The sequence below is a fragment of the Patiria miniata genome, unplaced genomic scaffold (genome assembly GCF_015706575.1).
Source record: "Patiria miniata isolate m_02_andy unplaced genomic scaffold, ASM1570657v1 HiC_scaffold_4, whole genome shotgun sequence".
NCBI classification, from domain to species: domain Eukaryota; kingdom Metazoa; phylum Echinodermata; class Asteroidea; order Valvatida; family Asterinidae; genus Patiria; species Patiria miniata.
Window position 1 is genome coordinate 4912355 of NW_024037071.1, and position 72089 is coordinate 4984443.

The following is a 72089-nucleotide window of genomic DNA, read 5'->3' on the forward strand; positions in this document are numbered from 1 at the left end:
TATATAATACTGTGATATGTCGTCTTAAAAATCAAAGCGGTTTACTCTTCTACCTTTATGTTCGTGACTCGTTGAATGGTCAGTCGTATTAGACAGGCCCCAGTGATGACATTTCGCGACGGAAGTCGTGCAAGTAAGAATGACCATTAGGAGGTCTTGAGTCTTGGGCAATCCTGACCTTTTTTTGGGATTAATATCAGGATAATCAGTTGTTCCGAGTCACTTCCGACCCACAACCCTGTGCAGTTGAGGTTTCACTGTATAGGAACTTCGAACCAAAATCGTGTTTTACTGATGACGTTTATTTTGTCTGTATATTACTACTTTTTTAAAAATGACAACTGCGCCATTTAAATATCTGTTTGGCGCACGTTTCATTGACCACGCCTAGCTCAGTTTTTCATATATCTTGGTAAAGTCTGGAGTATTTCTATTGTGGCCTTTTTTTATAGTAACACCTGTGTAGCATAGCAGAAGATAAATTTCTTAAATTAACAATAGGCGTTTATTGACCGAGGACAAAAGACGGAAGCCGTCGATTTTCCTATCGATTGTCTTTTAATGGTGAGTTAATATAATTAATTATATGCGGCCAAACGAAAATGACCCGGTGCTTTTTTTGCAGTTTTTTTTTATTCAATGTGGATTCCGACAGTCACAGATGAAATAAGAAGCGCGCTGTAAAGAAACCATACTTTATAATTTTATCATTCAATTAAGAATCCAAAATGACGAAAGTTAATTAGTGGCACGTGTCCTCATGGATGATTTTGCCATAGTTCTAAATGTGTTACTTGCTGATGCCCGGTTTTTGTAACACGTACAAATAAGGCTTATGCCTAAGTTTGATCTGATGATACTGAGACTGTGCGATATTACAGGACTTACAAGAGTTTTTACGTAGATATAATTTTCTTTTATTTGCATAAATGTTATCTTCAGTTACTTTCAAATACACGTCTGTGAGACTCACGCAAACAAAGCGAATGGACTGGTCATTGTTGGGTACCTTGACGTTGACATAAAAATCGAACGTGAATCCGCGTGAATTGGACGCAGTGTGTCAATCACTGACATTCCTCGGAGGCAGGTGCAATGGTGGCTGTTTTGCCTGACACTATGCGCATGCACTCGGCCACGCATGACGTCACGTATTACATTACAATTGTCCAAATAAGGAAGACGTATCTGGCTTGCAATATGTTGTCGATTACATCATTTTAGTGGTTATTTTCCAACCCACATATTTTCATATCACCACTTTGACGTGAGCACATCGTCGATCTATGCTCTCAGAAATTAACCAAACAAAAAAGATGTTATCGGATCGTATCGAACTGTCGGAACTACGTCCAACCAACACTTATAATACCGGTGATATGGTTTTCATGGTTATGATGGTAAAAAAAGGAAGATTTCTTGAGACACCGCATCGATTTACCGACAAAAATGAGACACTCAATGGAAATACTGCTTCTTCAAGAATTGAATATTCATATCCTATGACAGGAAACAGAGGTATAGTATCCAAAATACCAGAACACCGAGGGTAATACAGAGAAAGACTAGCCGATGTATTTTTGGAGAACTATGCAGAACATTTCCCACACCTGTCATTCACGTGGTCCACATTATCTGTAATTTAACCCTTATATTGGAAACTACGTAGAAATGCAATTTCCATTCTGACTGTTGTGATGACGCAAAGTCCAAAAATATTACAAGTGTAGCCCTTGATTGCGATATGAGATCAATAGCACCCAGCAATTGCTCCTACGTGTGCTGTTCCTCACATTCTTCAATCAGGCGTTAGAGTAGAAAAAAGGTCTGAAAACGAAACAGGTGTACTCTCTGGTGTGTGCGTAATTACACGCTCTTTTGTTCTCTGTCGACAAGACAGACACGCTAGGTATGACGCTAGGGTAAGCGTGTGAGAACTCTCCGCTATGGTAACAATTGCTGGGTGTTCCTGTGAGCGTGAGAAATATCGAGCCTCTTAATTGAGTCGGCGTTATGGATACAATCACTTGGTTACCAACAGCCGCCATTTTATCAACTGAGCCTGAGCCCAGCGTTAATGAGAGTGTCAAGTTAAGTCACTCCGGGCGGGCGTTCTAATAAAAAGATGCAGAACAAAGAAAAAAGCAGTTGGGAAAAACTGAACGGTTCTTTTTCTTTTGCAAAATGTGTCATTTCGATGGCTTATGTTAAATTGTCAAGGGTTGTTGTAAAAGTAAAAGAAACAATATTTGTTCATTAAGTAACTTTTATATAAAAAAAAAAATACCGAGGCGGTCATTTTAGCTTCCGGTGAGAGTCATATGAATAAAGGCATTCTTCGTTCTTGGTTGCGCACTTGCGTCTTCGCATAACTTAAAATAAGGCAAGAGACAATCAAAGACAAACCTTCAGTAGACAACGAAATTCCATTTTCAATTAAAAAAATTAGTCAGCGCTTGCTGAATGTAAGAATAATTTTAAAGATTTTAAGATTGTTGACCTTCGTATATATTTGTGCCGAATAAGTATCAAAGGATGTCAGTAACGTTCCAAGTTCAGTATACTGATCAATTGCGTTCGTTCTTGTTAATAGCTGAACTTCGCTCAAAGTCATCAATTAAGCACAAAGTTGAAGCCCCTAAAAGCTCAGTAACATCCAACAGAAGTTACTGAACTGAAAATCGGTATTCAATCAATGACCAATCCATTAACCTGAAGTCTGAAAACTCACCAACTGCCGTACCTGCAAAACAACAATTCAATTGCGTCAAGTAATTATGACCTACCTGTTCATCACTGTAGCTTGATGGATCCAAGAAGTTTTGTTGGGTACGACCAGCGGTGGGGTCCGACCGTTTCCCCCCTGCCTTCCACCTGTTTTGTCCTCCCATGGAGAAGGTGTTGTGCGCGCTACAAATTATACTACCAAAGACGAGGGCCAGGTATAGGGTGGCCGCTAACGAATTTCTTCCCATCGTCTTTCTTTGTCTCCTGAGTGCCGTTCAGTCAATTAAAGGTGATCTCCTAAGTCCTGTGTGGTTGAAGGAAAAATCGAAAGAGACAAGCAGTTACACTCAGCGGTCACAGGACACCTGCCGAAGTTACAGCCTCAAGAATGATGTTTGCTCGTTGCCCACAAAAACGACATTCGTGGTATCAAGTGTAGCCTTTGCAGTTTTATATGACAACTCAGACGTTGTATCATGCACCCTCCTCTATCTGTGAAGATACAACTTACTATTGAGTGATGTCTGCAGAGGTTGGATATGTAGTACGGAAGATTACTTGTAACGAATAATGCGGTCGGAGCCGAAATGAGACAATGAGAGTAGCTTTTACGTAATTCATCACGTGACCTAGCTGCCAGGCAACACCAATCCTTACCAATCAATCGCCCGCTCTAAATTACCGGGCACTCCGTAACACGGTCCGTGGTATATTACCAACTGGCAGACGACGGCCAAAGGCTGGCCGATTTTCATCTATAGCGAGGTAACAAGGTTATACGATACATGTTTTTGCAGGCGGTTTTGGCAAAGACTCGCAAGAAATATGACGGCAGAAGAAAAAACTCGTAGGAGTCGAAGAAAAACGTTTATTTTGTTGGCACCTCGTGCGGCAGAGGCAACCGGATATGTCGCGTTTTCAAGCAAGTTCTTCTGCTCCGTGTTTCCTTAGTAATGAATATTTTCGTAAGGCTCTGAGTGCTTGTGTCTAACGATGAATGCGCCTTCAGAAACAACTACACCACAGTAGACCACAAGGGCTTGGAGCAATAAAGCCAGAGTATCCATTCACAAAAGCCTTTAAACAACAAACCCGTGTAAGCATAGAGATGGGTGTTGATTTTAACATTTGAAACTATTCAATTAAACAACGGAATATTGGAAAGTGACACCTGCTGTTGTCAGACTGACAGTCTCGCATGCGCCCTCACTTTGATTCAAAGGAGCGGGTATCAATATTGGCAGAAAAAGTTTCTCCCGTTCAAAGTAACACCTACTCATCTTTAATAGTTTTCTGTCTAAGAGAATAAACCTCAACTAGATGAACGAAGTCTAAAGTGTTGTCAAGACTGGTTCTCTGAAATGTTGGCCTTCTCTGCTACATAGGCCTGCATGCAATTATAACTCCATCATTATAATCTAGTATCGAGTCAATCCTTGAGAAATACAAGTTTTCACTCACTTGCCTCTTCACAAATTATTTCCTCCAAGGCAACTTTCGTTTAAATTATACAATGAGCATGCATGCAGTACCAATGCGGGAAAAATATAGTAAAAGCCAAATAAAGAGCAAATTAAGTTGAAGATATCTTCCTGTTTTTTTTTCTATGTGTGCGGCACCCTATATCTTTTTTATTTATAATAATAAGATTTTACAAAGTGAAATCGAACGGGGAGAATGGTCCGTGTAAATAACTCATATTTTCAAAATATTTTACACAAAACGTATTAACGATTTTTAATCTCGAAGTTAGCTCGTGCGTGGTGCACAACTGAATTATCATTCTAGGAAGAAATCCATTCAATGAAATATCAGCAGAGCATGAATAGCTGTTCAAATACAAATACATTACACTTTCCGTAGTACACGCAATTATGAGCATCGAGGAATCTGTATTTGCTAGCGGCAACATTTCCTTTTTGATATACAGCCGAGCTTCAGGTGCAGTGATATATATTTCGAAAGATGTTCATAAAAACCGCAATCTTGTCTACTTGGGACATACATGGCTGTCTTTTAACGGCCGTTGGCCTCTGACTTTTGTTTCTGTCAAAGCTAACGGTTTTACATCCCTATTCAATCCAATTAGTGAAATGAATGTGGCGTAATAATGAAATGTTTTGCTGCATGATGTCTGTCCCCGCAAGAACGTCTGCCCGAAAGATAAGAACTACTTTTGATTTTTTTACCTTGAAGTTACAAAGCTCAAGTACCATGCCGGAGCCAAACGAAAAATGATCGCACGGTGTTAAGAGCTATAATTGGGCATTTTCTTTTCACGGGCAGTTTTTTAGGGGGAGCTTTTCAGTTTGAATTTCATGGCCGATCGGACTGCTCCCCTCTTAATTGACGGTTAGCAGTTTCGCAGGTCTCGTAGCGGCGCAATTAAACGCGAACACTGCCCCGAGCCATTTCTCGCGTGTGCAAATAAAACCTCGCACGCACATTTTGGCAGGTTTTCTCTGCTCCATTCAGCTGTATCTTCTTGTGTGATGTTCAAGCTTGGAGGACGCCAGGAGTGCAGAGCATATATTTTTTTCGCAGAGATCCATTTCGCGCTGCGTTTAGTTGACTAGACATAGCTGCCAGTGCTGATCTTAAGAATTGCTGGATAACGTTACATTGAATATCACAGCTAAAACCTAGGGCATGCACCATTAATCTTGTTCCGAGTCTGGTGCCTATTACCTCAAGACTATTTTGGCAAATCGGCTATATATGATTGTCAGCGTAAAGCTCGTGATCAACCGTCAAGGAGAAATTTGTTTGTAATTGAACTCGAACCATACAGTTAGACCCTCACATCATAAAAAGACTGCCTTGACATTTAACGTTTTTAGCTTTTGTTTATTCTATAAAGGACCGGCCGAAGTGAGTGACACTTTTGGAATCGGTAAACTACGTAACATTCATTGAGTAACCGTACGGCAGCTTTTAACTTTGTACCAACGAACGCATTTGAAACAATTCTACTGTGATTTCAGTCATCTACTTATACTGCCAAAGTTATATTCAATCATTCTGGATATTACGTTGACCTAATTATATATCTTTTGGGATAAGACTGAGCTACTGTAGCTGTGAGCGTTTATATGTTCTCGCTAGGGGAGCTTTTCTATTATAATCGGAGATAAAATCGCATTAAAAATTAACCGAAAACGGCGATTTCTGATAGTTGATGGGACCCACGGCTGTTCGGATTACAACACCCAAATCCAGGCCAGTCGGATAATGATACTTTTTAATAACATTCCGAATTCCCCCAGCGTTCCCGCGCAACACTCGCCTCTTTCTGGGGGAGAGAAAGGTTTCGTTTTTCGCCATAGAAATGCTATGAAAAAAGGTGGCCCAACCTTCAAGTGCAATCGTCAGACGAGCTGAAATGTTGTATGCGATTGAATTTTGCTTTGATTGTAAGCAGACCTTCTGTGAAGGAGCTATCTGATACTTTTATTGCGAGTGGATGCGCACGGGCATCCTCAGCATACAATACGTAAGCCTCATTCAAACCGTTGTGTTTGTATTTGGATTAAGTAGCCGTCTCTTGGAAACTAGTGAAGACGATGTGCCTCAGAGGTCCCTGGTTAGTCCATGAGAGCGGCACAGAAAACCCACAGGACTATACCATCTGATTTTCATACCAAATTTTATCTAACAGATTTCTTGGTGATAGCGTTGGATAGAATGACCGCGCACGCTAAATGAATATAGTGAAGAGCTGCGAAAACAGACGCATTGAAAGACCGTATTCATGACGTTTGTTCAGCCAACGAGACCTTTCAAATATTAGGTTTCTGGATAACAGAACGCGTCGGGACTCACAATGTCCTTAAAACAATATATTTTGAAAAGGAAAAGCGTTGATGAGGCATGAACCCAGTACAAATGTACAGGGTGAGTCAAAAAGAAAGTGACCTAATGAAAACATGATATGTGGCTCGCTCCATCTAATAACAATAACACAGGGATAAAGTACATGTTATTGACTAGTAACTGTACACATTTCACGTAATTTGCATACTATGTTAACAAGTTATGTTTATTTTAATACAAATGTCACAAAATTCAGCTGTCCACCAATGATCATTTACCGCTCAAATACAATGAAACAAGGGCGTTTTCCTGCCTTCATGAATGAACGAAAAATTTGCACAGAAAAACTGAAAAAATCACCATCAATTCAGATAATAATTTCTCATATTTAGACACAAAATCTGACAGTGTTTCAGTCTTGACAAAAAGTATAAAAATCTCATTTCTATCTGAATGTCCGTGTGATTATCTCCGGTTCTCACTCAGCTCAATAGCTTAATATGGCATTCGATGGACAGCTGCAAAACGGATTCTTTTAGTACAACATGCATAACTTCTCATATCATGGATCAATTTCAGTCATTCCTTTTTAACAAATGCGCAAAAGAATATGCTTCGTTGATACGTCAAATTTAATTAATTTTTATGGGGGGGGGGGAATAAATCCAGGTCTCTTTTTTGTTGACTCAACCTGTATATCTGCACGGAAAACTTTCATTGGTGCAAACTGAATTGCACTTAGGCAAGCCTGGCAAACCCAGCATTACAAATGTGAAATTGTTGAAAGACCCATCTCACACGCGCCAGTGTACAGTATGACCATGGTATTTGGATCCCCGAATATACAAGAAATGGGCTAACAAATGGTCGTGAAATGAGCATGTAATACTCCGATAATATTTGCTGTGCCCCATTGTAGATGAAAACATACAAATGTAGGTACCTATACTCGCCTAAGACCATAATTAGATCAGTATAAGATAACAGTCGAAAACGTAGAAGTGTAAACATTTTTTTTTTATACCCTGCTTAAGACGGCTTCATTTTGGAGGAAGAAAACTGTTTTACAAAAGATAAAAAAGTTGCTTCTTGCGTCTTACTCTCCTTGCACAGTTCTCGTTATCAATCTTGATGTATATGTTGCAGGAAGGGGAATTTACTGTCAGAAGTAAAATGGCATCCCCCGGCAGTTTTTTTTTAAATCTCTTTAAACAGGTCGATTTGTTTAAAGAACACATTGCCTCTCGTCATGGCGATTTCTCCCCATTATCTTTTCTAATCGACATCAATAGATAAAGTTTCCCTTGTTGTACTTACATGGACCTATTGCAAATCAATTGACTAGGTGTGCATTCAAACAGCATTAAACCTCGTAATACCATTAATTTTTCATTTTGATAACCAGACGAAGAAGTCCAAATTCTTTCCAAAAACAAATTCAAACCTTCGAAAAAACAAAAGAATTTCTCTTAGCGAGAAGACAAAGGCTTTTTGGGGGAGGGGGGCATAAACAAATCAGCGAGCCATATACTTACCAGCAGCAAAAAGATAGAGCTGATAGGCCTAATAAGCTTGCAGAAAAAGAACCGGTTGCTTGGCTGATTGAGACGTCACAGGGCATTTATGCTGGGGTAGACAACGAAATACATCAAAAGTAACAGTTACAGCCGAGTAAGTGTAGGAATATGCGCACCAATTTTCCCCCGCCCGTAAAGTTAGCCGAGTCCGTTGTCCGGCGTGTGTGTACGTACGGCAAATCAAAGTGCGTTGTAAAGCGACTGCGAGACTGCACGCTTTACCCAGGTATATAATAGGTGTGGATGGTCGGGGGGCGTAGGATAGTCATGACGCTCAACCAATGAAAATCGCCGATTGGCGTGAAGCGTTGCTGACGACTGTGTGACTAGACTCGGCCGTTGACAAAACAGTCCAAATAAACCGTAGAATAGACATAGGTACAACAATCCGCCAAATGTTTAAATTTATTCAAGTGTTTTTTCCTCACTCTGTTTCCGTGTAAAGATTGTCTAAGATAAGGAACATTAACATTGTGCGAGAAGGCCTACAGGAAACGTATCCGGCTGGGAAGTTTTTCTTATAAAATCACCGTTTTGCGGCAATAAGCATTTATATTAATATCGAAATGTTGAGATGTGTGTGTTGGTTTATAGTGAAATAAGCGCACAAAATGGATGTGTTTTTCTTTGCCGCATACGTCCCATAATGCGCATCGTTCCTTATATAATGGTCCCTAGAATAACATTCACTGCAATTGTATACCGTTTTAACACTCGAAATGGTTATAATGTGTATTGTGTAATTGAATATAAATAATAATTACGACATGCACAATACAGTATCGTCGATATCATCAATGGGATGATGCACACGAACACGCTTAATATCATTCTAACATCAATTGTGTGATATAAAAAAATAGCATGTTTCTGTCAGGAACTGACATGCAAGTGATGTACACGATGTAACAATTTTAAACTTAAAATGGCGGTTAATACTGAAGAGACTATATCAAGAAAAAAGTTATGTTGCACATAAACGCTTTTTAATATATGTTTTTCTGACAAAAGCAATGTAGAAAATAATAGTGTTCCATCCAACAAGAGTGTGTTATGCAACCTTCTTTATGAATAAATAGTTTGATAGATGGTGCATAAGAACGTTTCCCATATTAGCTTTTTTCAATTTTACATTATTGAAAGCAAAGCACCTTAATTTCATTTTGTATTTGAACCCAGTTGTTAATATATATTGACAGTAGACGAGATCCTCCGATGGAGGTTAGTTTTCGAATGGTCTTTTACTTTTTATTATACGTTCGATTTTATGCATTTGATATTATATTTGCGATAGAATTTTGTCAGGAAGCCATACAAATAAAAGAATATTTTTTGAAACATCTAAATAAATAGATAAAAACATGAATCATTGTGTTAAATATAATGGTTTTATCAAGCTATTCGTGTTATTCAGCGTAAAGCTGTAACACTTTTAAGTATCAAAATGTTGAACCGAACAAAGGATATAACTTCAAGGCCATTTCGTAATCAACGGAAAATCTCCATTTGACGTTAAGAGCTAATCATTACCAATAATATTTTAATCCAGTGATTAATGAACTAATAAAGAAGCAATGCCATCACTCCCCCCTCCCAAAAAAAAATAGGTTATTCGGGAGGCGATGCACAAATCACTTTCTTGTGTGTTCTATAGCTTGGTAGCTTGTCATTTCTGCATGAACTGTTCGTTTGTGTCCTATCGATGGATTTGCGGTCCACCAATACACGAAACATAAAACGTAAAATGCAATATAAAAGTTTAAACGGCCAGTCATGAAAACGAATGCGGCCAGTTCGCACATATACCCACGCCAACAAAATAACATGATTTGGTTTAAACGCACTTGCGAGTTCTGTGAAGGCCTAAAAATGTCGTAGGCCTAAAAATGTCGTAGGCCTATTTCCACGAACACTGCCGAGAATTCTCTTTGACCAAAATACAAGATTGTTAATATCCCTCAGTGCTTGCTCGGCTTTCAATTCAGAAGCGTGGGTAAGACATAGGAAACTGAAAAATAAGAAAATATCGTGCCCAACGGAAGCCCAACGTATGTTAGTGATGTTTAAATTCAACATAACAAAAACAGTAAGATTATCTCTTAATCGGATTTAATGCCCTCTAGTGATTTCTGCAATGTGTATACTTATATTTGCTAACTTGTTTGCAGTTTATGCTGATAGGTCGAAATGGCGGTGACTGCTCTATGTTCCGACACCCCTATATTCCGACAACCCGCACATAAGACTGTGTACTCCCGGTTAGGGTTAGGGTTAGGGTTAGGAATAGGAATATGTGCAGTCGGAACCTAGGGGTGTCGGAACATAAGGGTGCCGGAACATAGAGGTGTAACCGAAGTGGCATGCATTTAAAAAATTAACATTAAAATGAAATCACCAACCAAAACGGCACCCACGATTTTGTATGTGTAATCTTCAATTAAGAACCTGCCATTGTTCTAACAATCATAGTTGCCACCATTTGCTTGGCTGATTTCTTGAAATTTGGCAGGGATGTTGCTAGGAAGATTATTGGTTGGACATTAATTTGATACCCTTCAATTTTAAGATTGCGCTTTACCGCTTTTTGCCCGGTTTTAAATCCTTCGGCTATGTTAAACGCCAATCCAATCATCGCTAGCAATGGGAATGGACCTACTGCCGTTGATGCTTTCAAATTTGGCACATCTATTTTTGTTCAAGCTCAATTCTAAAAAGGATCTGTGGATTTCGAGCTTGATTTGCGTTTTTTTTCAATGGACAGTTAAATTTCTAAATTTTGCGGACTGATATAAACAAATGATCAATCTTAGACAAAGGCCTAAACGAAGGCCTGTGCGTGTGCTGCAAAATAAATCCCTGTCTAAATAAGAGAACGGTTCGGGCCGGAACTTAAAAAGAACATCCCAGGTTGGGGATAAGGCAGTCAGATATAATTACAACCGCAGAGAGTCTGAAAAACAGGTGCTATCTATTTCAAACCTAGAAAACACGTTATTGTCTTCGTTGTTTCTTGTGAGTACTGTTGATTTGATAAAGCCTGCCCAATCCATGGAGTTTTACGTTTCTAGTGTGCGGTTGCCCTGTTGCCCCCGTTATTTTGTGTGCAAATGCTTTTGTTCAAACCACATACTTGGTTTTCTCTAAATGTATACAGCTGTATTGAATTATGTGAAATATGTCGCGAGACAATTAAATTGTACACCTGCTGATCATTTGGTTAGGTGGACTGCTTCACTGAAACGAAGTGGGTGTCGCCTATTGTCCTTGCTATGACTCGCCAGACCTATTTTCCACGGTAGATTTGTTGGGAAATTCTTATCGAGATTTTGTGTGAATTTGCTTCGAATACTAACCTACATAAGACATTTATCATATGGGTGGTGAGTTTTCTAAGAAAAAAAAAATAACAAGAAATTACGAAGTCTACTAGCTAAAAATATAACAAGAAAAATAAACACTTATAAAAAGTAAGCTCACAATGCAAGCAATTTTAGGGCTTTATCGAGATCCCCCTGAAAAATCCCCATTCTTATGGATCCTCCATTAATCTCCATGTCTTTTTTGTAGATAAAAGGTCACGAGACGACGCCCAAATGCCAGTCTCAATCCCGGCATCGTGTTACCAACCAGGAAACGAAATTGTGAACCGACAAATATAGCATCTGAATGTCGGTACACTGATCCTACGTGAGTCGTATTCAACAATGGTCGAGAAATGTTTCATTGGATTAAGTTTCATTACATTCATTGTGAAGCTTGCTTTCACCAAAAGCCGTTGGTTGCTTGTCACTTGTTACACAAGTTACATTTTTTGTCACCAACTTCTTAGATTTCTAACACAAATTCAGTATCTTTTAGCCCTCTATGTTTTGCTGTCCTTTAGGAGATGTTATGAAATGTTTGTCATGTTGAATATTTGTCATGGCGGTCTCTAGCGTAGGCTCATGACATTTGAGGTTTTCAGTTTCCGCGGGGTGGAAGTTTCGATTTCAGTTTGAAGTAGAAAACACATTAATAAAACTTTTTTCTTGGAAACTCTTCAGTTGGCCATGCAATGGTAAAACAAAATAACCATGTGTGAAAACAATGGTAAGAATCAATACACGGCATGAAGCAGCTGAGTAGATGGTCGCTCAACTCTTTTACACTTGCTCTATAGATTAAGATAGTTGTGCCACAAAACCTTAAACCTCGAGGTGGATGAACTATTTTCCAGTGCGTAAGTCAGATGCAATAGCCATCATTTTCGGAAAACAATACTTTCTATAATTAAATCTAACCAAAGGGTTTTTAGTCCATGTAATTTTTTTCACATGGACTGAAGGGTACTGGCAAAATATTTTGATCACAATATTATTCAAAATATTTTTATCAAAATATTATTTTCAGAACGTGCTTAAACATCCCGATTTCTTCGAATAAACGCTCACTAAACGCTCCGAAGGGAAACGCAGTATAACCCTACCCGGACGTTTGCCCGTCGCGTCGTGACACACGCGAACCTCAGCGTATATAGCGTAGAACCGCTGCAGGCCAGTGGCAATATTTTTGTATTCGCAAGGTACTTATGGTCGGCGCTAACCGTTAATCCAGCCGCAAATTGCCAGGGTCTATGGTACCTGGCAACTCCGCGAGTAGCCCGGAGACTTCCTGCAAGTCAGGAGAAGGTGAAACCGTCACTTTACGGTATCTGCTCTCAAAGTGACACGGCTCATTTCCCTTCCTCGGTCATTCCAGAGGAAAATCACATATGAAATCGGCATCTGTAATGGCCGGAGGGGTGCGAAATCAGCCAGCTTAGAATGTGGTAGGCAAGACACCTGGAAGTCGCGAGGGTGCCGCGGCATGGGGGACTGTGATGTTCCACTCGTCTCGTTTTCATGTCGGTCGTCAGCAAACCAGTCAGCGGAACATTAACGCCGTATCCGGGGGCATGGATCATTAGTCTAGCAGTGCGGGTGATCAGTAGGCCTGCTCACCAATCAAACCGAACCCCATCAATAAAGCATCCATGTCGTTCGAGGTGTTCTTTGGTTTTACAAGAATCCGACATTCCATTATTGAATAGGGTAATACGAACACCGGATATTGTTTAACAGATAATAAAACGAGACGTACAAAGTACACATCTTCATCCCATATGGGATGCTTTGGAAGGAAATTTTTGGGCAGTTAAATCAAAACATTTAGATAAATAAAGAGAGTCGTTTCACTGATCAATCAAATCGTAGTTGGGTATATATATAATGACAGTTTACAACTATCTATGTAGCATAGGCGAGTTCAGTCGATTGAATTAAAGCCTAACCGTTATACTGAATTTAACTTTCAGAGCTAAGGTATGATTTATTAAGTGGTGTATATTTCAAACACATTAACACACAAATTTACTAATTATTTCATTAAGATCTAAAATAACATGATAGTATCCGTCCTGACAAAGCCATTGGCGTCGCTGGGAGGAGTACTTGTACATCAACCATAAGGTAACGGACTAGAATATATAATCCAGAAAATTGGTGAAATATAGCTCCTTTAAAGACGCTTCTGGTTCACCTGTTATGAATATTCTCAATGCATCATCAGCATATGGCAAGAGACCCACTCCCAGGTAACGGGGAAGAATAGAAGGAAGAGAATAGTTGTTTTTATTTGTTCTGTGTGGGTATTTTGTGTTTGGTTTTGTTTTTGAACTCCTGGCGCACCGTAAACCTACTTTGAAATGATATGCAATAAAGGCATTTTTTCCCCAAGTTTACATGTCTCTACCGAAAATTCGAATTAACTTAAAGCATATTTACTCGTACAGTTTTACTATCACCACAGATTTTAGAATAATTTATTAATTGCGTTATTATTAGCAGTGAGGGATGTTGTCCGTAAAGGAGAAATAAAATGTACCGAATATTTTTGGGTTTCATTCTTGGTTCGTTCTAAGAATGACCATTTACTGTCATGCCCACGTCGTTCAGGCAGAGCGATATTCGAGAAGGTAAATGCTTGAAAATGCGAAACGTTTGAAGTATAAAAGCACTGTCTGGTTACGTAGAATGACCCAGGCTATAAATGAAACGTAGCATCACATTGTAGCGACTATTGGTAGCTTAGGGCAAGGTGATCCAGTGTCAAATCATATATCTTAATGCTCATATCGAATTCGTTTTTAAAGTAAAAAGAGAAGCCATAATTACTCTTTTACCACGACGTGTTATACACAGGCAGCTGTAGGAAATTCGATCTTTTCCTTGATTTTGAAGACAATGTTTATACTGACTGAACGATACCGTTAGCAGATCAAAATAAAACGTTTGAGTTTTTTTCTTCTGTTGGGCCTTGTTATCAAACTGCAGTCAGGCCTACATCCGTCAAAACACCTTCAAATGTTCAAAAGTGCTTATAAAGTATCTCATAAATACCTGAATCCTAAAAAAAAAATGTTTTGTTCATGACGGATTCAATTCCAAGCCCCTCCAGGGCACGAAGAAATTAAATTTCAACCTAATCTACAATTAAAAACAAATTGGACGTTGTCATTACCACGTCTTCACTTTCTACTTCTGTCCTCAGATTGTAATCTTTATTCAGTTATTCTGAGTTAAGTTTCAATTGTAAAATTTATGGAAATTCAGAGAAGTATCTTACATTAGAGGCTGAAAAGAATCGTATATTTGATTGAAATAAAAGCAACATGTATCAATCACGTTAACTCAGATGCAGGATTTTGTGGCCGACTACATCACAAAAAAGACGTTTGATTTATTGAAAGTGTCGAGCGTCAATCTTGGAATGATCGTAATCAGATTTTGTGGCAGGCTACATTAACCCCCAAAATGATGTTTGAATTATTGTTTTGCTTATTTCCATAAAATAAATAAACGAAAACCCGTCTGTGTGGTTTCCAGCACTGGATCGATGGCCACAAATCACTTTTAAGATCGCTGCATATTTAAAAAGCTATATAATGGAAGATTTTTTTCACTTTTTAAAAACAATTTGTTGACGTCTTCTATTTGTGTATGTCCCTTACAATTCCGAGGAATCTAATTCCGCTACCCGAATCACGGCTTTATATCATTGCATCGGGCATATAATTTAACATTCATACACTTTCCATAGCAATTTATTGTGCTTTGAATACGAAGTTTCTTGCTTCTGGTGGTTTGCATGCAGATCCTAGTCAATTTACATATATTGTGCTCCACTCGATTTTCTGACGTACATTTGAGGTTCAATTATGTGTGAGCCTATAAGCTAGGGAATGCCACTCTATGTAGTATACAGCCAAATCAAATTCCAAAACTCAATCAAAATACCAGAAACTAATCGATGAATAATTATTCGTTAATTGCAACATGCAACCGTCCCATATTTGTATTTGGAATATTTAAGTTGCGATGCACAGTTTCACATTCTGTTTTCAGTCCTGTCTTTGTCACTGTCTCACAGGTCGTCTTTAGTTGCTTTGTTGAAAAGCGATCCTTTGGCATGCACCTTTTGTTTTTACAACTGCGTCCTCTTTACCAATGACATCAATGTTTTAAAATGAGGCTTTTGGACTGAGTTTCAGAAGCGATGCAGGCTTATCTCGGAAGTCACATTTTAACAAGAGCCGAGTCTACTTTGTTATTACTACTTTATAAAAACAAATGAACGAAAAATTATAAGCACCGCAGGAAAGACACGAAAACGGATGGCCAGATATTGAGATTGCATGCTCCTAAAATAAAACTGAATAATCTTTAACAATGTCAATGATGTTTTAGATCACAAATACATTTCAACAAAATGCTGACATGCCATCAAAAGCATCTGCTTATTTCGCACTTGGCCAGGAAAAACATGTATCTATAAAATTATGTACAATCTTCGCAACTTTATCTCCCCAACGTTTCGTTAAAAAGCTGTAACAAAATATGTCAAAATAATTTCATTTTTATTATTACCGCACGTAATACCTATATTTTTTACTTTTCTCCCGAAGTGAGTGTAAACATTTGCCTTTTAATTATTCAACTGGCAATCGGCATATTTGAACTGCCTCAATTTCAGTACGCTCACAAGGATTTACAATGATCACCGATATAGCGCTGGCGGTGTTATTCATAGCGAATTAGTATTTTGCCAACGAAATGGGTTTTTTTTCCCTGAGGATTACGGAGTATTATTTTCTTCCCATCCAAAGGAGTAGGCGAGATGAAATCTCTTGTTTCTAGAAACGGGGAAAAATTACGATTTAATTAGTCTCCATAGACCAATCTATTTACTTTGCCTCGGCATGCTTTGTGCTAACACGTCACTCCATTAAAAGTTTCTTCTCGATGAATCATTGTGGACAATTATGTTGTGTAAGGATTAATAAAAATCAACGCCTACATAGAAGAACGCTCTACGAAAACCAATATGTACTACACATTCAGCTATGATGAAAACAATCTTTTAAACAATCGCAAGAATAGTGTTATTATGCTAATTTGAATTCAGTTCACCAGAATCACTGTTGTCCACGTGTAAGTCTAGTGTAGAGTTTTTTTGTCTTCAAATCAAGCTCAGGAGCTCAGTCAGGCGGATGGAATAAAGCCGTCCGTGGACAAACAGGTTTGGCACATGACATTTTTAAACTACCGTGTCTCAAAGGCATGAATATGCATTTGCAATCATTTTCGCGAGTTATGTTTAAAGATCAATGTTTTTAATACCATTAAATTGAATTTTTGAAATACGCTCACCAAGTAGGTGAAAATTGCTGTCAAAACTGGGTTTTCGTCTTTTTGCACCACCCTGTATGATCCATGCAATCAATTATGTTTTTGACGTCAGTGTGCTGTATACATTTTACAGCACAGACTTTAAATTGCCCGTTTTCTGAACACACCGTTCGTGCTTTATAATTCATTTACTTCCGTCGGTTTATACCAAACACTTTTGTTGAGTTTATCTGCATGCCGGTTATTATACTGGAAAAACAAATTAGGTCGTTTAGTGGTTGGCGTTCTGACGTCATGAGACTTCCAACGCCCGGCAGGCCCGGATGTTCTGCGCGGATATCGAGGCAGGGGTAAGTGCGCGAGTTTGGGGATCTGACACCAATTCCCATCTGGCTTGGAAAAACGCTCGGTACAAAGCTGATGACACGATCCTTCTCAACGACAAGATGCCTGCAAGCCTTTTCTGTTTCTGCGATATTAAATTGACAGACAGTATGATGCAGTTGTAGCAGAGTATTTCTTTTCGCTGATTAGAATACAGCAATAACACTAAGATTTTTTTTTTTATTCCTGGTGTTGATTTAAGTCTTGTCGATCAATTTCTTGTCTGTAATGATTTTCGAGGTCCGAATGCTGACCAGATATATTTGCAACTTAAATGTAGACCTTGGCAAAATCAAAATATAGATAAGTGGTGTTAAGTTGTTATAATGTGAAACAAGTTTTATTTCGCAAGTTTTTCCTGATAGTGAAGGGTCACACCACGAGGGCAGTTCACTCGCGTCATGACAGTTCCAACATTTTTACCAAGTAGTTTGAATCCATTCCAAGTTGAAGTCTGTAACAGTAAGTTTGATCTAGAACCATTGGTCGACTACTGGTTGATCCGTGACGCAACTTGTTCCGGTTCCTCTTGAGCTTACGTAAAAGTGATGACCTCTTATCTAACCATTACCTGCAGGTAGCTCCGTGCCTGCGTCATCTAGTCTCCATGAAGCTCAATGGAGGTGAATTCATCAGTATGAGTAGTACCAATAATGGTCCATCCATCCAGGGTGCTCATTCCTTGAAGGACTCCGGACAAAGGGGCATAGCTCCGGGATATAACAGCATCTCCGATTTAGCTGATCTTCATTTAGACCGCACAAAAGTATTTTTTACGTGTGTTGAATCTCCATAGCAGCTAGAATTCCCAGCAGGATTAGAATAAAATTGTTTTAATGAAATTGCAGGTAAAATAGTCAAAGTGAGAAAATCTCAATGTACTTTGGTTGCACAACTCCCCCAGACTTTCAAGCAAATTGAAGTTGTCCACAAATCCCAGATATCTTGGCGTGGTCTTGTATTTTTTGGCCTTCGTCAGTGGTCTTCCCCGTCCCCTCCCCCACCCCCTCCTTTCAGGAGGGAAAGCAGGTCGAGTGTAGTGGGGTGAGTACATCGAAGAGGACATCCTTTGGTGAATTGCCCTATTGATCTGGCAAGGTGCAATGCTATATAGGAATTAAACCCAAATCGGACATCGCTATCAGATATCCACGCGCCCTCGGTTGTTTGCTCTACAGTCGTTTTCATTAAAACAAAAACTGAGTGCAAGCAATCAATGTGATTCTGTCCTCAATTGAAAATGAAAACAAAAAACCCAAAATGTGCAGACCATTCAACCAACAATTGTTACCTAAATGTTTTCAAATCCTTTTTATCTTCATACTTTGAATAATAACCCCTTAAATAACACTTAACAGTTAACATAAAACAATATAGAAGTAACATGCACAAGAAGCCCGTTCTCGATTCTTATACGAGATAACTTGAGTGTTTTGCAAAAGTTTCCATTTTGCATTTTTAACATTATATTGGGTTTTTTTTTAAATATATTTTATTATATTTTCAACATTATTATTTTGTTAAAGATGTAATTTTGTGACCCCCAACATATAAATGTAGTTTGTTAGTTCTCAACTTCTTGAGAACTAAATGAGCGTCTATAGGGGCTGCAGTAAATACACGGCGATCGTTACAGCTTTCGACATGCAGGCATCAAATTCACCGCTGATTTTCCATTCTACGATTCGAACAAGAATAATATTAATTCAATGGACTGCTTTATTTCAACAGTTAGCCATGGTTAACCCGGCCTAGTCTATATAGATATATCTACATTACCTGAATTAGATTGTAAAATTTAAAAGATTTTTTCCTGTACAGCACATCTGTGGGATTTACTTCTAAAAGTGCGCTGTGGTCCAATGGTTACGGTGTTCGACTCGTGTGCCGTGGTGCATGGGTTCGAATCCTGACCGTGGGAACATGGTGCTTGTGCTCTTGAGCAAGGCACTTTACCATTATTGCTTCGTCCTTCGGATGGGACGTAAAGCCGTAGGTCCCGTGTGTTGTGTAATGCACGTTGGCACTTATCGCTAAGAGAAGGGGTTTGCCCCGGTGTTTCTGGCAGTGGCTGCAATGTGCGCCGCAGCACCTTGTAAACCATTATAAGGTGCTACATAATGGGTCTCATATTTCTCATAAACTTTATTTACCTTTCTTTAATAATTGACATAATTTCCAGCGTCTTGAGTACCTAATTGTTGGTAGACACGCGCGCTATATAAGACTCCGTTATTATTATTAAAACTAATTATGCCGTTTAATATGCGCGTCTTGAATCCCTTGTTTTCGGTTGGGTGTTTTTCTAAATTAGTAAGCCTAATTACTATACGCAGCGGACAAACAGACGGAAAATCGCGAATATAAAAGAGTAGTTTAGCTCAGACTACGGCAAAATAATTTTATCTGCCTCTTGCACTGGTTTCAAATGCACTGATAGTTCAACATAGACATATACATTTCCACCTGATGCGGCACCTAAAGTAGAAATCGCCGTCTTCTTGGTTGAGAATTGAGTCAGTTTATCTTTGAGTGGTAATGCTGATGAATAAGGAAAACATGTTGTGTTGAGTGGTAGAGGCAGTATTTACAGAAAGCTATAGATTTTCCAGAAAATAGCACTGTAGGTTATAATGCGAACTGCTTTCCAGCTAGAGTGATAATATTAATGCAAAGGGTGGGACTACTATTTCGACCGGGGTATGCATTAAATCAACAACCAACCACATCGCTTGTATAGAAATATCCTCCAGTTTCTCGAAAGTATTCATTCCTTTACGATGTGCAACGCAAATTACATTGCGTATTACATATCAGTGGCGAGGCGCTGGGGTGGGGGGGGGGGGGGGGGGGTTAACCACCCTCTTGACCCCAAGGGGGAGGGGGGTTGGAGAAGGGAGGGAAGGCCGGGCATCTGAGCCGATGATGCGCTGAACGCACTTTCTGCATGCCCACGGCCCACTTGCGCGTGGCGGCAAGGTGACATTTCGCGGGGGGAAATTGGTAAGCCCCCATGAAACATTCCTAGATACGCCACTGGCAGGCCTACATACTATTCAAAGAACTTGTTTTATGCGGTTCTTTGGGTTCTTTGATAGAACTAAATGGACATGTCAAGTCTGAACTTAGTAGGTTCTATTGACCATCCTACGCATTGGGCTTCCACCACGCAACCAACACTTTCCCACAATCTTCCCACACATTCCTATCTCATTCAAAAGACGTAGTAGGCGAGCGATTGGGCCTGATAAACAACCCAAAACCGCACAAAAACTACGAAGATGCAAACTCGCACCGATGAAATTTCTTAGAAAAACAGACGTTCCTTACAAGAAAGGTCCCTCCCGATACGAAAACGATGGCGTCATATCGATACAGAGGGCGTTTCCCAATGGAAATCATCACATTTACCCGATCAGTTTAGCAGTATCTTCGGAACATTATACTTAAGTGCCCTTTAAGCTTGCATTTTCAACGGAGTGTACAAACAAAACAAACAATACGCTTGGGGGTATATGGGCGCTAACTGCAAAATGTGCCATCTGCAAGCGTTGGGGGACGCGTCAGTCTTGAAAAAAGTAATAAAGTTTGATGGACAAGTGCGTTTCCGACGACACGTACGTCTGATTGCCATCAGGATAGCCGGCGCCTTCGGCCCTTCATATCACCCCAGACTGCTAGCGAAGCGTCTCAACTTTCATTGTTTTATTTACAAGAACTTCAAACGGGGAAATAATTTCACTACATGATTGTTGGTGAAGGGCGCCCACCGAGCATGATCCGAGTGAAGCCGGACCAAAACACCCTGGTATGTTGCCTTTCCCGAGTAACGCCTACGGGTTGCATCTGCACAGCTGGTCTGTACTTGAGCTAGAAGTGAAACAACACAGGTCGCCAGGGCAACTCATGGAAGATATATCCTGTAAGAGTATTCTTTGATTTGCATATCTGTGTCCGTGTGTCTTGCATTGATAATGATATACATTTCTGCATATACAAGTATGTCAGGTTTTTTTTTTCAAGGCTGATAACTTATTTCAAATGAATTATCAGTGCCATCTTAAATCGTGTTGACCTTTCTTACGAATGGCAAAAATACTATTTGAGAAGTGAATAGCCAAAGGGGGGATTTACTGTGAATGGGTATTCATTCCAGATTTGATTAAAATTTCAACTGAATGAAATTACTGACCACCACAGCCCTCGGTTGACAAAACGAGTAACCTACGATTTTGTAATACGTACGTCACACTAGGTCATTTTAATACTGATTAATTTGATGCAAATCTTCTTTTTTTGTATTGTGAATAAAAATAGCTTTACTTTAATACATATGTTCTGTCCTTGGGCAAGCCACTTCATACCCACTTGCCTCTCTCCACCCAGGAGTATAAATGGGTACCGGCATCAGCTGGGCAGTAACCTGCGATGGACTGGCATCCCATCCAGGGGGAAATAGAAATGTTCTCAGTCGTTTCATGCTACTGAAACTGGAGATAAACACCAGCCTTGTGGATTACATCGGCTCGGGACAGACTTTTACTTTATAATTCTCATGATTTGATTTCACATGAAAAACGAACGAGTCTGTAAAAGTAAATGTGCACATTCGATAGCATAATTGTCAAACAAGTAAATATATATTGATACACGAACCTAAGGATTTGCTCTACTCTAATAAAAAAAATTGCGAGGATTGTGGCAGCTCATTCTTTTACGTAAAATCTGAATAAAATATATTTGTCACTTTTGTTTTCGAATACGTGCATGCTAACATAAGTAGATACCAATCACATGCAGTAAATACATGAACATATCATGTTTTAAAATTCTGATATCGAATATCTCGCCCGGATTTCAAGCATACATGTAGTCATTTCCATGAAGATCTATGTCACTGATATGCGTCAATGACATACGTTTGTTGTTTTCACTAGGCCAGAAATAAGGACCTGATGTGCTCTCCAGATTTCAGAGATGGAATTGATTATGCTCTGCCAAGTTAGAAATAATAACTCATTAATACGAAAGTGCGAATCAATATACAACAAATTATGTCGTTGTTTTTTTGGTTTATCATTTTCAACCAAAAAACTACATCAGGCTTTTTATGTGAACAAGTTGTCCGAGTCTAACCGCGTGTAATATTTAATTTAAATTCCGTGAGACTTCGATACAAGTGTAGGAAGTGGCTCATTCCAATTTTGTAATCATCATAATCGAGGATTTGTTTTTATCTGAAACTGTACTTTAAAAAATTATGTCCTCCGGGAAACTATTTCCAACAATTACAATAATAATTTTACAGCATTCCTGGCTGTTGCTTCCCGCACCAAATGAAAGTCAAACGCGGATTTACAAACGCTCTCATTTTTTTTAAACAGAACCAAATTATATCTCCACTTTTACCCCGCTTGCCGATTCCATTTTCTAGTAAGGAAATCCACTGGAAATCAGTGGTAAGACCTTTGCAAGCTTTCCTGACCGAATATCAAATAGTTATAAATAATAAATACAATAAAATGAATCTGTAAGCCAGCCTAAGGCAGTCTGTGTGATATCGGTGGTTTGTTTTTTTCATTTTAACAATAAAAAAGGTCGATTCTCATTCTGAAGAGAGTCTGGTCAAATCCGATTATAATTGATTTTCTAGAGTCGTGATGCTAACAAAACCCTGTACTGCTGGGACTTACTACTTTATACTTTCGTTCAAAACCATTACACTCTATGCATAACATGCATTACGCTCATTCGTCAAAGTGACCTGAAATTACAACCGAAAACAAAAAGGAGATTTCGGGAAAAAAAATACTGATTAACGCGCCAAAAGCGCCTTAGATTATTTTTCTTTCAGGATCAAGCCTCACACAATTAACATTAGTTTGAAAATGAAAGACGTTATGACATCCGTTGTGACCTTTTCTTCAATATAATCACGTGTAGGCTTGGACTGCAGGTATTGTGTTTAGTTATTGAACAAATTGCTAAGTGAACGGAGGCCGTTTTTAGAACACAAGGACCATTCCATGTTTTGCAGGCTCTTGGTTGTGATCGAGTTCAGCTACGACAAATACGTTTATTTAATTTGATTTGATTTTGATTTGATTTGATTTCCGTGCTTCCTGACCCATGGTAGCCTGACCATAGTAGTAAACCAAACAAACTAAATATAAATGAAGTAAACAATTCAAAAGAAATAAATGAACTGAAATAATTCAATTAAAATTCAAATAAATTAAATTAATAGAAAACCTGAACAATATAGAAGAAAGCACGGAGGCATTTTCTTGAAGCGAAAGCTTGTACAGAAATGCCTTGTGCAAATAATTTATAACCCGAAAAAACACATAGATTTTCACAAAAACATTGACTAAGACAATAACGAGACTGCAGAGAACAAAACAAAACAAGAACACACAAACACACAAGTTTACAAATTGTTGAAAACAATAAACATGGTGAGGAAAAGGGAGAATTAAAAACCTTAACAAATAGCCAATGAGATCAAATTTATCTTCAAGTAAACTTGAATCCTCGATCCTGACTGGTCGGTCCATGGCAACAAGCCGTGTTACAATAGATAAAAATATACAACAGTCGCCCTACAGGTTGTGAAAACCGTACAAAGGAATCATTTGTATTAAGATTAATTAGATTGACAAAACGAAGATTTTAAAATGTCGGGATATGTAAATTAGTATGTCCAAGTTGTTGACACGAAATTACTCTGTACGCACGGGACTTCCAAAAATTGCAATTAATCTTGTGCTTGTGTTCTTTCATAGGCAGAGGCAATTCCATCTTAATATGTGAGGGATAGCAGTTATCTTTGAGTGGCGGGCATCTTCCAAATAGTAGTATCATTAATTGCAAACACTTCAAAAGCTTCACATAATTGACCAATGGTAAGTGTCTGGGTGTTGGGCAGGCGCGGTTCTAGAACCATATTTTTTTTTGGGGGGGGGGGCTAGCACGGTGGATCCACAATTTTTTCAGGGAGGCGTGCTGAAATGTTGACCGGTTATTTTTTCGAGACACTTAGGCCTCCGAAAATCAAATAAGTGGGGGGGGGGGGGGGGGGGGGGGGGGGGGGGGGCTCATGCCATATTTTCAATGGGGAGCGCCAATAAAATCCTAAAATCATTCACACTATATTAACTAATGCACACTTGTCACGGCTATTTTCTTTAGGGGGAGACCGTTCGCATGTACATCACAATCCTTCTTTTTGCTAATGCAATTTTTTTTTAAGGAATTTATTTCGGGGGGGGGGCTAGACAAAATCCCCCCCCCCCCCGTAGAACCGCGCCTGGTGTTGGGTGTCATTCTCAAGCCAATCTTCCTTCCTTCTTTCTCTTAAATGACGACATCAATCACTTCAAATCACACAAATGGGGTTTGAACACTCATCATACGGATATATTGTTAAAAAGGGGAACGAAACAATTCTGACTTCTACCTCACTAACAACCTGAAGCGAGAAGTTGGCCCGCGAGCGTCCAACGCCCGCTTTCAACAGATGCCTTTTGACGTATCTTATTCCCCCTAGACCAAAGACTGCAGTTCGTTTTCAAAAAGGCAGATTGGATCCACAATGACAAGAAACCAAACAAAGACAAGTTGTCCAGGGCACTGAGGCTAGGACGATACCTGGGGCAAATGCAACATCAACATTGTTATCAAAAAGTAGGCATATACATGAACCAACTAACAAAGCTATCCCACAAGAATTCACGTTACTGCATTAAACGAAAACGTATATGTCATATACAATTTCCTAAGATGGCATAATAATAAATGGCAAAATCTTAGGGTGTTACATGTATACAACCGGGTGCGGATCAAGGATTCAGGATACGGGTGTGTGGTATGAAGAAGGGGGGGGGGTAAGTGAGGCGTGCCGAAGGCAGGGCGGGTCAACAAAGCTTTCACCTGCATTTTAAGGCAATTTGAGAATAATTTTAAGAGACTGACGGCATACGCTTTTAAAACAAACGCACGTATTAACTTGAGTCAGAGTTCCTTCGGAATTGTTTCTCCTTTTAATTAAATATATTCCCTTGTGATCAATTAATATTCAGCCCAGCGGATATGCGATTCCCAACGCAATCACAAAATGGAAACTGCAACCTTTGTTTTCACGCTAATGACGTTGTTGATAAATTTGGTATGTAAACAGTCATGCTCTATTAAGTTACATCGATTCCTGGTGGTTTTTTTTATCTTGTCGCTAAGTCGCTAATGATTTCCCAGTGTCTTTCCGAGGAGACCGGCGCCATTTGTTTGCATCATCTAGCGAGAAAGGTGTTTTTTTTTTAACGATTATAACAATTTAGAAACAACAACACTGCAATTCATGTTCCTCTCAAGATTAATGTTTTCAAAATATAATAACCTCAGGCCGAATGATTATATTCTCGCATTAATTGGATTTAACATTTCTTCATAATCTCTAGAACACTACTTGCAGTGTTACCTGCTTTATGTGTGATTCGGGAAAAGAAATGAATGAGCTATATCCTCATTTGGGTTTTTTTTCTACTTGAATCCTTGAAGAGATTCTTTCCTAACTCGCTGTTGGTGGGGCTGTGTCGGTGTTGCGTCATTATGGATGCAAGAAGGTCCAAAATTGCTTACGCCGGCCAAATCACGATTGCGAGTTTTGTATATAGGTCCTGCTCTTGAGAGTTCGTAATAAGAATGAAATTCCAGCTCTCAACCAGTCTTTAAACTTAGTCGTTCTGAGAAATTTGGGAGAAAATTGGACCCAAAAAAGTGCTCCATTTTGCCATTGGGATTGATAGATCATTTTCAAAATGCCGATTGACTCTAGGACTACTTTTGAGGGTTGGTCATCTTTGGAGGGAAAAATCATCCAAAAGTCATTGGTAGCCTAAAAGAAAATGAACAGAAAGTTGGTTATAGAGGGTAAATCAAGCTTGCATTGATGTATGTCGTGATCACTGTGAGAGTTGCTGAGTATTTTTGTTTGTTGGGGTTTTTTTTGGTTTTTTTTTAAGTAGGGAACATCATTGGTGCATATGTCTGTGGTCTGCATCCGTATTTGTTGGTGAAAAATACAGCACCCTCTAGAAGATGAGCGTTGATGCTCTTGAGGGTGCAGATCAGTAAATATGTTTGACATTGCATACACTGGCCAAAATCACGATTACATGCCCTGAAATTCTCCAGTATAAGAGCATTTTGAGGGCCGTGAACTTGACAATTTGTAAAAAAAAAAAAAAGGTGGAAGCCGAGCAGAGGACTGCGAGCTCGTATTAGTGTGAATGTGGACGAAATAAGGCCCTAAAATGACGCTATTTTGCCACGGAGCATAGGCGTCCGTTTTTAAATTTGGCGATGGGCTTCAGGCCTGCTTTTAGGGGTGATCATCTTTGGATGGAATAGTCTCCCAAAGATTGGATAAACCCCCAAAAATTGAACGGAAAATGAAAGATGATGAAATAAGCTTTAGTTTGATGTGCGTCTGAAACACCTTGGAGAGTTGTGAATATTTTTCATAATTTTGGGAAGTGCGTGTAATTATCACTGAGGTCTATGGCAGTATATTTACTGGTCTGTAACCTTGAGTTGCATTGTGGTAAAACGTCAGTTGCGCCCTCTCGCGATGGATTATTCAATATTGTAAAACAAGCCAGTCTGGTAGAGGGCGGGCAGCCAATTCAATAACTCACCTCAGCAAGTTTTTATTTTATTTTTTTAACTACGTATGCGTGCGAAATAATAGCGGGTACCTGCTGGGAAAAATTTTCCAGCGAAAGAGGGCGCTGTACGGGTGCAACTTACTAGTTTAAAAGTAAAGATTGAAAACAAATTAATGAAACAATTTTATTTAAAAACGTATTTCCAGATGTTGTATTTCCATGGAACTTTCAGCCAAACTGTCAACGTAAACTGGCGCCGTAAAAAAAGCATTTTACTGTATGTAGGATGACACGTTACACGCTACTTTCAGAAGTAAACATGGCGAGTTAGCCTAAAGTTATACGTTTTAGAAAGTAACATGTGTTACTACTGGAGAAGCTCGTCTGGGTTTCAACGCTTAACGGCTTCATTTTTGAGATCTGAAATTTTGTATCCCGAAATTTGGATTAGGCCTACTAAAAAGCAAATTTTCACTGTGAGTCTGTGTGTACATTTCAATTATCTTTTTAACGAGCTCTCCAACTGTTATCGTTTCGTTGGAAAAGTATTTTAGTGCCCAAAGGCCGCACTCCAATAGGTAATGCTCTTTAAGGATTACATGTTGGGTTTTGTTAGTATGATACTTAATAATGATATTAGTTTATCGAAAATGTAACTTTTAGCCAACGGCTAAATTGTGTTGTTATGCACTACAAGACTAATACGAGTTTTTGAAAATAAAAAAAATTAACAGATAATCAACAGGCTTTGCAGGAGACGAACTGAATGCTCACAAATAATGGAAAATCCGTAGGAAAGTCACAAAACCTGAGCAACAAAACAGACCCATTATTGTGCAAAATTCCATCTTATGAATACATTGTTCAGCCAGCAAGGGCGCCCTCAACTTGTTATTATAGGCTACACAAATGAAATTTTTTTGACCTTTAAAAATTCTGAGATGTAGTTTCTATACAGCCACGTTCCTCGGGCCGGCTCCTGTTGTTGTTTACCTTATCGCAACAAACACAAACATGTGCCATATAAACTATCTGTTTGTTTTGTTTTGTTTGTTTGTTTGTGTTTTAGGTAAGTTTTGATTTTATTCCCGTGCCGAAAACCAACTGCCGTAAATATTCCTCAATCGTTTGAATTAGTTTCTGTTTTTATTAAATCTGGTGGGCAAAAAAACCACACACCTTGCTCTTTTAGCTACCTTGTTTTCTCTCTCTAGTGTATTTCAGAAAATACGATGACCTACAGCTCCCCGTTTCGCCTCAACACTCACAATTAGACGGTAAACTACACTTTCGTCGAGTGGAGTAAAATCAGATTGCAAGAACCCCCCGGAATTTGGACAAAGATCGAAATCGGCGATAGAGAAAAAATACATAAAAGTGGCAAGTTGAAGAAAAAAATAGGTGCGAGTTGACGTCATCGAAGTGTTTTGCGACTTTCTGTCAGGGGGCCGGAGCCTGTGCTCCACGCGGGAGCGAAATTGTCGAAATTAATCTCGATGTTGTCGAATGTTGGTACAAAGAACTTCCCGCGAAGGAACGGGTGTATTATGATCGCTTCCGACGGCGTAGCGGTTCGCCCTGGGCTTAAGATTATTTCATCCGCCGAGTGAACGCGGCTTCACGGTACACAGTGTGATCGTTGACAGCGCACTGCATAAGATTACAATAATGAACGTTTCGTAGGGTCTTTGTAATTAAAAGACAGTTTTACAACTCTAAATGTGAAGTTGCGACTAAGCCAATGTGGGATGAGCTGTCTCAAAATATCGATTTAAAAAACTCGAAAAATGGATTTGTATATCATAGTATTCATAATAATGGATGCAACTTGTAAAATACCATTTTTGGGGCCCAATTATTCGAATATAAATATTTCGAAGGCATAAAAGGTTTTTCCGGCTATTTATTAAAAAAAATCGTTCAAATTCACAAGCTCTAATATTCAATTTTGTCTGGGAATTTCACACGATTTTACCAAAACCAGTTAAGTCATGTATCATTCTATTTCAAAGTTTGGCCAACCTTTTAAATTGTGTTGTCAAGAGTATTCGTCAATACGCATTGAATTCGTCTCATCTATTGCCATGATAGTATTCAGAGATCAAGTTCGTCTTGTATCAATCATTTTAAAAGTTGTGTTATGCAAATTAGTCTGGTGTTTGCTAACGCATTTTCCTTGTGTCTTCAAGCACAATTTGGCACATTTGCTCGCATGATTATATCGGACCAGTTACCGGAAAGATTGATGGTTACCAAGTAGAGCAAATCAAAGTAAATTTAAACTAGCAAACGAAAAGAATAAGTGGTAAAATGAAAGAAGGAAATGTCAAACCTCGAATCAATCAATAATCCTCAAATCCCTGTGTAATATGCTTAAAATAAAGGTGTTTTTTTTAAGAAGATATAAATCAAAAGAAACAAACAATACATTTATGAAGAAACACGGAAGGAAAGGAGTGGAGAATTATTTCTTATCAGTGGTCTGTATGCCTTCCAGTGAAGATATGGTGGAATATGACGAAATTGAACAAAATAATAATTAAACTGTGGCATGATTTCTGAATAACATGTTCGGTGTAGACGAGACGAAATTACCCCAGGGCGAATATGTGTGCTCATGGCAACAAGGGCGGATCCGGGGGGGGGGGCCAAAGGGGGCCATGCCCCCCCCCCCCAAACGAACCAATTTTTTTAATTTTTTTATGTGACATTGCAATAAAGGCAGGCAATGAGTACACCACCATCTTTTCCTCAAAAAAACATTGGTTAAAGTGGTCAGAAATTGCCTCAGATCGCACCACAGAGCATCTAGAATCCAAAAGATTTTCGGGGCCCTTAAGCGGGCCCCGAACCCCCCCCCCCCCCCCCCACGCTGTAATTTTTTGACGCACTTTTTGGGGGGACCAAAAAATGTTTTCGGCCCCCCCCCCCCCCCCCAAAAAAAAAAATTGTGTTCTGGATCCGCCCATGCATGGCAAGTTGAATTTGCTGGAACTAAATATGAAATTGTATGAAAAAGGACGAAATTAAACATTGGAAGTGCACCAAACGAAATTGAATATTACAATAGGTGGATTCGAATGATAAACATTTAAAAATAGCCGGTGAAACCGATGTTTTGTTTTACAATGGATTAATTTTCTTAATTCTCGTACATCCAGGATCGTGATCGACTGACTGCCGTGGGCATTTTGCCTCAGGTAGGCAGACGAGCTTCCAAGATTTACAAAAAAAAAATCCCAAAACAGTCCCTCGCCGTCGGCAAGCTAACGAATTACTAAAATAGACTAAAACAGTACCGATGACAGACAAGGCAGGAAGATGGCCAGACACTATTTTTTTTTTGCAAAGAGTTCGAAATGTCAGACGTAATAAGACAAAACAGGATGAGATTCCTTTCAGAAAGAACAAATGTGTTTTTCAGCCGTCATGATGATTTGCTTCATCGGGTGGGAGGCAGGAGAATTGTAAGCAGACATCTACGAAGGTTATTTACATCACTTTTACTTGCAGTCATTCAAGTTTTACTCGTTTACTTGTGTTAAGAAATTACATGTAGTAGAACAAAGGAATGAAGCTTGTCAAAACACCGTTGCAACGGCGCTAGGATCAAGCTTCCCGTTCGAGATGTCACTGTCAGTGTTATTTCGGGGTTTCACTCAGGAAAAAAGGAGATTTTGATTTCCTCTCCTAGTTTTCTAGCAATACAAAAGTTTTTCGGCTCACGTTTAGTAAGGAAATAATAAGATAACAAATCATCGGAAATGTTTGGACCGACAATAATTCTTGCAGGTAGACTGGTTCCCGCGCCTTTTAAAAATTGACAAAAATTATACAAATAATAATACAAAAGGAACCCCAAATAATCAAATTTGTTCAGAGAGTTGCACACGCCTTCAATACAAAAGCAGTGTTTTCTGTTATTTTAAGTAAAACACTCGAAGGTCAAACTTTGCAAGGAGAAAAACAATATCAAATTTGTTGAACTACACGAACGGTACATACACTGTATTTCAATAATATAGGAACTGCGCTTTTCCGTTCTGTTCCACAGAGATCGCTTACGTTATAATTGTGAAGGACGCTGACTGTTTTGCACGTTTAGTAGGTCATGGCATGACCTTGTTGTTGGTCATTTGTTGATCAACCTGCAAAGGTCAACAGTACTTTCCTTGCTTAACGAATGATCGTGGAGATGGATCGGCTAGCTTTTCCGTTGACTCGTAAATTGGTTTACAGCCCTTTTGTGATTCTCCCTGACAAAATTCACATCAGTTGGTGATTCCCTAGGTGGCCAGTGTCGGTGGGATTAGATAGAATGTCTTCAATCAGGCAACAATAATGGCATTACCTATACGACGGGTTGGGCGGGAAACTGGAACTGGTACGTTTTGAATGGGATCACGTAGTAGATATTTTGCATAGAGGTTACTCAATTGCTACTGGTACGAAACACATCTCTCTTGACAAACAACGCTATTCTGTGTCTTAACTGTTGATTTATATGTATTTGTCATATTCGTCTTTCTTTCTTTTCTAACTATCAGTCGTAATGGTAGTGATTAGAGCCTGCTACTAGACAGAACCCTTAGGCTAGTACCTCATTCATAGAAGTTTCATTGGTGCAACATGCATATTACTGACTGTGTGCATGGTCTTTGGAAAATGCAACGCCATCTAGGGTAGGTGTACGTTAGTTTTAACTGACATACAGATCCATACGGATCCGGCTTCTGCAATTTAGGATTAACCTAATATTAGAAACCGTATACCATTTACTATCTAGCTGTCCCTCATTATTATATCCTTCGCTTCTTATTTATACACCGTGTTTCCACAATCACCCTGCCGTTTTCTAATAACCCGAGTGCATATTAGCCGAACTTTTGCCGGATGTATGTCAATTTAGAGCGTATCAAATTCGCGGCAGATTTGTAGCCATAATGTAGCTGGTAATATGCGATGTCCACAGAAGAGAAATTGGTCGGACGGAGGGAAATTTGTCCACACGTCAGTCTTGTTAGGTAGTTTCCTCCATATCCGCCACAAGTTGTTTGTTTGCCTCATAAAGACACCTTTGATTTTCTCAAACAAGTCTTTACTGACCCTTGGTATTGTCAATTTAGCACCAAAGCTTCCAAACTCCTTAACAAGTGTTTTGTGCCAAAGAGGCAACATAAAACGTTTATTTTTAACAATTCGATGAATAATCGTCGCGGTTGCAATGAGCTGAAAGCTTAAGGAGTTGGTTGAAAAAATATGGTCTTTTCTGGATTTGCAGTATTTAATTTTTGGCGTCAGAGCTTTCAGGCCCCTAAGTGTCTCATTGCTGTGCCAATGTGGCAACGTGAACGGTGCTTGTGTATTACATTTCAATATTCATTTCCTGGCGATTTGATCAGCCGCCCCTACTTGGTGATCTCATTGCCCACCCCATTAACAATAAGAAAACTTATCTAAGCTAAGAAAACTTTGTCAATTACTTGCTATAATTATAGTGTAATGCATGTAAAGAAAAAAAAAAAAAAAAAAAAAAAGAACTTTCGAAAACTGGAAACAAACAGTTAATGCAATTAAGTATTCATCGCGAAAACGCAGCACTTTTTCTCTTCTTAAAATATTTATCCCATACTGAGCAATGCTTTCTGGAGAATAATTTGTTCCCTAGGAATGGTTATTCCATTATACAAACAGTCATATAAAATCCTTAAACTTCTGGGAATTTAAAAATCTAGTTCACAACAATTTGTTGCTTGGCAAAAGAGTCCAAAAGCCCGTGGCGGTCTTTGGAAGAGAAAGGGATGTTTAAACATTTTGCTTTGCAAAACAAAAACAGACCGCACGTTAATCATGTGTCAATGACACTTCGAAGGTATTTGTTATGTTTTACTACGTCAGCGTAATCAGTACCAGCTGCAAATTTTGGGAATATACTAGACATGCTTTTGAAATTAAACAAAATTAAATTAAATATAAAATATTGAAAGGATAACAACACTCTAAAAGTTAACGGTGGATCAGTCTAGCTTCGTTCGGGTTGAGAAATTTGCAACTCATCCACCGATAAACTCATGCTCTTCTCTATACTTGTAAGGCTTGGAAATATGATGCACTGTTGCCTGAAGCCAGGAAGCGGTGTGTCTTCTCCTACTTCCATCACTTAATAAGACGACACCAGGGGGGCTTTTGAACATCAGCGATCAGCCAGAAACCGGCGATTTCACGCACCAATCAGCGATGGATTGTCAATTTATCATCGGCTGCGGAGGAGTCCGTATCGATTCGGGAAGAACCGACTTCAATTTGCACCAATAATTTCGCAGCTCTGCGTCTTTTCTTTGTCACAGGAAGTGGTGAGCCGCACACAGGTGCTCTTCAATGCAAAAGGCGAGAAGGCAAAAGGAAAAACATACGCTGGCCGTAAACTTATTAACTTCTGTCATCATCCATATCTTAATGTCATTTTGTTGGGATGTTATTAGTTCGAGGAGCGCCCACGTACGTACGAGACACAATGACTGGCTGGGGATCTCAAGAGAGTAAGAAATTAGCGATACTAAAAGCAGCGTATCCGTGACGTCGGTAAATAATGACGGGCAAGAAGAAAAGGCGGGAAAAGTTAGCCATTACGACACTGGTCATGGTATGATGATTTGATGAGGATAAAAACAAAATTACACCTGCTTATCTCGTCTCATCAAAGTCACATTTTATTGGCTTGATGGCCACTTTGTAATCTTGGCGATTATTTGTTGCTCCGATAAATTGTCTCCGTAAATTTTATTTTATCTATGAATGATTTATATATATTTAAGCCTACACATTTAAACAGCAAGAAATTATAATCCTATCTGCTCGGGTCGAGTATTATTAATTATAAGATTTTGTGCAAAACTGAAAATTCCAAAATAATTTTCTAGAATTTGTTTCACTTAAATTCAATACTTTTAAATGAAATAAGACTTGTGTTTGTCTGCTATACATTTCTTTATGCACAAACGCGTTCATGGATGTCATTATCATGTAAAGATGAGAACGACAGTAAGACGGGAGTACCTAATCATTTCTAATCATTAATATCATCGATTCAATGTTTATCCTGTTCTTTTCCATATCGAACGTGACATGCAATGGTCTTCCATGGGTCAGGCTGATTGGTAGTATTTCTTTCGGAGGAAAAAAAAATAAGTGTCAGAACTCGTTTTGTGATACATAGTTGGCAACGACCGGTGATAGAATAAAACGGAATATTGACAGAAAAAAAATTAGTGAAGGAATCAAAATGAAGTAAACGCAAACCGCACAACCGCAAAGATAAGACGTAGAACTGATACAGACAACATGTTTTCCCAGTTTAATGCTCAGAGGTGCTACACAAGAAAAGTGAAAAAAGAAACTATTTAAAATAAAATTGCGCTTACAAATTCTTCACTGTGATACTTCAGACATCGTTACACACACGCAAGTATTTAATAAACTTGGATCTTACTTAGTGTGGTGCATTTAAATCATGTTATGTACATATTATGATAAAATATCTGAAACGATTCGCTTGTTTTGCCAAAGTCATAAAGTTGGCAAATATTTTGAAATACGAGCACTATAACGTCTTCCGAGAATTAAGCACTGCATTGCACAGTACATTCCAACTCTTTGTGGTTGGGATATTCCATGGGAAATCTATAATCCTACGCAAAAAGGAGCAATAAAAAGCAGCAACAAGTGACAAACACGGGTTCATGTGGCGAACTGCGCTGAACGCGTTATTTTCAAAGAGAACGGAACCAGAGAAAATGCCATTGGGTAATGATTGGAGTATTATTTTCTGGAGTAAATCAGGATACGTTTCCTATTGATTCGGGGAAAATGTCTGCTATTAATTTTGATACATGTATTTAACGAGCATGTTCTTCCACTGGTGAAAAAAAGAATTACTGAAATTGATCCATCTATGAGAAGTTATGCATTTTTTACAGAACACATTTCTACAACTGTCCATAGAATGCCATTTTATTAAACACAGGCATTCAACACAGTAATCAATGTATCAAACCAATGTTCCTATTCGAGGGGTCCGGAAGCGCGCCACCAGGTGGTCAACTTTCAGGCTCCATTCACTAGTTCAGCATTACGAATTGCTCTAGCTCCGGCCAAGTCGTCTCATGTGCAGACCGTTGCGTTATGGAGTGCAGAATGCAATACAATGCACAATAAATGAAATCAATCGGTGCACATTTGAAAGTGAAATTAACAATTGAGCCCAGTGATGTTGTGGGACGATATTAAAGAAACTTCCCATCGAATATACATGAGAGGAGCGTTCAATTGTTACCAGGAAACCCATGTTGATTACAACCATCATTACAAGTCTTTATAGTAAATTTTGGTGGCAAGGGGATGAATTATCAATTCAAATTCTGTTTGTGACAAACAGTGCTTCTTTTGTCCGATGCATAATTCATCTTTACTCCGCTTTTCTGAATCAACCCAAGGGCGAATGCCCCATCCTATAATAATTGAATAACCGGCCGCGAAAGTCCGGTACAAGCCGGATTGTGCTGACCGACAATGGCTGCGCGTGTGTTCTCTTGGGAGAAAGAAAAACAAGTGTAGCATTGCAAGTCCGCTACGATTGTTGGTCCAACGGGAATTATCTGCCGTTGTGTGTTTTTCGAAAGGTAGTAACGTCCGGATACGCGCGAGATTGCTATCTGGACTTGCCTGCCGCAGTATACAGCATCGGACCACGGCAAGGGCAGTAGCCGGACTCGGACTTTTTAGCGAAAATACCGGGACATGTTTTTCCCTCTTCATACCCAGAAGCAGCGTTATAAGGTGGAAGATGGGTGAATATCAGAATGCAATCAGAGTATACATTTCGTGTTTGCTATGCTATTGCCTCTATGGCTTTTAACTGAGTCGATATTTTTCTTCATTTTTTGGCGAACCTATTCTGAGCCGTTTTCATCATTCCGTTTCCGCGAAGTGTTGTTTTCAAATCATAATTTAAAGAAAAAATCTGACGAAAAGCAACAACTCGCGTCGTATGTCCTAAAAGCTCCTTGGGAAAACACACACAACTTTTACTTTAAGCAGTCATTTTCAAAGTGTTTTTACTTTCAAAGTGTTAATGAATTGCATTCTTGGATTTACAGGCTTCGATCATCATCACCGCGCTAGTCATTTTCAGATGTAGGATTTGTAAAATCCATTAATTAATCATCTGGAAGCTTAGCTCGAGTAGAAGGATCCCAGAACAACAGTTTGGACACATGAAGAAAGGACACAGTACCAAAGACAACATTCAGCATTTTTTTACCATTGCTGTCCTACATCTGTAGACCACAAAAAGAGATAAACGCTATTTCCAAATAAGCCAGGATGTTCAACGAACAGAATGTGCTGTATGATCCACTTATTACCATTACATGTAGTGCCCCAGATCCTCGTTTCAAAAATGATATACCCTCAAAATTCACTATGGTGTCCCATATAGACCTTATAGATCGATTTCTTGTTTGGCAACTGATCTCTGCGATTGTAATCAAGAACACGACAGGTGGTTTCATCGAGGAAGCAGAAAACAGCAATATATACCGTACTTCAGCCGGCACTGGGCCGTTGAAGGGTATTAATCATTAATATTCAGATATCTAAAATGTCCATACACCTGTCTCTGACAATAATCCCTCAAAACACATGAAGTTCCAAATCCATCAACTGCTAGTTTAGCGTTGAAGGCTTTTGTATTCCATCTGTGTCTCCGTTCCACGCAAAAAAACGATTGATATCTTCATTAAGCCTTTATCTGCAGAATGACCATCAACTGGTTCAGCTGTAAAATGCACCATATCGCTGAAAACACCGGTAATATGCAACCGTACGCTTTTTATGATCCTTTTGATTGTTATAATTTAGTTAACATAACAGAAAGAAACGACGTCGTGTTGTTTTTTTTTGCCTTTTTGTTGGTTGACAGAATGTCCTTATTGTCTGACTCTTTTAACTAGTACAATGTTCTGTTCAAAGAGGTTTTTTTCGTACCGATTGGATCTTGTGCTATGTCTCCATTCCAATGTCCTATTGGTTTCGATGTTATCTCTGTAGGTATTTGCATCGAACCTATCAATGATTGCGGACTACCGGACGCTATGGCCACATTTGCCAGCTCTGCGCCCAAGAGACTGCGCCAATCACGCACTCAAAAGCTGTTTCATTTTCAAAGAAGATGATCTTGAAAATCGGTCCCTTGAATTCTTTAGCCGATTGCCGTTTTCATCGGGGTTGAAACTTCCATCGATGTTTTCCTTTTCTTCATCGCAGATGCCATGAAAGATTCACTGTTAACTGATTGATAGAGTGCAGAAATTTGCTAATGGTTTTATCCCAAACGCATAGTGAGTTTGTCTTATTTCGTGAGTGTAATCAAGCCCTGAGCTTTACATCGCTCTCAAGGAAATATAAACCCATTTTAATATATATTTTCCCCTGAGGGTAAATGTTTTTACTAGATTTACAAAAAGCTGGGACTAAGTTGACTGTTTGAGGTTTCAATATACCAAGATAAAGTGATTGTCGTTTCCAATGAGGTAGCAAGAGGAACGCCTTCTGCTGCTAAGTATGTGACTTATCAGTCCACGTCGCACCAAAGGTACTCAAATGAAAGTAATGTCACTTATTAAGGGGATGGAAATGTCAAAGAAATCCGTTTATGTTTGTCCGTTTTAATAGAATATGTTTAAGTCATTGGTAAACTATGCAGGCGTATGAATGGTTTAAATCGAGGTTTAATAATGCTCGCAATTACCATTGTGCATCATGGCAGCTCTTAATGTACTCAAATCAGCGATCAGTTTAAAGTCTTTGAATTTAGTTCGAAACTTTTCCAATTTTTGTCCAACATTGGCAGCAACTTCCGCTATATTTGTTTTTGTTATTTTCAGAGAATGTTTATGGTGTTTATTTGGGTGGTGGGCTCCAAGTTGGTGAAATGTCGCAGCAAGGTTGCTTTGAATGCTGGAAGGTCGCCCAATCCGTTGCTTTGTGTGTGGCGATCACAATAATCCCCCAACTATAAAGCAAATACACGTTCAAATAATGAACGCCCAGTTCTGGCATTTACACGTCAATAAAGCTCCATAAATAACAACTTCCCGACAAGTTATTCAATTCGGTCACGGAGGGAGGAAATGTTGTGCCAGGGTATTTGCGGCTCACCGGTTGTTTTTACCGTCGGACACAATCCCCATTTACGCTCCTGAAATTCAAGAATTCAGCAACGATACCTGCTGTATTGGGCTCTTTTTATACGGATGAAATATAAGCCTTTACGCTATAGCGCGGCCTGCGTGATGTATCTGATTGTCCTCAACTCCGAGCTTAGATATCGCTTACTGTAGGCCCACTTATACACCGACCAAGATTGTGTAAGATGAAATATTGTATCGCTTGTCCTGGTGTAACCAAATATTGATTCATTATCTGAGCGAGTCTAGTGTCCCGCTCGGCTATTTGGCGGCAAGGTGCGCCTATTAACGCCAAATTCGCAGGTAATAAAGAGCGGGATGCGTCTGGACAATACACCAACGTGTCTCATGAGGTCATCGCTTGTCCAACTGCGTCCTAGTACATGCACTCTATCAACCAATGGCGAGGCGCTGCCAGACACACGTGACATCTCCGTCACCAACTCGTGTTTTTATTGCTTGTCTTTAGGGACAAGGCGGTTCCTGGATGATGATGTTATAGTTCAACATTGCTTGATAGACCGTACTCCAGGCTAACAGGTCACACCTGACTTTTTACATCTGTTTCAGAGCCTCACGTCACATCCCCACTCACTGCTGCGTGTAATGCTTAACAAGTGCGCTGGTCTCCACTACTTTTCTTAGTCCATTGGCGTATAACGACATAACTGAGTATCACGCTGTGCGACAAACATATAGTCGACCAGTCCGTTAGAACTGATAGGAAAAACTGCAATTGGAAACATTCACGAAAAACTAGTAGCAGAAATAGTACTGATCGCTGGACGGGAATCGGGAGATTTTAAGGTAAGTAATTGCCCGAACTTCTATCAAAGCCGCAGTATCATGTTCATTAAATTTCACATTGAAAGGAGCCCAAAAAGATGCTGTTTAAGATAATGTTTAAAGTAGTATTAGAGATGACACAGTGTGCGCAATGCTTTTATGAACTAGGCCTATAGGCCTATTAGCCTACTGCAAAAGCGTTGAGTTTAATTTTGATCGTTAAAAATTGATCATACTTTATCACATCGAAGGTTTTGAAATGGAAATTTCAAGGCAAACTAGAAATAGATGTTCGACTTTCCTTCATCCCTTACTGAAGAAAAAATGTGAACTGAAACATTTTAAAATCGTCATTTAATATTCGAATTTTTTTTCAAGGAAAGTTGATGATATTAAGATGTTTCATATAGGCCTATGTTCTGTTTGAATGTATCAATCGTTCATTATAGGTTCCACAACAAATTCTCACAAATTTCCTCTGAAATGCACTCCATAGAACGAACCCAAAGAATCGGAACGCATCATTTCTGAATTCCTGCGATAAAGTTTCGATGTGGGAACAAACGCTTTATTATTTTATCGGCTTCTTGTTTGATTTCCCCCCCTTTTTTTTAGGGAAAAGGCTATTTTATCCAAATTTATAATCACTGTGTAAATATGTACGGAGTAAAGTTGTAAGTCACCGAACAATTCTGCCTTGCATTGCTCAATGATTTGGCCTCAATAAATATTGCATGTTCCACCTGCTGTGCGAGGACACTCTATTGACATTTGAGAACCAAACTGGTTTAGTCAAAGAGTCAAGCAAACCTACATAATGCTATACTTGTAATAAAAAAATAATATGTTACATGTTGAAATGCGCTGGTGGACAGTTTGATCATGATAATCGTGTTCCAGGTTCCCTTCTTGCATTACGCGTTTGGGTTAAAGTAACATTACGTAAACATTCACTAATGTAGGCCTATTGATTTTTCACAGTGAATAACTAAATAATTGAATTGATTGTCATCACTTATTGCATGTGTTGAAAATTTGAACTCAATTATGTTCAACTAAAATGTCGAGTTTTATTGGTTACATGCTCCATTTTTAAACAAGAAGTCGTATAAAAGCAGATAAAGGGGTTGGTATTGGGTGACTATCCCCCTCTCCCCGCCACTCCGTCTGACCAAAGTTTATTATTTTGCTGGGGAAAAATTAAAATTTCTTTTCCTGAAATAACGTCGTTATTGGGGCAAGTAGGGAAATATTTGGGGGAATTGTTCCTTTGATGATACAAACATGGAATTTGGCACACAGAGTATGTCATGAGAAAGATATTTGGCTATAGGGCCATCGCAGATTTGTCCGTTGAAAGAAAATAGGTAGAATAGCAAGCAATATTTAAAATTTTCAAAATGGCTGACATTGCTATTCTACCTATATTTTTTTCAAAGGATACATCTGCGATGGCCCTATAGCCAAATATCTTTCTGCTGACATACTTTGACTGTGTGCCAAATGCCAGGCTTGTATCATTAAAGGCAAATTCCGTCACCTATCTGCCGCAGGCCTATACCGTATCTCAGTTCCTTGCTTACAAGGTTTTTTGGTTTCCGTGTGAACGTATTAATTCATGAAATCCCGAAGCAAAATTTCCATAAAAGGCAGGAGTAACACTGGCAATCACCTGGACACAGACCAACCGATTTAATCAGAACATTCTTGCTCAAAATGAACATAGGACTGGTACCAAATACCCTGTGAAATTATCCCGCCTGAAATTATATCGTTTGGGAAGAAAAAAAAATCATTGAAGGTTGTTTTGAAAACGTTTGTCCGTTGGCACACTTTTTATGTGCGTTGGCAACGGATCCCAGCAACGAGATCTCCAAAACCTGTTTTTTCTGTTTTCTCAAAATGTATATACATGTAGTATCCACCGAGCTATAACTTCAACAGGTTAGTTGTTATGCACCTTACTTCACATTTTGAGCAAAATAATGTGTTGTTTCAAAAGATCCAATATAATGTATACACCTTTAACGTGCACTCCTCACGCAACCAACAACATTTTGCCCCACCAACTTTCGTTCTCGAGTTAAACGTTATCAAGTTATTGTGCTGATGTCTTGAACACGTTTTTTCATACAAATTTTATTTGTTATTTACTGTGCCGCACAGGAAACCAATGTCATTTACTGCTCGTAGTTTGAATTATTAACAGCGATAATTCCAGCACGCTTTGGGCTAAAGCTTACAAACATTGGCTAATTACATTTTGACAAACTACGTCATTCTGTGGCCGAGATACGGGAGGCGAAATGGTTCCATGCCTCCGGCCACAGGTAAAATAAAAGGTTCATCTTAATAGGCCCAAAAATAGCTGAATTGTTGGGGCAAATTTATTTCGGGTAAGAATTCACATCTGAAGTATTAAATTTTTGATCTGGAGGGGCGGGTTCCGGGTGCTGAACTAAACCACACGCACTTCGCTCCATTTAATCCAATCCTCCAACTGCGAGGAAGTGACGGCAAAACAAACACGAGACCATTTCATGTTTTGGAACGGAAATTTGTGCTCCGGGCCGCTCTATTGATACTAGCTGGCAGGCAAGCTGGTTTTTGGTCGTCGGGAAATCGTGTCTCAGAAAACACGCGAGAGGGAAATAGAGAAAGAAAGAGGTAGAATTGGGGGCTCCACGTCGCGCCAGCCACACACCGACCTTGATCATATAGACACAAAGGCTTTAATCCGTTGCTTCCCTCCTTTTCTCATCTCATTTCAGTCATTCCGAGCAATCATTCCTGATTAAATTGCCTTTACTTCGATAATAAACGAGAGGCAGCCTTCTATACCATGTGGCAAATCGCATCTAAAATCAATTGGAAAGCTATATATAACGGACACCAAGGTGTAATGGGACGAGTTACAATTAAATATTATGGCTTCTATATGAGTAACCGCGAAAAACAAATTGTAGGAAAACTTAACGCCGTTCTAACAATCAACCCTAAAGGGGGGACACTTAAAGGGTCTATGAAATGAATTTTACACTGGAGAATATTTGTAGCAAACATCCATCCCTCTGAAATATATCAAAACTATGAAAATGCCTTTTTTGGAAAAAAGTGTTGTAAAGTGCACTTTTTAAAAAACATTTATAGTGTTTCATGCTTTTCCTGACAACTGAGGCCGCTGTTGCTGTGACGTCACTTTCGGAAGACACTCTTCGGATTAAGGTTTTTTCTTCAAATGTTAAACAAAAAAACAACAATGAACCACTGAAAGCAGAAAAGTAACAGCAAACCCCCAAATTTCTGGGCGATTTTTTATGCTGAAGCAGATGACACTGAAGTTTCTGCCTTGAATGACTTCACAGTTTTGCTCATGAATATGGAAATTTGCATTGGCATTAAAACCAAAAAGACACCAAAAACGTTTTTAGATGGCAATACGATGATTACAAAGAAACTCAAATGGGACACAAAGGTACATTTCAATTATTGTGTTTAATTTTCATTAAACAAAAGTTATTATATTACATGGGCCCTTTAAAGAGATATAATCTCCATACTAAAGATTTAGGAGATTTCTTTGTTGCGGATGTTATCTTGATGTTTCTGGGCTGTCTCATTATTATTCCGATTTTATTATCTCGGCTTCGCAAGTGTTTGTGTCATATTGTGTTGTCTGCTGTCGTTCTTTACATTGAATGGAATAGCCGCCGGTCATTCTGACTCATTTTTATTTATTTTTTTAAACTCTTAATGGCTTAATGTAACTGATGGATACTCGTTTGTGTAAAAAGAGGTCATCCTTTCTCACGCTTGCATTAACACCTCTCATAAAAGTGCCCGATGTTATTTGGAGAGTGCAGGCGTGAAACCGCCATTGCTGCCATGAAGACTGATCTTAATTGTAGCCGGGGTGTGATATTAAGGCATAGGGTCTGCATGGCCAAGTAAGCCGTGTGTGAGCCAGATGTCACCCTCGCGACCCTTAATGTGCTATCGCTAGTTTAGCTCGCACTCCATTATTCAGGGCTATTACCGCCTTCGTGATATCTGGGGATTCAGTGTTTGACCTCTATTTTGTATGGCGGTTCGAATCCTTTTTTCCAATCTCCGGAGCAATCTCCCATGGCTGTTACTCCTGTGCCTCATGTCCGAGGCTGCATTGAAAACCATCCAGTGGGCTAGTTATTACATGACAGATTAATAGCTGATAAGACACTGCACTTGCTGTAACGCCAGAAGTGACCAGTCTTATCACAGGGCTATCTCACCGAGTAGCCCATCCGACTTAATGCGGACCTAGGATCTCCAACATGTCTTACACTTTTGTTGGCTTCCCCCCCCCCCCCCCATACAACCATAATATCATAAGCTATTCATAAGTTATTCATATCATAAGCTGTTTTCTCTGGAAAACCATGGAATGGTTAATTCAGTGGAATGGTTTGTTCTAAGGGTGTGGTTTAAGCCCATAAATATCAACACTGGTCAGTTTAGATACCAGGCCGAAGCCGCTAAATCTTTTTTTAAGCCTATACTTGTGTTTATTTTTAATAACTGACCACAATGCGTTGCCGGTCAAACCTTTAATAGTCTTTACCTTGGAATTGAGTCCGTAGATTTTACCCAAGGCATGTATATTTATAAATATCGAATATTAAGTCCTCTGTACAGCTGCACAGAATAAAACACAGTTTGTATAGTTGTTAGTCATGGAAGAACATATCCTGATTTCGATTAAAATTAACGTCCAAAACACGTAAAGGCCCTATTTCCAGATTTAGTACTGTGTACGTGTGATAATTCATCTAAATATTAAAGTTTACAACGACATACAGGAAAAGCAAGAAAAGATCAAAATCAATAAAATGATACATCTCTGTACGGTACCCATCCCCACATTGTCAAGTCATTGCTCTTATTTATATTTATTTGTTAATTAATTTTTTTAAATGGTTTAATAAGCTAAACAACTTTTTTCAACGACTAGTAAAGGGGTCTTCGAAATTTTGCTGGAGCCAGATGGGCCAGCTTATATATTGTCCCCTTTGTACTTATACCTGACTGATTGCTTGTCTGACTACTTGGGGAGACAGCTGGGCAGTGCTATTGTATAGGATTACACTTCATTGGCTAAATCCATCAGTCTGCACCTTTTGGAGCGTTTCCTGAATAGCTTGATTGGTCATTACCGGTCGTAGCGGTGTTTGTCCATTGATGTCCGGAAAAGCGACCAGATCAATACACTATACAAGTAGGCTACTACAGGTAACACCTGCACTCTGGGAAATATGAAACACCTAAATACACACCAATAGAGTGACACTTTTGATCTCGTGACGCCGCAGTAATCCACAGTAGCCAATACAGTGTTCAACGTAAAAACAAAATATGGCCTGTGTTGTTCTGTTATTCACTGGACACTAACGCAAAATAGCTTTTTCGTAAACAAAAAAGAAGAACCAAATTATCTGAACATTTAGGAGTACTTCAGCGGATAACATCGCTGCTTCCCTTTGCAAGAAGTACCCCCGGAAAAAGTTCAACTCCTAAACATATTTACATTTACATTACTAATGCCAGCGAATTAATAATACCATCAAATAGGGAATCTCTCATTTATTTTGAAAAAAAAATACGAACTGGGGAGCCCACCTTGCCTCCTTAATATCGCTGTTACTAGTTGGGAGAGACTTTCGCACAACAAAATTCCCAATAAGTTGATGCGATCCACTTCAGTGATAAAAAAACCGCTGGCAACAAAAACTATGTGTGCCGAGATGGATTCACGAATCGATGACACATTCTGGGAGTTAGCCAGAGTGTCCCCGGGCATCGTTAGGGCTGACAAGACGCTTTTCAACAGGCCTTTCTTTCGCACCTCCCATAAGAACAACTTTCCTTTCAGAAATCACATCTAATATACTTTAATGTCCCCTAAGAGTTCGACTGTACCTCGATTGACGTCCAGCCTTCGGAGATGAACTACATGATAACCGAATCTTGTATCAGTGTCAGAAAAGAGGGAGAAACATCGCCACAGAATGGCATCGGAATTCGTATAAACCAAAGTGCAATTCTATATAGCAGTCTAAAACAAATGTTTGAAGCGCTTTTGATATAAATTGAAGACGATACCCAAATTTGGAAACAGATATTGTTTGAAACGAAAATCGTTTGTCACGGGGCAATTTAGCGATTGAAGAAAAATATTTTTCTGCTTGTACCACACTTTTTGGTTTTTTCCCTCAGTTGAAACTTGGCGGTGTTTTTCTTCCTTTAAATTACCAATTTGCTGTTCTTCAGAAATCAAATAATGAAAAATCTAAATCTTCTACATTGATCGTCAATGAGTTTGGGGAAATTCAACAACAATGAGACGAATATGAGAAAGAATTGGAAGACTTGAATCATTATTGCAACTTGCCCAATTTGTTCTGTTATTTCTGTGTGCCCTAAGTCCATCTTAGAGAGCGTGCTCACAAAAAAAAACACAATGCGCATGTCAGGCGATGGCCAGACCACATAGGCCGTATTTTGAGCTCGTGAGGGCGCTGTAACTTGACGTCATGTTGGGCGAACAAAGCAATTCTAAGGTGGTGACGTCAGGGCTACAGGTTGCTATGATTTAAAACTCATATCTTTACAATCTTTATTTTTTTTTAATTGGAAGTGGGCTTCCAAATGATCCGAAATTTTGCTTCAATAAACGTGACATTTCTTATCGTATAGACCTTGCTCACAAAGAAGACATTTTCGATCGTGGTTCCTGAATCCATTTTATTGATTGTAAACTATTGAATGGGATGGTGCCAGACTATTTTATGATTGGAGCGCGTTCAAACCTTCACCATTAATTTGTTTTTAAATGTGGCTTACAATATTAGGGAATGTTAATCGCAAATTTTAAATTATTCATCGGAACAGACTGGTATGAATTCATAGTGAACTTTTATTTTCATTGCTTTGATTTCTACTCGCCGAGATCCAAAATGAAGAGTTTGCCTTCCTTTCAATTTAACATGGCCGACTCGTGAAAAAAATTTGTCCTGTTATCGGCGCCCTCGTTCACTAAAAAAATTGGCCTAAACATTGATACCAAAGCCTAAACATTTTTGAAGACAAAAAAAATATCATAATCAATAAGTCTCTAAAATATGCCTCAGAATGAAGACGAGAGTATCTAGTTTTCAAAATTTTCCGGGGGAACATGCCCTTAGATCCCCATTGGAACGCGCGAGTGCCTTCTGCACCCGTTAACAGCTAATCCCCCCCCCTTTTTTAAGCCAAACCTAGATCCACCCCTAATATCATACTCCCGGCCATTATATTTCAGTTATTAAGCAGACATCACTTGTACAGTCAACTAATATTCAATGTCAACTAATATTCAATGTCTTATCATACCACACGCGAAGAGAGCACTTAAGCTGGTATATAAGATTGTTTTGATAAGGTAGGGTTTTTTGCTTTAAAGAAGCAGAAAATAAGAAACCTCAAGTTCTTCCTCTCCGTGATGTGATGCCAAAAAAAGAGAAGATATTTCCCAGTTTCGGCATTTCGGAAGTGAACAATACTCGATCGTCAAAACAGGACGCTACTTTTCACGTCCGAGATTTCTGAAGTGCCCATGCTAGTCTGGGCACTAACTCGAACTGACGGTAAGCGACAAACTCCCCGCGGGAATGGTAACCATTATCTGGGCTTTCCTGCAATACACACTCTCTTCAAGAAGTCCACGTCCGATTTAATTGGCTGAATTTGATGAAAATGTATTTCCTTAAAAAGGATATCTTTATAAGTGTTGAATGTTTCGATACCAGATTTGTAAAAAATGTTGAACCATACGCTCCTTCATTTCCTGAGAAGTAAACAAACAAACCAAAAAGGCTCAAATTTAATTTGCAAAACTAACGATTTTTTTCTCAATTTTTTTCACCACCTGTAAGTCTGATGAACATAAACAAGCTTAGCTATGTTGCTTATCTGTCAACGTGAATGGTGAATGTTGTGAATAATTCACAATGTATTGAAATAAAGCAATGAAAAATGAATTCAAAATATTATGAACGTATTGTGTTAATTTGAAATGCAACACAGGCATCAAGTCATTTTACCGATTCACTTCATTCGCTAATGTTTGAACTTCATTTTCTGTCTCGTTTTTTGTTCATCTTTTTATGCACGGTGGCACAGTAATTTAACTCATAAGACAGATGCTTTAAAATATTACGGGTGGAATATTCCAATACGAAATGCAACTGAATAATTCATATTTTGGAACAACAATGAACTATTTTCTGTCTTTTATGAAAATTTTGCCAGCGAACGAGTAACGTTCCTTTCAACGTCCCAATGGAAGTTCTTTACAGAAATTTGCATTTTTCGCTCCTAGGCCTACATGCCAGTAATAACAAAAAGGCATGCATGAACAAAATATAATCGGATTAGTACAGATTCAGAAGAAAAAAAACAAATCGCTACCTTTTGGGACTGAGAAAAAAGTAGCCTGACCGGTTTCTGTGTTACCGATACCGTCCAGAGAAACTTAATAGCCTAGGTAGGCGCATTGGGGTGGCAGCCTACGGGTGGGTGATCAAGTACGTATATCAGATGATCAAGATGTCTTGTTCAATAGTTATTGACTCTTAATTCGAACAATGTTAGTCAGCATTTGACCTTATGTTGTGTATCGGGACCCTGTCTTTATTGAGACAGTAAGGCCGTTTGGTTTGCCGTTCCACAATGCGCAATTCACGTATATCGGGTTTCAAAATGCGTCAGTTTTGGAAGAGAAATATTAAGGGCCGTGTTGCCACACGCAAGTATCGGTATACAACTGAACAAAGGCGCAAACACGTGTTTTGTCATGAGGGTGGGAGGCGAGGTCTCTGCGCCTCCGAACAATGGGCTTGAAGCCTGCTGCGAAATGTCTCCGAGAGGCATGACAAAGAACCCTACAAGCAGCGATGAAACAAGATGCTTGTCTCTACTATCTCTATAGAGACCAAACCAAAAAGGTGATGTTGTGACGCTAGCATCATTTCGGATCGATTATTAAAACCGTACCTATGGCCGTATACCACACTCCTGCTTATACAAGGTCAAGTGCGACCTTCGTGAAGACTTCGAGTAATTGAATTCCGCAGTTGTGGACTGATGGGGAGTTCGCTCGGTCAGTCAAACAGAAAGGTTTCTCTCCAGCATCCGACAGCACGAAACTGGCCGTATTACTCACAGCTAGCACGCGATGTCTTAAGAAAGAGCTCTGCAGATAGAAGTATGAACTTTCAGACGAAACTATGAGCTGTTGTGAGATGTTGTGATGTTAACTATAATTTATGTAAACTGGTACATTTAAACGGTACTTCACTTTTGAATATTTCACATAAAAGTTAAGCTTGAAATTCACAAATGTTAAAGTTTTGCAAAGAATTGACTGAATATAGCGGGGAATCTTGGTCAAACAGAATGTAGAGTGTATTTCCTAATCGCGATATATACATATCCGTTTGAAAAACGTCAGCAATAAATATCCACAATTATGAAACTTTAAAGAATAAAAACAGTTTGACAGGTCGTTCTAAACTTCACGTTCCACTTTATTAATTTATTAAGTTGTATTTAACTACATTAAACCTGTCGAAAATGATTGTGGGCAGTCAGAGAAAGATATGATGCTAAAAAGTAACAAAATGGCGTTCATCACATTTTTGGAAATAATACTCTTCAAATAGACACTCATCAATAATTATATGAAATATATATTCATCCCGGATATGTCCCATGGTTCATTTTAGGGGGAAGGCAGTTCGACTTCCTTGCCCTCTTTTCAAGATTTGATGTCGCGCCCCTACTTACACTTGTCGTTACTCATTTAACTCTGACATAAGCGCAAGCCTAATTTTGTTGTGGCTTTCAGACGTTTCTATTAAGGGCGGGCTCGTCTGAAGACAGCTGAAAAGTGCATAGTAAACACACACACACGCGCGTCACGGTGTTGCCCCTATCATGAGAAAATTATGGTGTGCTTGGTATAGCCAATAAAAACATAACATGACAGAGTGCTATAGTCGGTGCTGCGGGGGGAACCTTAATGGAGAAGCGAAGTCTGACTTTAACTCGTCAAATCGAAGGCATGACACTCATAAGGAAGGCCGGCTCCACTGCCTAATTGGCCGTGACAGGTTTCACTCACTCGTAAAGATATCCGAAATGACGGAAAGGCTGTTCAGTGGACTTAAGAACGGGAGGCGGATTTGTGACTTTAATGATTAATTGCACGACCGCATAGAGTTTTGTGAAAAAGGCGTATGACTTTCTTCTTTCTTCAAAGTTCCGTATATATAACTGCTTAAAACAAGAGTGCTCCTTGAAAAAGGTCTAGCCATTTTTAAAAGTAATTTAAGACATCAAACCTGCCGCACTAAAAAAAAACAAAGGTGGATAAAACACTATATGAAGTTACCTCAATAATATTGTTGGTGTGATTCCGGTAAAGAGTTTTCCCAAGAGTGTCGGAGCGGTTTGGTTTCGTGACCAACATAATAGCGCAAAATACCAAGACATTTTGCCCAACATTGTTTGAGTGCGTCAAAGTTTGGTCAAGTTTACTCCCTTTTTTGTGCGGCCAACTTGCAACAATTTTGACGGGTATCCCGTTTTTGTTTCTAATTCCCTGCGTTATCTAGACGTGATTTATTTTTTTTTTTGCAAAATAACCCAAGGGAAGTTTTATCCGCGGTCGTTAATGACCACATAAACACGGAGGTAATAATACTTCAGGATTCTCAAGGCCCATGGAATTACGGCAGCTAATCGCCAATCATCCTGCCACCATATCTGATCTCCTGGGAGTGTAATAACGGCTCAATAACGTGCTCCAGGCACCCGTGATCCGCTCGTACGTAGAAAAATCAACCACAAAACTGCCGTGTGATACTTCAGTTCTATTGGTTCTGGTTCTTGGTTCGATGTGGTTGCGATGGTTTAATTTACGTCTCAGTATTCAGATCAACTGAAACAGTGAGAAGAGAGAAACTTGGCAAAAGAAGTGTTTGCGTTGAATGCTGCTCGGTCGTGACTGCAGAAATACAAAGAACAGCAGCCACACATACAATGTTCAGCTTCATACTTAATGCTGGTCCCCGAGTGTCGGCTAAAAGGCCATGCAATGTATTTTTTTAAAGCAAACCTTGAAAGTGCACATTCGTGTCCCATTTAATGTTATTTTCAATTTTCATTTCGCCATTTTCAATGGTCTTTTGGGTTTTTTTATGCTAATGCGAATTTCCAAATTCATGAGCAAAAGTGTGATGCCATTTCAGGTAGAAACATTATGTTACAGCTATTTCAACACATAAAGTTACCAGAATTTCGGATATTTAGCTGTTGAATATTTTTCTTTGGTGATTTGTTGTTGTGTCAGTACATGGCAGTAAGTCAATGAGCAAACTTTTCTCACAAATGTTTTCTATGAGCAGATGATTTTGGGTCCGCATTAATGAAGAGAAAACCCCTTAACTGAACAATGTCTTCCTGAAATGACATCACAGCAACAGCGCCCTCAGTTGTCCAGAAAAGCATGAAAAATATTTAAATGCTTTAAGAAGTGCAATTTTCAATTAAATGAACCAAAAAGGGATGTCGAATAGTTTTCAAGCGGAGTGGAAAGTTGCACAAAATGTGTTCCTCAGAAAAATTCATTGCATGGACACTTTAAGTGTCTTCTTTGTATCTATCTCACTTATTGGCTCTCTGGCACTCGCTTGTGACCTGGGCAGTGCTATCATATAGGATGACCCCGTGACCCCAATGAATTGGGTAAATCCGGACCATGCATTGTGTAGACCAGATGCATGAAAATATTTCCACTGAATCGAATTCTGAGCACTCTGGTGCCACTTTACTCACCTTGCCTTGTCATGTTCAAATCCTTTAACTTTCGAATAACCCAGCTCGTTTGATACACCATGTAGATCAAAACATCCATAGTTCCAAAAGCGAGAAGTCGGGGTTGGAATGTGTAGATGCTTTTATCCATTTTTGACAGAAGTTGGTTAAGCTATGAGGCTCCGGAGAGTCATAATCAAAGTTGAAATATTCGCTCATCAAAAAAAGGTTGATGGTGAAGACTCATTCAGGTTTGTCATTTGTGACTTTTCGCGCCATTACCGCGACGATTTTCTTCATTTGATGGGTGTTCAACCCATCAAATGAAGAAAATTCAAACCGCGTTTGCGTTAAAGCTCTGTGTATATCATTCATGGTGAGTGGATGTGTTACATTAATGACCTAATAAAACGATGGGCGTCAATATTTATCAATAATTATTCACTCGTCCTAGTAATGACATATCTGGGCAAGTCTTTAATTCCCAACTGTTCTAAATGCGCAGTCACGATATGGTAATCAAATAGATAACGGCCAGACGGTCACAAGAGGTGAAGGATTTCTGCTTTTGTCGATGACCTTATATTAATAATGAGCAGTAATCTGTGAATAAGTTATCTTTTCTGTACATACGCTACATATGTGTCAGGTGCACACCAAAATTAAGTATTTTGCTGGCAGTTTGGGATTGTTTGTATTCATGAGGCGGAACTGTTATTACGCTCAATTGTACGGGAGCGTAGAGGGGCCACAAGCAATAACACATTCGAAATTGGTAGCTTGCCACGTCGAATTACTTAGTCTGGTTCCCTGACCTGACAATTCCCCGACGCCCCGACGTCTATAGGTCAGGCAGCCACCACCGGGATAGAAGAATAAACATGATGGCTTTTTTTCTTCTTTTTTCCTTTTTACAATGTTCGGCTTTGTTTCCGCTTTGGCTTTATCATTAAAAGCTTTTAATGTTCCGATCAATTTTTTTTTTTAATCAATTGCTTCACATGTCATACAGTTTGATATTTCTGTAAAGAAAACGTTAAGTACTGTTTAGCTGGAATCTGTTAAGGACCCAAATAGAAGGCGAAGCCGAAATGTAGGGCACGTCGAGCTTTGGCAACCGTCGTCAGATTCAAAATAAGCAAAGCTCTCCCCTCGTATCGTACGATTCGAGTGAATACCTGATGCACAAAGTCGTCGTTGAATTTCGTTATCTTTTAAATGCAAATCGTTTTTAAACTTTTTAATAAGCATGGACGGTAAATAAAACCGATTTATTCCCGGAAATACCCAAGCGATATCCGAAACTGTTCCAGCACGTGACTAGTATGCCCTTATTGATATCAAAGACGATTTCAACAAATCAACTCGTGCTTCATGATAATATCTCTTCACAGAACGAGGCAAGTGATCTCATAATGGTTAATAATCGTCGTGAAATGACAGATTAAACAAACATCTAAATATTGTCTGATATTGTTTGTGTAACAGTTTAATAAACCAAACCGGAGCAAACGAAACAAAACATTAAAACCTCTAACAGATATAGATAAAAGTAAATACCGCAAACAGTAAAAAAACAAAAAAAAACCAATGTAAGTCAATTAAAGTCTATAATATTGAAGTCATGATTGTGATTGTTTACTACCGTGTTCAAAATTATTATGATTCCAGACTGACGTCATTTTTGTATCTGTTTTTCATCCAGTTTCTTTTACCAATGGCCGACATGAGACTCGTTGTCTTAGCAACCATCTTACTGACTCTTATCCTGACGGGGGAGATCCAGAGATGTAGCGGCCAGATTCACTACAAAGTACCTGGATGGGGACCAGGCGGCAAAAGAAGTTCAGTTTTGGCGGGAAGTAATGTATTACGGGTAAGTTTGGAATGAAGACCTCATTCTGTATTTTTTTAAGGGAGCATTACAAAGTCCATTATACAAGTTTATTTTTTGGTATACTTAATGGATACGTTTCCTCACGGTTTGCACGCTGGCGGTCTTCGTTAACTTCAAACGCCAGTTAACACTTTTTATACGTAAGATTTTATTTCTTCGTTTTTCTTCAATGAAAGGTCGACTTTTAAAAACTGACTCAAGCAAATTCATTTGTTTGCTTCATTCATTTGCCTTTGAGAATGTGTCCGTATGTCTGTATATTTTTAAGGCAGTTTGCAGCAGCAATCTTTTCTTAAAGTTGCTTACACGTTTATTTTCATGGAACGTGTGGGCCAATTATATTTGAAACGCTTGACTTAAAATACCTCCCCTAGGTTCCCCACGCTACGGTAACCGTTTTCACTGAAGTACAAAAGCAAGTGAACGGTTTTCCGAATCTATTTGGCACCTTTTTTTTAAATAAAAAATCGACTATTAAGAACTTACTCTTGAACTTTTGTTATTAGTTTTATGTATTCTGCCTCTGAGAAAATTTGCGAGGAACGAAACGCCAGGTCCTTAAACTGTTTATAACGTGTGTCGATTCAGTTTGATGGCAGTTAGCAGCATTTATTATCTCTGCGTTTTTTGGTAGTTGACGTGCATGCACGTTTCCAATACAGGCGTATACATGGACCTCATTTGGATATATTGCAGTTTATGCTCGATTAGTTACGTGTGTACAGCGTTTGAATAGAATGTCCGAAGGCAGGTGGCATTGAAATTGCTCTGTGTTAAGCAGACACTCTCCGCCTTGGCCAGCCTACGTGATCGGCACCAAAGTGCGCAGCGAGATGTGAGGTTCTTCGAAAGCGATATGGACTCATCTCGAAAATTCTTAATTGAGAGTGTGAACAAAACATTTCATCCTATTATTTTCAATTGTTTCAACTTGAATAGGTTTGAATGAAGTTTAGTGTGTGTGGAACCTAGACAACGTCACCTCAATTCGAGGCTCGAGCTTAATTAGAAGGGAAATTTGCTCATCAAACGTAATCCCAATTTGTATATTCAAGTCGTGGTTGTGTCATTTGTCTTTAATTTGGTGGTTAGTTCGAAGGGATAGTTCGGTATGGGTTTTGCAGGAAAACAATTTGGAGGGTTTTCTTGAGATGTTTGGACCTTCTAATCACGAAGACTGGAACGGGATACTCCCTTCAGACAAGCTATCACCCACACACACCATACATTTTTACTCCCACGTACAATTTGGATGGAGTGAAAAACTTTTTGTATCCGACTTAATCTTCATGTTTTTCGCTCATTTTGAGTGTTTATTGCCTTTTTTTAATTTGGTTAGAAATGTTGTCAATACCCCATGTGTCACTAGTGGAAAGTAATGGGTATTGGTCATGCTACGGGTACCCCCGCACTTAATCAAGTCTGCCTACGCATTTGGGGGAAAAAACTCAAGAAACTCTCGGTTAAAGAAGGTTTCCTCAAGTTGATATAGAACCAATATTTAGCTTAATGACTTTTCAATTATTAACGAAAATGTTCGTCAACGCTGCAGTCGGGTACAGGTTTAAATGCCCTAGGGTAGGGGACATCGCTTTGAGATGTTCGGTCTGAAGAAAGAGACAAACTGAGAGGTTTAAGAGCCACATGTTGTACAATTTCCGTCTTGAGGGTAACTTTAAGTTGTACTGTCTGGTGGTTTGTGTTTTTAAGTTTCATCCCGAAAATAGACTTTGTTTTTAACTTCCGAATTTTTTAGCATTGCAGAGTTACATTCACTTTCGAATGAGGTATCGACCAAAAACGAGGGACCAGGTTAAGTTATGCAATAAGTACTTTGAAAACTTTACTTTGCGGCCCGACATTGATTCAGTACTCGCAGAGTAAACTTTACCCCCCCCCCCCGGCATACATTAATGTGGGGACCGGAAACCTATTTATTTTCCAATGAAAAAAGTCCCGTCTTCATAGGGTTGCAGACATTCAAAGGTCGAAATGTGTTCAAGAGCCTTAACAGCACATCTTTAACATGCCCTAAGGTTGATCGTTGAGGAAATACACTTATCAAAACAATAATTATTAATATCAGAATTGACGTCAGGCGGAACGATTCAAGTTATGATGACGTGGTCCCGTCTTTGAATTCTACATCTTGTCAATCAGCCGTTACACAATTGCTGTCCAAATGCCCTGTCGTCGTTGCTGTCTAATTTATCAAGCATCTAGAATAACGTTTGACAGTCAGCCAAGCCGTATGCGGTCTCGGTATACTTGTAAGTCTTGTTAAGAGTTGAACCATCGATAACACGCACCTTAGGCCTTCAGGCCAGCCAACTTGCCTCTTCTGAATTCAATTAACCGACAAAAAAGCAATGGACTGTAGCAGCAAGCTAAGAAGGGGTAACTGGATCACAGGTCGCCGATAGGACACAGTGATCAGAGACGACATGCCTGTCCCGTCCGCGCCCCTCACCTCCCTCGCAGCAGAAAGGCGCGGTAAACGTTTACGGACTTTGATCCCTGCTTACGTTTGAGCAGGTGTTTTGCCTGTCCTCCCGCGCCAAATAAAAGTGTGTTGGTTTTTTTTCTTTTCCCTAAAAGGCTTTTTTTCTCACCTGTCGCGAGTGGCGGGAAAGTGTCGACTTTCGGCCCGGCGCCTCTGTCCGGAAGAGATCAAAGCGTCACATGGCGACAACGACCCTCAACTCGATACGGGAGGGACGTTTGATTTCTACTGGCTTCAGGATGAATCGATTTCATATTATTTTTGTGAAGAAATCAAAACGATTGTATTTCCGCGGCTGTCGGTCAGTAAATGTAACTGTATATTGTATTCCTTCATATACTCCATATAGAGTGATATACAGCGGGCATAATATTAACGGAGATCAAGTTTGCGATTAGATATGAGTACCGGTACTTGGCGTGTATAGGAGATCATTTTTCTGGTATAAGTCAGATTTAGATTAAGCCATATTAGTCCTAAAATGATTAATCTTTTTCAAAGCAATTGAATAAAGAGATGAGCTGATCTACCACGTTGTAGGCCCTTGCTTTCCCGGGGTTTTTTTTCAGAGAAAAAGTACTGAGGATCGTTGAATTTCAAGCGTGTACGGAAGACTTGTGCAGCTCAGGCAGAGTTGTCATATATAAACACTTCATGTGCTTAATTCATCGGTGATGCGCTGAATTCATAACAGTGAGATACAGATACATGTAATATGACACTGGCGAAACAACTCCACGAAACAGGTTCTTTCAACTCGCCCACCTGACCTGTTTTGCACTATTGATTTTGCGTTAGTTGCACCATGGAGCTATAAAACACATTGCACATTGCCAATAGTGTGTTGGCAGTATAGCCACGTAATCTAGCGATGTAGGTAGCTACCTTTTTCCCAGTCCCCACAAGTTTCCAACAATCTCATACTGATACTCTGTTTATATTGTATCGTAAGTCCGACGCCTTATAAGTCCGAAATTTCGGAATTATGAGGCGTCGGATTTATAAATCACCGGACTTATGTATTCCGCCTCGTGGCTCTGACGCCTGATAAGTCCGACGCCTCATAAATTCGACGTCGGACAAACGTGGCGTCGGACCTATGAGGCGTCGGAGCTATGGACCGTTACAAAGAAAAGTATTTTATCCGATAAGGCAAGAACGAGATTTACCAAAATGTATACAACGATTTGAGCGAGGTTGTCTTCAAACGTGAGAGTGCGCACCGCGTCAGTCTGCCAGCGCGCAGTGGTTTTTATGGCGCAAGGGTTAATGCCACGGGCGTAAATCCGGGGAGGGGGGGGGGTGGGCGTGGTGCATCCCTTAATGAGAATGTGTAATTTCTTACCCTAACACGTGTTGGCGCTAACATTCTCGCATTTTACGCCATGTTTGTATTTATTGATAATGGCTGTCGGACGAGGCGTCGGACTTGTGAGGCGTCGGATTTATGAATTGTCGGACTTATGGACTGAAATAAAAGTAAAATGTCGGACCCACGAAGCGTCGATCCTATGAGGCATCGTACCTATGAGGCGTCGGACTTGATGGGTCTTTGTTTGGTTGGGGATGAGATTTGCCGGACTTATGTGAGGCGTCGGGCTTACGAGCGGACCTGGTACCCTCCGTCTAAATATGCGAATAAGCCTGAATAGGTTACTTTTTTAAGTTCACAAAGGAGTCAAGGTAAGACTAGGTCTTTTCCACACCTTGAAATGAAAGTGCAGTAACTATGTGCATGTATCTTAAACCTCAGAAATTCTTTAACTGTCAACCAAATTCACATGAGAATTCGCGAAATCAAAACTGTCTTACACTCATGACTAAAAGCAAGACAAGAAACCTTATGCATGGTGGCCGGAAGGTCAATGCTGCACTGTTTTAACGATCGCCCATGAAGAATAAACAAAGAGGAGTACCAGGTCGATAAGGTGGATTGAGTTGTGTAGTCATTATGAATTTATTTCTCTCTTTCCTTTTTTTTCAAGAAACGACATTGGCGTCTGGATTCACAACTTGAAGAGGTCAGTACAGAGAAACAACATCAACTCGCCCTGCTTCAACACATTGCAAAATCATTGGTAAAAATTATTGTTCTTTCACTTCGCTCATTCAACATTGAAAAAAAAACCTAGAACAGGGAACTGGAATGAAAAAAAAAATCAATCAGTGATCTCGCATTTAGTCCCTGTGTCAAGTCGGCCTATGCTGTTTCCACGAATGGTCTAAATCTTTAATTCAAGCTATATCTTTAATTGACAGCTAGGGTAGGTTTACCAGCTAACAGAGCACCCAGACTAGTTTTAATTACCTTGTTTTTCTTTCCGCTTGTGGTTCGATTCCCATCCAGGCTCAGAAGTTCGTGGCACCCACATTGAGTGACACGGAAACGGTGCGGGACCAGCTGACGGCGAACCAGTGGAGGGAGGCAGAGGACAATGACCGTCAGAACGACTGGAATTAACATGCTCGACGCGAAAAACAAACAACAAATCGACACCAAAAGACTCTCAAATCAGGGAAGATTAGAAAATATTGGTATCATCCTCGCTTTACAGAGGCTTCATATTCCAGTCACACTCAATTTCAGTTTGAGAATTGAACGGTTGATTTTACACTTCGTACAGTTTCATCAGTTGAGCGTATAATAGCATTTTGCCAAGTGTAACTTCAGCTTGCCAGAATTCATTTATTTGTTTAACTTCATTATGTAAAAAAATACCTGGCTCTTTTTTTTTAGATACCTTAGGTTAAACCTTTTTGCGATGTTTCCTCTATTAAGCTTAAGTAAGACCATTTCTTTCATTTAACGCAAAGTCAAGGAGCCCCTACTGCAGAAATAAATTCCTGTAGAAGACCAAATGGTGCCTTCTGTTGGGTGAGCAAAAACAGATAGATAGTGTTACCAGCAAACTGTGTGTAAAATGGACTCTTTGATTATCTGATTCCGATTAATTATTCACTGGTTTGTGTTGACTGACTGCTAATCTAGTGTTGCTATTAATTATCAGTGTCGAGGACACGCAAAGAATGAGCTCCGTAACAGTTTGTGCTTTGCTCTTGTATTGGTTCTATGCTCTATTAATGAGTCGGCCATATTTAATTGAAAGCAAGGTAAAATCGTCGTTTTGGAACTTGCGAGTGGAAATGATAGCAATGATATAAAGGTAATTACAAATTAATACCAGTCTGCTCTGATGAATAACTTAAAATTTGTAATTAAACATACCCTAATGGTTTCAGCCACATTTAAAAAACAAATTGAAAATGAGGCTTGGAATCATAAATAGTCTGGCACCATCCCATTCAACAGTTTTTAAAAATTTATAAAATACATTCAGGGAACCCGACCAAAAATAGATTCCTCTTGAATAATGTGTATCGCGTCGCCAGTTCGTATTTTTCTCTTTAAATTAAAATAACACACAAAGATTCAAAAGCCTAATCGATATTATCGAAGCCTAACGGTTAAATGTGATCCCAGTTGCCGTATACAGTTAATGCAAAATTACACAAATAGTATTCATACGATCGTGTGAGTTGTGCGTTTGTTCATGGTGTAAATCGAAGACACACACGTGCAACATCATCGGTGAATCGAGGACAGGAACCAAATCGAGGACGACCTCGATTAGAAAACGTGTACAAAACCAATGAGAGCTGTTGCAAAAAAAGTACAAACAGAGGAAAAGGGAAGAGGAACAAAAGAAAATCCTCGATTTACACCATAAACAAACGTGTCTGTACGTGGATAAGTATAATGATTTTTAAATATATCAGGTGGTATATTCACACACACAAAAGTAATAACTCAGACTCATTATTCCTCCCACTATTACTACGTATTTTTTGTGTTTTTAGCGCATTTTAAACCTCGGCTCCCCCCGGATCGGAGACATTATGGCATTTGAGGGAAGTCGATAACGTTCCAGTTACTGTGATTTTAAGAATCAAGTAACACGGTGCATTGTAACTGTATCCAATGTCGCTGCCTTTCAAACGTGTTATATTAAACCTGGTGTTTCAGATTGTGTTCGGCGTCGGTGAGGTATTTTTTTTTCATCGCCTTTAATTACACCCGTTTCACCGATGATTTGATAATAATATTTTTTAAGACTGAGACTGAAGTATATTAAATTACCTCTTTAAGGGATAGATTGCTATCAATCTCTTTCTACTCCCCCCCCCCCCACCCCCCTCCCCCACTCACGATCTAGGCCTGTCGCGTTATATTAATAGTATTTTTGGAATAATGTATAGGTGCTTACGTCAGCTGAAAGCATTGCGTAGATAGATGTTACAATAACACCAGCGGTGTCGACTATAATTGCTAGTATTGCATAGAATAATTACTTTGTAAAACATTTTTCAAGATAAAAGAGGAGGTAGTCTATAATAAATGCCTAATTGTAAAGGTTTCCGTAAGAAATAGTACAAATATAAGAGAGTCTTTGCTTATAAAAGGAGATGTCTGTCTGATTATGAAGGTGTCTGGAAGGCGGTATGACTATAGAATAATGCTTCTAGCCACACCCTTTTTTTTAATATGAAAGTAGAGTACACACAAAGGCCCACTGTATTGTAACAAAAAAGAAAATATGTCGTCTTAGAGACAATAATGTTGTGATTGTGGTGGAAAAGCCGATAGGAAAAGGTGTGTTTTGAGTTACCGTTGAAGGAGTGTGATGTCACGTTGTTGACTGAGATACATGGAAGCGAGTTGAGTTGAAACTAAGGAGAATGGTAGAAAAACTTCTTGTCTCCATAACTGGCTAGTCGAGTCCGAAGGACTAAGGAATTATGACCTTTTGGGCTGCGGGTGTCACAGAGAGCGTTCTTTGTTATTTTAATTTATTATAACAATGAATGAACGAAAGGTTTCCTCGATGCCTCTCCTAGAAATTCAAAACCACTGCCCCCTGACTCCGCCTTCACGCATAAGGTCGATTCCTGGATGATCTCGGACTCGGCTTACAGTGTGGAGTTTCAGCGTGATCTTGAGATGAAGTTGGGCAGAGCCATGACGTGTTTGCAATGTGAGGAAGATCTTGAAATGAATGTTGTACCTCAATGGTAGCCAGTGTAGCTCGCAGGCGATATGAGTAACTGTGTGATGTGATCTTTTAAAATGTATCTAAAGACGCGTAGCATAGTGCTGACTCGCTGTTAATTGACTGTGCTGAAGCATTAAAGTCATTAAAGCCCCCTGAACAAGTCCAACATTGCACCTGCTTATCCGGGAAGCTTATTTATGCTAGAAAACCCCCACGGCTAAGCCATTTGTCAAACGTGGGCTTTTTCCCGGCTCCAGCTTAGGAACAATTTTAGGCATTAGTGTTCCACCTGAATGGAAAAAAACACACTTTGACTCGGAACTAGGCTTATGATGTGTGTATATTTCCTTAAAACTTGGAAAATTAATTTACGTTCCGATCCAAAGCCAAAACGAAAAGCTTCGGTCTGTACACAATAGTCACCGTTGAGTGAAGAGAAATGTTTAGCAGTACTATTTGAAGGCACCGGACTACTCCGTACAGGTACCTTATGATATTCTCGAATTATAATATCAGGCGAGAAAGCAGCAATGGTAGTACTGTTTGTCGCCCAAGGGACGAGGTTGGCATTTTCCCATGATACATCTGGGGTAAAGCACGCACACCCCAACAGCAACTTTTTGTTATTGTGAATCGCTATAGGATTGTCTATGCGAAGATGATTCTTTTGTCCCTTTTCCGATCCTATGGGCATGTTAACTTAACGCCGGTGGTTCGCTTTGCTTTTTAGGATACATTTGGTTCTTCCCCTTTTTACCAAAGGTATCCTGACTTTATGGTTCTTATTATAAGATAATATGGTTCTTGTCATTGCATTCTCGGCGCACCTGCGACATATAAAGACAAACGCGAATGGTAAAACTTTAGTTCCCGAAATTTCTCTGATAAAATGTTGCAGATGAGCAAGTTGTCAGTCACTAAGAAAATCCAACCGATGACTTCATCCTACATAAATGTACTAATTTTACTTTTACTATCAGCCCCCCCCCCTTCAATTCTTATTAAAGAATCTTATTTGTTTCAATGTGTTACTGTAATTTCTAGTCTTTCAGACATGACTTCATTGTTTGCTGATTCTGGCAAGATAGGACATTATGGTAAAACGTTTTCGACAGAGCTATAGATAATTTGTCCAATGACATTCTTTAGCGAGTGAATGACACTTACGAATGGAATAAATCTTTCGGGCAGATGGCTGGCGTAATTTCTGGTACATATCTTTATTGGTTTGGGGAAAAATTTGCCTTGTTCATGTTAACGTCAATAATTTATTTGACTTGGTTTCAATAAAGTATGATAATGTTTTGTTTGATAGCTTTTATCACAAAGTAGGCCTATTTATTGAAATTCTTAGCCAAATGTAATATTTCAGAACTCGGTTTTCGAAATTTAAAAGAAGCGATTTTTTCTTCCTTGACGAACTTGCACTTTACTGACGTCAAAAATAGATGCGTTCTTATGTCGTAGATACGATTTTTGATTTCGTTTTAAAAGGTTGTAGTTTCAAATAGTACAAACTAATCATTTTAATCTTATTGTATTTTAATGAATCTGGATTTTCCCGGGGTTTCACTGAATAAACCAAGGTTCGTTTGCTGTCTATATCTCTCTGAGACCATATTCTCAATGTGTCTACTTAAAGGTGTCAATTTGTATTATTTAAAACAAAACAGCCTGGTAAAACATGTCCCAGAGCGCCGCCAAAGTTATACTCAATTGATTCCGAATGGTTATTTATTGAAGTCTTTTCGGGGCAGGATTTATTCCATTCATATATGACAGTCAGTCAGTCAGTCGATGAGATAGGTGCAGAGATAATACTATCGGCTGGCCCTCTGAGACCAGCAATAACAGTGAACATAAAAACACTTACATAAAAAGATTTTCAGTGTGATTCGGGTTTTTTGAAAGAAAAAAATATAGGCCTAATGATGCTAACTTCATTCACTTATAGCAAACTCTTTCGGTTTAAAAAATAGCGGAATTAGTCTTTCGTGGCCAACTTCTTTGTCCTTTTAACATTTTTGCATCGACAATTACCCAACACCGACATGTGTTCGTAATAATAAATAATTTATTACAATTCCATTCCATGTCCATAATTCCTTTTAGGGATCTCTTCAAGCTTTACGCTTTTTAAGCAGTGACTACCTTCAAGTTCAATGTCTGTAAATACATCCCCCTCCCCCCTCCCCCCCCCCTTCTAGATCCTGCTTTTTTATTTCGGTGAGTGCTTTTCTGTTTATCAAGTTTTTTCCTCTAGCCCTGAGCAATATCGCTACGCCGTTACGAACTAATGTGCTGTTAAAGCAGCAGAAGTGAACGGAGGCCTACACATTTATTAGTATTTGGTGCCGTTTCTGCCAAGGTCGTCCCACGGTTGCCCTGAGGTGAGCAGTATGCGTCAATACAACCCAACAATAGCGGGGAGGGGGTTTTATCGAGCGAGCAACCGATGGAAACAGACAGGCTTCCCCACTAGAGTTCCATCGTACAACACAGGAAAGTAAAGGCAAAAAAAGAGGTTGATGTAAAGACATGTCTAGAGAAAGTGACAGCCACGCTAACAATCTGATAACGTTGGGCCCGGCACTCACTGAATCTGTTTTCGTAGAAAAGAATGAAAAAACACAATCGCCGTTTGTTTTGGCGTTATCGGTCAGTGAAGGTTATTGTACGTAGGCATTGCTAGGAGGCATAGGCGCTATTATGACCGTTCTCAGTAATCCCTCGCTTTAGAAATTATTATGATGATTCTGTTTCTTTTTTAATTCTCGGTCATCTGCAGATCTCAAATAGTGATAAAAGCCTAGCTGACATTGTTTGGATTTCATCAAGCAGATGTCTGATCAGCGTTTTTGACAATGAGTCTTTTACCATCGGAAATAATGGGTAGCTGTCTGGCCTCCCGGGTATGGATCTCAGTGGATTATATGAATATCAAATCTGATACAATGATCTCGATTGGAAATGGACAAGGGTAAGCCCTGTTGTGCACAAAGGGGGAAAACACACTTGGGAACACGATGTTGGGAACTCGTCCACTTTAGGGAATTGCCGGCCTCAAAAGAGCTCTGCCACAGGAGGGTCAGTGACCACTCAATTACTGAACTCTTTTAGCGTGTGATGGGAATGGAGACTAGACCTTTCTCTTTTGTCTAGGGGATTAGAAAGTCATTAAACTAACATGTTTCCATGACACCGGACTCTCTCCGGACCTTCTGTTTGTTGCTGTGTGAAGTATGGACAGACCTTATAGATTTACAGGCGGATTAATGAGGGGGTGAGAATTAGTTTTGTTCAAGATCTCATTAAGAGAGTTGGCTTGAACAGAGACTAGTGTAAAAGATTTTTTGTTTTCCTCCTCAAGAACTTTTTCTTATGCGGGAACCATATCTCCAGCCTGCATGTTAACGACTTAATTTCCGTTTTAAGTTGCTGATTTGGTTTGTTACTTCATAAGAGTTAAATTTTAGTCATGAAAAAGGAGTACCAATTTCGAATTGCCAATTTGCCAAGTGTTTTTAATTTGTCAGATAAGCAGTGGCATAGCCGGGGTGCAGAGTGGGAGAGTACAACGCGCAAGACATTTTAAAAGCAAAATCGGGACGCTGATAGAAGTAAAATTGGGATGGCAAAAATGGATTAACAAAACCCTGGCTACGCGCCTGCACATCCGGGAATTTCACAATCATTATACCAGCTTAGGAAATGGTCACCGGTGCCAGTTAGCAGTGTGGCGAGAACGCCCTCTGGTTTTTAGAATATTTTAGTCCAAGTACATTCTGTAGGCCCATATCCTAGGCCTACACTTTAAAAGGTAATATATACACCATTTTGCAAACATTCAAGAATAAAACTATGATGAAATATCCTACTTTGTTTTCTAAGTTAATACATGTAACAGCATCAAGCATCCTATGAAATCACTGCGCCTAGTATCATTGTGCTGTTATTTTCAAGAAAAGAGAAATTAACATCAATCATCAACGTTGGTTCGGACCGACCCATTACTGAAAACGGGGTGTTGTTTTGCTTATACTACCCTAATTGACAGAATTCACTTTAGTTTGCAAACGACTAAAAAATGATAGTTATTTTCCCGAGTGACAAACTAAGCATCACACTGCAAGAGGGCGCTAGTTAAAACGTATTAACGAACGTTATGGAATGGAGGACTTTGAACGCAAACCTTGCTTTGCGTTGAGAGAAATAAAGATGTATTTTAATAGTTTTCCCAGAAATTGATTCTGCTGAGCTAAAATTTCGACAGGTGTTAAAGATTTTCTCTTGTTAATTTTAATTCACCAACGAAGCTCGTATTAAACGAGAAAGAAAAAAAAGAAAGAATTAATTATCCTGCCTATCAAACTTTATCCATACTTTTATGAAACCATTGTTACATAGGTGTCCATGGAATGCTAAATGCTTTAACGCCTTATGTCACAATTATTCACGTCCGAGTGGTCAATTTTCTGTTCTCATTCCTTTCTGTGATCAAAGAAGGATAGGTTGTCGAACCTCTCCGTTTCTGCGGGTTGATAGATCAAGAGATAGTGCGCCCTCATTCGTTCATAGCCTCCGTCGTTTATTTTGCCGTTATTAATTTGTTGCCGTTGGAGGGCGTCCTTCATTTCACAAATCTCAACCCGTCTGGGGATGATTTTCAGAACACAGACACATTCATCAAGCCACGTTTATCATACAGTGCATTTTTATCGGGGAGGTTTGGCTTTACCTTCTTCATAACAATTCAACATCCAATGAAGTACTAGCACAAGTACCCCCTCAACGATAACAAAAAGAGAGAGAGAGAGGCAGGCGGACTCTTCGAGGCCATTGCCGCAGTAGCTCTTGTTAGGGCTCCACTGATCTCTGTAGCGTGCAAGTTTAACATTTAATCCTACATGTTTCTATTTTAATAGAGATTTATCTCTATTTCAAGACTTGCCACAGTGCCATTTAATCCCGAAAGGTAGATATGTCTACGTCTCTAGAAAATAGAGATATGTCGATTAGAAATTGAGATATATCAACACTGATGTATATTTCAAAATAATTATGATGATACTATTTGCACGCCATACTTCTCTACAAACTGATATATCTTTCTTTCGTTTGTAAGCGTTGAGCGCCATTTTGTATGGGCTGCCACAAGGGCATACATAAATAACTTTGAGTGAAATGCGGCCACAAAATGCACTTACAAGTTTCAACAATTGAACAACGCCACCTTGCGTCAGTTGGTGCACCAGACCGTTGTACATTGACGTGCCACACTTCTCAAATTTCCCGCGTGATTTTGTTTCCCCTAGTCCTTGATATAAAAAGGGTGGTTACTACTGGAAAGAAATTCATTATATTTCATGCTCTTTTTTTTTACATTTTATTCGCTCAACTGATTCTCCAGTACCTTCGAACACGGAAATCGTTGCCGTTGGCGGAACTGATGTGAGTGTCCATCGATTTATGACTTTTATTAATAAACTTCTGTTACATTGACAGCTATGCCTATTTGCTAAACTAAATTGCAGTGCAACCCAATAAGGAGATTGCATCTAAATTTCATTAGGCCAACCGTGTACCAGTACAACTCCGTGCCAAGCCCTTTCAAATCGACCAAAGTGCACTAATAAAAGGCTGCGCTTGCGCAGCAGAGGTATTATCTCTCCACACGGACGGTGTCATCTGTGTGAATTCACAGACTCTCTCGATAAAGTGTACGACCCGGATCTAGGTCCTTCTTCTTTGTTTTCCAATTTACGCTCTGGCAAGTCTCGGTTGCTTAATAACGAACTTCACAATTTTTTATCGTCAACCAGTTAAAAAAAAATATTTGGTAAAAGGACCCAGATTTTTCAAAATGACCTAATTTAAAACCTCGGTACGCGGTCGTGACGCACAATAGTTGATCATTTTCACGATTTACCAGACGCCTCAATAACAGGAGTTCTTCTACTGGTTTGGTAAACCACGATAACCAGTGGTAAGGGATTCCGACTTCAATCACCCATCGCTGCCGACAAGTTTGCGATTTCAAGGAGGTAAGATTTTCAATTTCTATTTGAATTCAAGTCAATTCAGATTTGTCCATGATTCCACAATATGAGAAATAAAATGGCATTTTCTGACGAGTACTGCGACTCGTACCTAATCATATGTTTTTCCAACTCTAATCAAGCGTTATCTTTATTTTTTCAGTTTTTTCCCTTAGATATTAGATTGTAACGACGGTTTCAATCGATTTCTGCGTAGACTTTGGCGTTAATAAACATAAATTGCAAGTAGTAATGAGGGTATTATCATACAACCCAAAGAAGAATAATTGTGTTTCTGCCAAGCCGAATCATGCATGATAGATATAAACGTTGCAATAGGCCTAATATAACAAATTATGCAATTGGACAAGCACTCACGTGTTGCCCACTAACATGCAATAAATTCTGCTTGCCAATATTAACCGCGAGCAAAATCAATTACCGCGTTGGACAGCCGCTCTCCAATATGTAACGTGTTGACTCAGAGTGACACCAAATGCCATTTCAGGCCCACGCTTCAAGCAATGTTGGTTTTATATTCTCTGTCAATTGACACAAAATACGTTCCGAGCTTACACGGCAACACTGCAAACGGGATCGTCGAGAAGAACAAGATTTTTGACTGTTGCTTTGCCTTCTGGACGCTTAATGACTTTAACTGATACTCGGACGGACGGTAACGACACGTAAGGGTAGGCGCTACGACGTTTACATGCCGCTTAGAGCCCGGCGTCATTAAGGAGAGCCGAATCTCATTCGCCCTTTGCATGGCAAGATTGAAAGATAAAATTGACCTATCGCGGTAGAATAGCATTAGAATCGCGTCAACGCAGCTTGTGAAATATTGACCAATTATACGATACAAATAGACGCGGAACGCGCAAAATTTAGTGCACAAAAACTTGTCTAAAGGGTTGTCTAAAGGGCGTGGCTAACTCGCAAACGGCGATATAGGTTAAACACCGAGAAGCTTAAACAATCTGAATAAACTAAGAGCTTGTTACACCATATATAAAGACACCAAGAAGTCATTCTTTTGCAAGTTTAGCCTCACTTGTATTCCCATAATAGCTATTTCTTTTAAAAGGGGAACTTTGTCACACACAAAATGACGAGCAGTAAAGTTAATTTTAACATTAACAAGCCTAGGCTTTACTAGGCAATCGTGGAACTATCGCACAGGGGTAGAGTGCTCGGGCGGCCGGGCGAACATCGTCCTGGCTACATGAACAGATGGCGGCACACGAGATAACTGATGTGTACTTTTAGTGACCGGGGATGTGTGAGGCATAGTAATAACATTATAGCCTAACATGGTTTATTTCTGGTGAATAGTTGATATTAGCTCCCTCGGTATTGACAGTTGGCAAAAATTTCTCTCGGCTTCACCTCGGCAAGTAGTTTGTCAACTTCCAAAACGTCAGGCGGCTAATGTTTGACAATGATCCACCCATGGACAATGCCTCGCGAATACTGCATGTACCCGGCTCTCAGCTGACATTGTTTAGTGTTATTCATAACAGAAATACCTAAAACCATTAACGTCGTCATGACGTCATCGTGTATCAAATGACGAACTACTTTTGACATCCCCTTTTGCACTGAATTCATGGAGTACCGTGTTCATCTTTTGCAGTTTACTACGATCATACATGTCATATATGAATATATATTTAATGTGGGATGCCGAACTCAAACAATGATGACGTCATTACTTAAGAGATGTTTCAGAATGATGACATCATCAGATTGGAAGAAAGTTGCCATAGAGAGAATTTGAAAATGATCAGTCTTCGCTGGTTTTACTTAATCCGCAGCCAATGGTTATGATCGTTGCACAGCTACACAATTGACGTCAGACATTCTAATGCTGTGACGTAATTAAACCGGACACATACTTTACGTCCCGTAATAATGGTATTTTGAGAAGCTCTTTTCCCTTTATCTTGAGCAATAATGTAACATTTTCATTGTGCACATTTTTGATTGTCAACATTACATGCATGCACAATTGCACATGTTCTGTACATGTACATGTTTATTTGAACGTGTATCGTATAGTATTACGTATGTTCGCGCATTAATATACGGCTGTCAAATGACACGCGTGTAAATGTGGCACATACTTACTTTTGGAAATATCATAGCTTTGGACTGCTTTGGGTTGGCTGTGGTTATTTTTGATATCGACGTTTAAAAAGGTCTAGATTAGGCTTGTAGTTTGGCCGCCAGGTGACGGAGCTGCGACGTGCCGTCGCGTGGTGCTGTGGCGGCTTGTCGCGCAGTGGCGTCGCATGTTGAAAAAGCGAGGCAGTGTGTCGTCAATAACACACCATACTTTTTGGACTATTCAACTACTCACCCGTCTGTAGTGTTGCGGTGTTAGTTAGTTTATTCTAGGTCAGCCCAACCAAACGAAAGTAAATATAGGCATCGAATTTTTGGTTAAAAAATCAATGATGTACCGCGTGTTGTATAGGTTTGTTACATCTCTGGGGTCAGTTTTATTACCATTAGCCATCTCATTTTTGTTCAATTTGGGATTTAGGGCCAAATAAGAAAACTTGTTTAGCATCCTGCCTTTTTGAAAAAAAAATGGAAGGAGGAGGCCTTTTTCCCCTCGAAAATGGCCTCCCGACCGGGCTATTTTTCAAGATGGCCGCCAGGGACGAAGAGGCCAAAATGATGTCACTGTTTAAAATTTATAATTTTTATCGGTTTTTTTTTTAAGGAAGCAGCCTCCAAAAAGGAAGCGGGCGGCGACGCTAAACATGTTTTTATTTATTTGACCTGACATTTATTTCGTCTGTTAAAAAAAAAAATGGGGGACTCACAACGATTTTTTTCAGATGAATAAATATTTGACATTTGCAATGCTGTAAATTATAGAAATTAACCCGTACACGAGAAATGTAATCTCATTTAAAGAGGGTCCCTGCGGTTCATATCTTTAAGGGTGTAATTTGAAGGGAAAAAACAAGGAATTGTACAAAAGCGTTTCAAGAACAATTTTCTTTTCTCAAACTTCGGGTTTAACTTTCTGCTCGTTATTATTGTATATCTTAAGCCTACTTCTGGATGTAGGACCTACAAAGGGCGATATTACATCAGAGGTGCTTGCTGCAATTGTTTTAAGGAGATTAAAAAAAAAAATAACACTTACAAAGCAACCAATTGAAGAAAAAAAGAACTGTGACTTTACCATATCATATTAACGTTAACCTGTTGGTGTTATTTTATATCTTCTTTGTTGCACACGCTGTAGTCATAAATAAGTATGACACTATTTGCTCTTCAAGTTCAACGTTTGTTAATTCGCTCTCAAGCAATGACTGCAGCGACTGCCATCATCCTCGCCAAAATAGTCACCAAGTACGAGGTCTCTGAAGCGGTATCTGGGGGGTAATGGAGGAACAATGTCATATCCGTCAGCCATATTAAACCGCTTCAGAGACCTCGTACTTGGTGACTATTTTGGCGAGGATGATGGCAGACGCTGTAGTCATTGCTTGAGAGCGAATAAACAAACGTTGAACTTGAAGAGCAAATAGTGTCATATTTCTCAATTAGTGGTGCCGCAGATTGTCTCACTAAATGACTGTATTGTATAATTGGATGATTGAGTGATCTGTTTGTTTGTTTTGTTTGTTTGTTTGGCTGATCATGGTTGCTATGTTCACTTGGGTGTCGTGCAGCCAATGACGATCAAGTCAATCAATTAATCAGCGTCAACGTTGACCAATTCTAAAACATTGACCACAGGGTGAGTCAAAAAAGTTACATGGATTAATGGTTCCTTTTCTTAAAAAACAATCAAATTTGATACCCCAATGAAGTATGTCTGAAGAGGAAATTTTCTTCCGCTCATCTTAAAAAAAGAATTACTCAAATTGATCCATGCTATCAGAAGTTATGCATGTTTTACTAATAAGAACCCATTTTTATAGCTGTCCATGGAATGCCAATGGAAGCTATTGAGCTGAGTGAGAAATACAGATTACACACAGGCATTCAAATACAAATGAGATTTTAACCATTGAGTCAAGACTGAAATATTATTTTTACTGTCACATTTGGTGTTTGAATATACTGAGGAACAAGTCAACTCTTTTATTTGAATTGTCGATGGCGATTTTCGTATGTTTTCGTTCATTCATGGGAGGCGGAATAACGTCCATGTTTCATAAGTTCAGTGGTGGACAGCTGAATTTATGATCCTTGTATTAAAATAGACATATTACTGGAGAATAGAGTATGCAAATTACGTGAAATTTTAACAGGTACTGGTCAATAATATGTATTTCCCTATGTTATTTTTACGAAATGGAGCGAGCCACACAATTTTAAAAATACGTTTTTTCCCTAATTTGGTCACTTTCTTTTTGACTCAGTGCACCCTGTACATTGTTCGTAAGGTTGTTGATTGCGATTGTACCGGGGTCTACCCGATGTTCCCCAAAATCCTTAGGGTTGGGGTTAGAGTTAGGGTTGGGGTTACGGTTAGGAAACATAGGTAGCAGGGAACATAGGTATGGGAGAACATAGGTATATGCAGTCTGCACCCGTTGAACCCATATGCCACATGGTATCAATAAATTGTACATTTTAGTTTTTGCGGGCATGTCGTCGTCTATACGGTGACTCCTCGACCGTCGTTGAACCAACATAATGCCATCGGTGGTAAAAAAATAATGAAAATAAAAAAACAACAGTGAAGACTACTTTATCTCTTGATGGTTCAGGGAATACTTGATATGCGTGTCTTCCCTTGAGTAGGGAGAGCCTTTTAGTCGGTGTTCCTGCAATTTCCTGCAGCCATCCTTCCTTAATGATGACGCCATCAATAACCTCATCATTAATCTCCCAAGACACAAGTCCAAACTAGATCCGGAGTGAAACCAAAGAATAAACTGAAAATGTTCTCGCAAAATCGAAGAGTCAAATAAATTATCTGTGCAATTAGAGACGAGTCATTAATCTTCATTGAGAGCACTTCATGAAGCCGTGGATGAAAATCAAAGGCAGAAATTTTGAGAAAAAAGCGCATCAGAGCTCCAAGTTGCAATGAATACTAATTGCTTAATCGATGAGACATTGTATTTTGTTTTTAAAAAAAAACGGACACAATCAGAACGCATTGTATTTTGTTTAAAAAAAACCGGACACAATCAGAACGCACGCTTCGAATTTCTTCGTAAAGGATGTATTATTTTATGAAAACGACGCGTTTTAGAGCTAAACAACAATCGATAATCGAAATTCATTTGATATCGAATTCGGTTAATATCATTGCAGATCCAAAATCACGAGTGTATAAATGCACCTGTCTGCATTGAATGTCATTAATTTGATCCCCGTTTTTATCTTAGAATGAATTAAACTGCAAACTGACTGGATTGACCAGAAATGTACGAATCAAATAATTAAAAAGGCCTGATTTTACAGCCTTACCAATGCTTTCTTTAGAGACAACTTACCTTTTCAACCTGTGAAATATTCGCCCCAAAACGGAGAACATTCGTTCAAACAGAACTGCAATTCATTTATATGTAATCGTGATACAGACTGTGAAGGTTTGGACAAAAAGGGAGGAGTGAGCTTCCAAGCAGGGGGTTCGGCGGGCATTGGTTGCGTTTGTCAGCATGATAATTCTATTGTTACCGCCAAAGAATTAGCTTTAGACTCATTAACCCCCATTCCACTCCCGCCCCGCCCTTATGACGCCCCTGCAAAGGACTTGACGCATATTACCCGATTTTCCCACTATCACGTAGGACCACTCACTTTTTGTGTCGTCGTGAGTTC

The 72089-nt window shown here is 39.3% G+C and overlaps 1 protein-coding gene across 2 annotated transcripts; it reads left to right on the forward strand.

Moving 5' to 3' along the window:
• Positions 1-38598: 38598 nt before the first annotated feature.
• LOC119739639 lies at positions 38599-58433 on the forward strand. 2 transcript variants are annotated; one of them, XM_038214642.1, is made up of 4 exons: positions 38599-38924; positions 52501-52671; positions 57181-57273; positions 57543-58433. In XM_038214642.1, the coding sequence occupies exons 2-4, from the start codon at positions 52513-52515 to the stop codon at positions 57654-57656; spliced, it is 366 nt and encodes a 121-aa protein (XP_038070570.1). In that variant the 5' UTR covers positions 38599-38924; positions 52501-52512; the 3' UTR covers positions 57657-58433. The 2 variants fall into 2 exon arrangements, with proteins under 2 accessions (XP_038070570.1, XP_038070571.1); XM_038214643.1 differs by having other exon boundaries at positions 57181-57216.
• Positions 58434-72089: the final 13656 nt, after the last annotated feature.

What these genes read in the sequence shown, in the direction of transcription:
- LOC119739639 (XM_038214642.1), top strand. Translation starts at nt 52,513, where the DNA reads ATGGCCGACATGAGACTCGTTGTCTTAGCAACCATCTTACTGACTCTT. An exon ending in CGGGAAGTAATGTATTACGG is followed by an intron (nt 52,672 to 57,180) that starts GTAAGTTTGGAA and finishes TTTTTTTTCAAG; the next exon opens with AAACGACATTGGCGTCTGGA. An exon ending in AACACATTGCAAAATCATTG is followed by an intron (nt 57,274 to 57,542) that starts GTAAAAATTATT and finishes ATTCCCATCCAG; the next exon opens with GCTCAGAAGTTCGTGGCACC.